The sequence below is a fragment of the Carassius auratus genome, chromosome 2 (genome assembly GCF_003368295.1).
Source record: "Carassius auratus strain Wakin chromosome 2, ASM336829v1, whole genome shotgun sequence".
NCBI classification, from domain to species: Eukaryota; Metazoa; Chordata; class Actinopteri; order Cypriniformes; family Cyprinidae; genus Carassius; species Carassius auratus.
This window is the reverse complement of record NC_039244.1, coordinates 4,253,934-4,326,022: the sequence shown is the minus strand read 5'-3', so window position 1 is coordinate 4,326,022 and position 72,089 is coordinate 4,253,934. Positions and strand designations below refer to the sequence as shown.

The 72,089-nt window shown below is 35.8% G+C and overlaps 4 protein-coding genes across 4 annotated transcripts in view; all 4 read right to left on the bottom strand.

Annotated features, from left to right (window-relative positions):
* Window positions 1-5,930, bottom strand: part of LOC113113259 (exocyst complex component 3-like) — an 8,856-nt gene extending 2,926 nt beyond the window's left edge. Inside the window, exons 1-10 of the mRNA XM_026279407.1 lie at window positions 5,787-5,930; window positions 4,807-4,982; window positions 4,502-4,721; window positions 2,933-3,614; window positions 1,155-1,272; window positions 909-1,034; window positions 729-829; window positions 526-636; window positions 213-354; window positions 22-144 (exon numbers count right to left, since the gene is read on the bottom strand). Coding sequence (XP_026135192.1) covers window positions 22-144; window positions 213-354; window positions 526-636; window positions 729-829; window positions 909-1,034; window positions 1,155-1,272; window positions 2,933-3,614; window positions 4,502-4,721; window positions 4,807-4,950 — 1,767 coding nt within the window. The 5' untranslated portion in view covers window positions 4,951-4,982; window positions 5,787-5,930. The remainder of the gene's footprint in view (window positions 1-21; window positions 145-212; window positions 355-525; window positions 637-728; window positions 830-908; window positions 1,035-1,154; window positions 1,273-2,932; window positions 3,615-4,501; window positions 4,722-4,806; window positions 4,983-5,786) is intronic.
* A 1,545-nt stretch (window positions 5,931-7,475) lies between these two features.
* Window positions 7,476-20,923, bottom strand: LOC113113210 (aryl hydrocarbon receptor repressor-like). The gene is made up of 9 exons (XM_026279381.1): window positions 20,821-20,923; window positions 20,361-20,490; window positions 19,777-19,958; window positions 11,723-11,820; window positions 11,458-11,547; window positions 10,407-10,512; window positions 10,067-10,203; window positions 9,692-9,879; window positions 7,476-8,824 (listed from the first exon to the last, which is right to left on the bottom strand). Exons 2-9 carry the CDS (start codon window positions 20,420-20,422, stop codon window positions 7,966-7,968), a joined length of 1,722 nt encoding a protein of 573 aa, XP_026135166.1. The 5' UTR covers window positions 20,423-20,490; window positions 20,821-20,923; the 3' UTR covers window positions 7,476-7,965.
* A 4,545-nt stretch (window positions 20,924-25,468) lies between these two features.
* On the bottom strand, window positions 25,469-37,226 carry cul1a (cullin 1a). Its single transcript, XM_026279373.1, has 22 exons — window positions 37,006-37,226; window positions 34,548-34,841; window positions 34,256-34,433; window positions 33,008-33,175; window positions 32,866-32,916; window positions 32,690-32,780; window positions 32,423-32,586; window positions 31,414-31,576; window positions 31,195-31,325; window positions 31,002-31,109; window positions 30,122-30,228; window positions 29,993-30,041; window positions 29,776-29,907; window positions 28,808-28,925; window positions 28,642-28,718; window positions 28,430-28,561; window positions 27,810-27,902; window positions 27,663-27,710; window positions 27,184-27,266; window positions 26,955-27,060; window positions 26,685-26,798; window positions 25,469-26,144 (listed from the first exon to the last, which is right to left on the bottom strand). Exons 2-22 carry the CDS (start codon window positions 34,685-34,687, stop codon window positions 26,064-26,066), a joined length of 2,334 nt encoding a protein of 777 aa, XP_026135158.1. The 5' UTR covers window positions 34,688-34,841; window positions 37,006-37,226; the 3' UTR covers window positions 25,469-26,063.
* A 422-nt stretch (window positions 37,227-37,648) lies between these two features.
* On the bottom strand, window positions 37,649-71,810 carry cntnap2b (contactin associated protein 2b). The gene is made up of 25 exons (XM_026279366.1): window positions 71,732-71,810; window positions 61,897-62,007; window positions 60,741-60,934; window positions 58,756-58,903; window positions 58,182-58,385; window positions 57,331-57,515; window positions 54,413-54,556; window positions 52,498-52,756; window positions 52,150-52,299; window positions 51,787-51,949; window positions 50,840-50,946; window positions 50,439-50,558; window positions 49,819-49,937; window positions 49,652-49,736; window positions 48,425-48,581; window positions 47,375-47,502; window positions 46,933-47,103; window positions 46,613-46,831; window positions 46,252-46,488; window positions 45,236-45,463; window positions 44,901-45,034; window positions 44,689-44,782; window positions 42,701-42,931; window positions 40,408-40,482; window positions 37,649-39,414 (listed from the first exon to the last, which is right to left on the bottom strand). Exons 1-25 carry the CDS (start codon window positions 71,808-71,810, stop codon window positions 39,215-39,217), a joined length of 3,942 nt encoding a protein of 1,313 aa, XP_026135151.1. The 3' UTR covers window positions 37,649-39,214.
* Between the last annotated feature and the right edge of the window lie 279 nt (window positions 71,811-72,089).

The window sequence follows — 72,089 nt, the reverse complement described above, 5'->3', positions numbered from 1 at the left end:
CTGAAATGTTTGAGTGCAAACCTGATTTTTAGGCTTTTTAATTTTGGCAAAGTCATTAAAGTAGTCTTCCACGGTCACACAGATGGTGTCTACAGCATGAGACCCCGTCAACCACTTCCGGGTCAGCAGCTCATTCAGATGATGCTGTCAAGAGACAAAGAAACAGTCACTAAACTTCAACAACTGTCAGTACACAACCTGAGCTCATTTACCTCCAAATCCAGGAAGACTTCGTCTAGCAGGAACTGGCAGCCGTCTCTGGCCACCTCGTACAGGAGCTTGTCTATGGTGGCGTCGTTCTGAGTGGGTTCAGTCGACTGAGAGTACTTCCTTTTCAGACTATTTATAGACTCTCTGAAAATGAATATATTGAAGTTCCTTAATACGTCAGTTTGGTTTGAAACCAGTAAATCTTAACATACCTTTAATTTTGAATCAAACTGAATTCTTCCCAGAGACCCTGAATTACACTGTAATGCATCACTTGTGTTACTTAATGTTTAAATTATTGATTTAAACACTCACTTGAACGTCTGACAGTTGTTGATGATGGCGATCATGTAGTGAACATAACATTGTGGGAGCTGACGATTTTTCAGATGTTCCTCCTTATAGCTGATCGCCTCTTCTCTGTACCTGCACACAGACGTACGAAGGGGGAACGTGCATCTTTACTAATAATAACAGAACCTTTTCAATGAGAAGTGGAAAAATAAAGATCCCAGTACCTTACTAGGAACGAGTTCATCTGCTTCAGACAGACTCTCAGCACCTGCTCTTTAAAGGTCTCGTTGATCTGCGCGGCCACCTGCAGATTCTGCTCAAACATCTGACAAGGAAGAGGAACGTTTGAAATAAAGGAAGATCTCATGGAGGTGCGTGCATTAGAGCATTAGAGGTTGTTGTACCTGGAAGACAATAGCAGGTAAGGTGGTTTGGTAGTAGCCGTCCTGGTCGGCTTCAGGCTCCGTCTCCTTCTGCCAGTCTTTCTTATCTGTTTCCAGAGCTTTGCGCAGCCAGCCTGTGATATTTGACTGGAGACAATTGGAAAACAACAAAGAGCTGCTCATGCACAGCTTTCCAAAAAAGATATAAAGATATGAAGATATAAAGTGTTTGTTTTTAATCCAGTGCTGCATCCTCGAGGGACTCACAGTAAAGGTTTTGAGGTATTTGCCCAGCAAATCATCCACCACGTGTTGGGGCAAGAGCGGCTCCAGCTGCTTGACGTCACACTCGGGCTGCAGATCAGGATGACCCATCATATCCACACTACCAGAGACAGAACCAGACATCACTCACACAAATGCACATGAACTGCTCCTCATCAGTGTCAGAGAAATGCCTTGACTCAGTGTTTTTACTATGGAGTTATTATGAATTATTAGTTTGACAGAATCAAGTGTTTATTTCAAGCTTGAAAGGGCTTTATTTATAACGGCTGATGCTGATATCAAGAGCATAGATAATATATAACGATTACAAGTGGCGATGTTAACATTCACAAAATAGCTCAAACGTGCACACAATATTTTATACAATATTAGAGAATGAAAATAGGGAAAAAATATTTTCTGTAAAGATTTTGGTACTGAAACTAGGTGAAAATGTGCAGGGAAAATATTTAACTTGCAGAATATAGTTTTTATTTGTTCTTCTGTTTCTGGAAATATAACCAAGATAAGATTCATATGGATGCAATTTTTATTTTTGCAACTTTTAAACTATTCACTAATATAAACAAAGTTAACAGTTAAACTATTAAGATTTTAAGTATTATTATTAATAAAACAAAAACAAATTGTATTAAAGCTGATGTAAAATACAAATATTGGATGAAACTTCAAAAACTTTAGAATAAAATTTAAAGTGTTGCCTTTGCAACTGAAATAAAAAAAACTAAAATGAAAACTGCAAATAGAAAACTTATTGCAAATATTAATAAATATTATAATAGTATACAAATAATAATAATAATAATATTGATGGATGCTAAAAAAAAAAAAAAAAAGAAAAAAAAAAAAAGGAGAAATTCATAGTTCATAATGCATGTCAGCAGGTCCTAGTCCAGTCCTTCAGCATGTAAGACAGAGCTGAAGATCTGCAGGCTGCTCTTGGCTCTCTCCTGCACTGTTTAGATCTACTACAAGAAGAACATTAATCTTCCTGCTCAATCCTGTGAGCGCACGCGATGTGATGGTCTGCGGTGAGACCATCAGTCAGATTAAACACACAAAGCTGTGCTGCTGCTCTCGGCTCGGCCTTAAATATTGAGCTAACTGCTCACTGCTGTGCTTTGACAGACTGATCTGTCACTGAAGAATGCAATGGGGAGTTAGGGGAGTAAAGGCAACAGCGCAAATGGGAGTTATCCCATTCAGCAAATGTTTTTTTTACACTAAAATTGACTAGGTTTTTCATTTAAAATATCAGCATGAAAATAAATGTTTTACTTCTAAATGATGCTATATGATAAAATTACCATGAGCTTTCTAGCCAGCTAGATAACATTACCCTGGAGAGATCTAAATAAGATCAGTTTGAAACACCAATAATCCTGTATAAAATATAACCTGTGAATGTAATATCAGCACAATAAAATATACTATTTTAGAAAAATAATAAATAATAATGATAATAATAAATTAATAGTAATAGTAGTAGTATAAACAGATGGCCAAAAATACTGTTTGGGACAATCAGCATAAACATTTTAAATGAAAATTTTTGTTTTAATCAATTATTGCTGTCCATAGTTCATAGCTAATTAACTAACTAAACAAATGAATACATAAGTAGTAAAAATGACTAAAACAACATGTAAATGTGCAATTACCTGAAAAAACAAACAGTTTTCATTATCGAATATTGCTGTGATTTCAGCGCACTCAAGTACTTCATTTAACACAAACACAGTCCACTGGTATCTTACCTTTTATACGTGTTGAGGACCCACGTGAGAAGAGACACGATCTCATTGGCTTCCAGATCTTCAGCTGCGAGCTCCTGCACGCGTGCCGAAACTGATTTATGATAGAGGTCGAAGAACACCTGGAAGGTGTTGTAGTGTGGAGGGAAGCACTGCACCATCAGGTTCTTCACCACAGTCAGGTCGTCCAGAACGTACTTCCTAGTGATCTCCAGCAACCTCACCAGCCACATTTTGTCAGACTCGCGTGTTTCCGACTGTGTGCTCTCGATGCGAGCACTCACGGTGCCTTCTAGGACTTCGTTCATTCGATTTTTCCAGCATTTGGGCCTCCCGGGTGGGATGAACCCAGTCTGCTTCTTACGGTCCAGCATCTTGCGGTCGATCTTCTCTTCACGCTCGATGATTCGGACCACAGACACCAGCATTGTGGGGTCACGGCGGACGGTGACCATGGCACGTTGGAGGACCATCCAGAGTTGTTTGGAGAGTTCCTCTGACAGACCCTGCACCTGACCGAAGTAGCCACGAATGAGGCTCATGTCTTGGACGTTCTTGCTGTCCATGCGGTACTGCTCGTACATGAGGTCATCACGGGAACACTCCAGGTCCATTAGCTTGCGGTGAGCTTGAAGCAGCTCGCCCTGCTCGATCAAATCATGGGTCTCTCGTACGATCTCAGGTACTGTAGAGGAGGAAACAAAATGTGGGTGCAGTGTTCAAGACAAATGATATCAATATAGCACCTAGCATCAATTAGAAGACAAAAAAATATATCATTTTTGTTGATGTTGAGAAACACAACATGTAAATTACTGAAATAAATAAATTTGGAGAAAAACAATCGGTAAATGTTGGAAAAACTGCAAAAAAGTAAATAATTTATAAATGTTTTTAAATAAACCAAACTGTAAATATGCAACTTCCATAAACATAGCTAATAAACAGTTAAATAAATAAATAAATGTTTTAAAAATTAAAGAAAAACAACATGTTAATGTGCAATAAATATTTAGCTAATACATATTTTATACAAATTAAATGAATTAACTAACTCAACTAATAAATAAGTAGTAAAAATAAATGAAATATTGTTGGAAAAAAATATATCTTAATAATAAAAAAAAGGTAATAAATGGTAGCAAAATAGCTAGTAAAATAGCTAAAGAATATATACATGTATGAATGCATGCACCTTAATTAATTAATATTTTTTTTGTTTTTTGAGAAAACAACCTGGGAATGCACAATCAACCAAACAACTGCTAAAATAAAATAAAAAAACTAACAAATTAAATGACTAAATACACACACAAATATTTGGGGGAGGGATATTTTGGGGGAAACTAAAAAATGTGATGTCAACAGAAGAAAAAAAAAAACATCTTAGGAAAAAATAAATAATAAGATTATTGCTATTTTTATTAGTAAATACATATTTTAAATGACTAAAAAACAAGTGGTGAATCTGTAATTATTAATAATAATAATAATAAATCATGTTTTATATATCGAAAAACTATATTAATTGACCAACAGAGTTCTTTCACCTCCAGAAGTATCTGGCCTCACCTGAGAAAATGTTCTTGAGGTTCTCGACTGCTGAAGCCAGCTGACTGTGCTGAACCACTGCGTCTTTCACGTCCTTCAGACTCTCTATGGTGTTGATGCTCTGCCTCCAGTCTTTACTGACGTCTGCCAGAGAGCTCTGGATTTCTTTCACATCACACAGAGCTTTATGGAGCTGCTTGAGGCCTGTTTGTACCCCATCTAACTGAGACTGAATAGCAGCCTGAAAAGTGATGACATGACCTGGATTAAATTAAATAGTAAAAGTGTTCCCCAGATCAACAGATGGGTAAATGCAATAACATCACCTTTAATCTAGCTTCTACAGATGCTTTCTTGCGCGCCTCTCTCCGTCTGTACTGCTCCACTTTGTCCAGCTGGTCAGAGCGCTGCAGCATCCCAGCAACCCTCTGCACTGCCGTGGCAACCGCCTCTCTGTTCGTCTCCTCCATAGTAACCGTTCCCAAAAGGCAGGTTTAAGGTACTGAAAGAGAAAAAACAGCAAGGGTTTAAAGTGCTGAAAATTACTGCAGGACCAAAAATATGAAAGACCTGACCCGAGCAACAAGGGTTAAATGTACTCAAAATGACTGAAATAGCAGTAAATGTTATCAATAGCACAATGACACAAAAGAGCAAGGGTTAATTGGACTGCTTTGTTATTTTAGTATCACAGAGACTATAATTTGTTTTAATATTTTGAATTAGTATTTATTTTTATATTATCTACTTTTTGTGTTTATTAGTCTCTGCTTTTATAAAAACAAGTGTATATCTTTTTCGTTTTTCGTATTATAACTGTTTATTTACATTTTGTTACATTCGTCAAGTTAAAATGAATGAAAATTTGAAATAAAATACATTAAATACTGAAGTTTATCAAACAGCAGACGTTAAATCTAATCAAAAATGACATGAACAGCAAAAGTTAAAGATACTTAAGTATTTTAATGCTTGGTGTGTTTTGTGTTTTTGATATAACGTTACATTCATTTCTCTGTGCATTTGTATATCTGTATTTGTGTATGTTTGCAGCAGGTTAAGCATGCAGTAACCAAGCTAACACAAACAGATAAAGATAGTTAGACACCTGTTTGAGATGGGTATGGTTTATAAAATAGATCAAATAAAACTGTTATGTTTTATTGTGATTGTAATGATTGTAATATATCGTGCTGAAAGGCAAAACACTGAGAGATGCTACCTGGCTAACTACATTAGCATTCAGAGGACTGCGCTTTTTCATCTATATATCGTTTAAATTTTGAGGTCATGTGAAGGTACTCACCCGGACGTGTTGTTTGCTTTACTAACTGTGAGTTGATATTTTATTTCAACGAGTGTTTATCCTGTTCATTTACTGTCATAACAGCTTTGTTTTCCTGGAGTCGCCCAACACTCAAGTCATATGACGGCAGCGCCTGCGCCGAGAGCATCAACCGTGCGCAGACTATACGCAGAAAACCGACCTTTTATACATACAGCTGCATCTCAAAAATATAAAATATCATGGAAAATTTCTTTATTTTTTATTATTTAATAAAAAAAAAACTCTCTTATATTAAAGATTTATTGCACACAAACTGAAATATTTCAAGAGTTTTAGTTTTAATTCTGATTGGTTATGACTTACAGTTTACGAAAATTAAAAATTCAGTATCTCAAAAAATTTGAATATTTTTCTCAAGGATCAATCAAAAAAAATATTTACAAAACAGAAATGTTCGAGAACTCCAAAGCAGGTTTAATTATGCACTCAAGACTTAGTTAGGTCTCCTTTTGCCCAAATTACTGCTGAGGCATTATTGAAGCCCAGGTTGCTTTGATAGTGGCCTTCAGCTCCTCTGTATTGTTTGTCAGATGTTACTTATCTTCCTCTTCACAATACCTCATAGATTCATATTCAGGTCAGGTGAGTTGACTGGCCAATCAAGCTCTATCAAGCTCAGTAATATTACGGTCATCAAACCACGTGGAAGTGATTTTGGCAATGAAAACGTCTGAGTGTGGTGACTCTTGATGCGCTGACTCCAGCTTCAGTCCACTCCTTAAGCTTTCCCAAGTTCTTGAATCTGCTTTTCCTGACAATCTTCCCAAAGCTGTGGTCATCCCTGTTGCTTGTGCACCTATTCCTATCACACTTTTTCCTTCCAGTCAACCTTTTATGAATATAGTTCGATACAGCACTCTGTAAACAGCCAGCCCTTTCAGCAATGGCCTTCTGTGGCTTACCCTCCTTGTGGAGGGTGTTGAGGATTGTCTTCTGGACAACTGTCTATCAGAAGTCTTTACCATAATTGTGGTTGCATGTTCTAAACTAGCCCAAGAGGTTCCCATTATTTATACTTAAAATTAATCAAAATTGATCAAACTAGATCTTTGAGTTCAGCTCATGTAAAATGGGGGCAAAAACAAAAGTGTTGCATTTACAATTTTGTTCAGTGTATTCATAATTTATAAGTTAATAAAAGATTAACACAAAACTAAAACAGATACACAGTGCTGAAACTGCTAGAAACTACAATAAATATTTATTATAAATAATAATACATTATACCATTATGATTATACATAATAAAGTAAATATTTAATAAAAAATAGTTTTGGCCAGCAATATTTTTGTAGTTTGAGAAGAGATAATGTGAACTTCCTCTGTAATAGATAAATCATGTCTATCTATAGTGGATAATTCAGCATAAAATTGTGTAATAAAATACCAAATATGACAGCATGGGCTATAACATGCATATATTTACAAAGAGGATTCTTTACACAATTCCTTCATAAAGACTACCCACAATAAATATAAATAAAGTTCATATAATTTTAACCGTAGTTTCATATAAAACAAAGACCAGTTGAAATCAAGACAAATGTATTTATTTATGAAGCAAATGCATGTTTAAGTATTTTGAAAAATCTAAAATGCTATACACAAATACATATTTTCCAAATTAACATAACATTGACAAAATGTGACAAAATACAAAACATCTATGAACCTGAGTATTTGAGTTTGATTAAACAGTTTGAAATTGTCTAAAATAAATTCAAACTAATCTTTTGTTTAAGTCCTGAGGGAAATACCAGCGCTTGAAAGGCAGCAAACACAATACGTTTTAGGTAAGTTTATGTTTAGAATTTGGTGCAAAAAATATTTAGAACTTCTATAGAACTATTTTGTCATCATGACTTGATTTCAGGTGACAATTCTCAATTCAGCATAGAATATGACAGTGACATCATACATGTGGGTAGATTTTGAATGCTAAACATTCTTTCAGTTGACATCAAACTTTCATCTTAAAATTCTAACACCCCAAAATTATCTATGAAAATGTTTGTATGTTACCCAGTTTGGGCTGAACTATTTCCAGAATTTTATGGAGAACAAAAAAAGGAAGAAGAATATTAATATACCTTGCAAGCACGGTAATTAAAAAGCAAGGTTAATGTGATCACAGAGTTTACTGCATGTAAACATAGGGGCTTGATTTGTGTGGAAGAGTGTTCATAGTGTAGTTTGAAGTTAAACATGTTTGTTGCACATTCCCTTGACTAACATCACCACACCAAGATGGAGAGTCGTCAGGTTCTTGTTTGATCGAGTGCAGAATGTCATGACTCCTGAACTCACAAGTCAGCTGAATATCATGCTGCATGCAGCTTTTATGATCATTTGAAAACACATATCCGTCCTGACTGCTGATAGGAGCGTCAGAGAGATTCATGTCTTTGTTCAGGACACACTTGTGGTGTCCGGTGTTGGGAGGACTGATGACAGCTTTGCCTGTTTGATATGAAGTAAAATAGTCATGATATTCATCCTCGGTTTTTACCTGTGCATATTCAGGGCGCCAAAGCGTCTCATATGCGTTACTCCCATTCTCACAGTTTGAATCTTCAGTCTTAATAGCCACTTCAGGAATCATGTTAAAACATTCATACTGCATGTACCTTCTCTCAGCCGTCCTCTGAATGCAATAACTCTCAAGCTTCTGCAATTCTGTGCCACATCCAATTCGTAATTTCCCAGAATGGCTGTGTTTATAGGAGCTTCCAGGAAGATAGTTTTCACTAGGCCCTGTGCGTAAGGCAACAGGACAGTGGGCGTCCCAGGGAGGATCCACAGCCTGCAATCTAGAGACGCCCAGAGTAGAAACACCGAAATTGAGAGGCTCATCATGGGTTTTGGAGCCCTCTCCTCTGTACTTCCTGTTGGCCATGGCTGAACACGAACCATCATGCCCAGGTGTGCTTGTCCAGGTAAGACACTGTATGTCTTCATTGTCCAATGAGCCATGGGAAACCTGTTGCCGCTTATCACTGAAGATGGTACAAGTAAAACTGATTAAAATATCATTTCGACACATAAATTACACTACACTTGTCTAGTGTAAATCTTTGTGTCTTTTACAAAAAACATAGTACCATATTTTTTCAGTAAGATTTTTTTTATGTTTTTACAAGACGTCTTATGCTCACTAAGGCTCAATATATTTGATCAAAAATACAGAAAAAAAAAGAGTAAAATATTGTGAAATACTATTGCAACTTAAAATAACTTTTCCATTTGAATACATTCTAAAAATGTAATTTATTCCGGTGATGGTAAAGATGAATTGTCATATGATCCTTCAGAAATCATTCTAATATGCTGATACCATCTATGTTTTTTTTCTTCCAATTATTTGAAGAATAGAAAGTTTGATTTAATACATGTTTGCTGAATAAGTTTCTTTTATCAACTGTACTGACCCTGACCCCAAAAACTATGCACAATTCATTAATGTTTGTCGTCAAAATATTTCATCAAAATTAAATAATTACAAGTTTTCTTGGTTAATATCCAGCTTTAATTCAAGTGAATTATGAGGTTTTATACTGAATTTATGTTGTCTTCAGATATTTTTTTCCTGCGTTTAAACGGCATACGATTATTTGTAATTGACATTGGATATTGCACAAATCTAACTGCCTATTTTACTAAAATAAATATATATATATGTATACAGTATGTGTATATGTGTGTATGTGTGTGTGTGTGAGTGTGTGTGTGTGTGTGACTGTGTGTGTGACTGTGTGTGTGTGTGTGTGTGTGTGTCTGTGTGTGTGTGTGTATAAACAATACTCTTTTGTACATAATTCTATGTAAAAATGCATATATTATGTATAGACAGGCAGAATGTGTACCTGCTGCCAGACCTATTGTGTTTGCTCTTCATCATCATCATACTTTTCATCTTGAGTTCCATGATGGAGGGCAAGACTAGAGGAACAGCCACACAGAACAGAGCAAACTGAGGCGCTAGCAGAACTCCAGAGTCCGTCTTCCTCTTCTGACCCTGCAGGAACTTCAGGCTGCCCTGAAACTGCATGTTCTACAGGAGACCAGAGCAAACGAAAACGAGACAAGCTCAGTTGACATACTGAGTGGAAACGTACATTTGGGAATGCCTGAGCCTCCTAATTAAAGCTTCCCAACTTTAATTATATACATCAGATCAGAGTTTGAAAGAGATCATAAAACCACTAAAGTTCAACATTTTGAGTGATTTCATGACTGACCAGGAAGCCGGATGTGCTGTCCAGCAGGCAGCGGACTCGAGCGATGAAACACCGTGTGAGAAACGGAGATAATTTGGGAGGAACACCGTCAGGCTCTTCAGCACTATACAGATGACCCATCACAGCAGCCTCATCAACTACACCGAGACACAAACACAAGACAAAGTTCAGAAACTGATGACTCGAGTGTCTAATGACAGAAACAATATATATCAAAACAAATATAAAAGCAGCAAAAAAATATCATAAAACTATTCCATACAACTTGTCCAATTTATTCCCAGACTTCTGAGATCAGACGGAGTATGCTAAATAGGGTTAGTGGTAATTATCCACACACCAGTGTCTTGCTGGCCAGGGTTCATCGCCCAGTGGAGCTGCCTGTGAAACTCCTGTCGCTCCTCCACATGGATATAATCAAAGACCTTCTGATGCATCACGTCCGTCTGCCAGAAAAGATCACACACACCAACACAAAACTCTCCAATGAGTGTTTCGTGCTGACCTCTGCACACAGTTGTATGGGGTACAGTAAACAACTGCTCTGAAGTTTACATAGTCTAATTCAGTTTTACGTCAAAACACATTAGAAACATAACTGATCCAAATTTGATATTCAAAAATTAAGGAAGCGTTAATTTTAGCCATAGCGCAGCATCATATTTTATATAATCCATCTTTACAAGATTATAAAAATAAAATAAAAAAAGAAGCTGCATAGTTAGCAGTGTCAATGGAAAAAGGAACAGATAGTACATTTGAATGAGGACACATTTTATAAGTTTTTATTGCTTAGTGTGTATATATATTTATATAGAGAGATAGAGACAGATAGTACAATATAATGAGACGCTTTCGACTCCATCGCAAAAGAGACCGTACAATCACATATTAATTCATGTTGTGATAAATGTGGGAAACCGTTATATCCTGATCCCGCTCATATTCACAGTGGCATCCGAAACAATTTCACCCGTTCAAATTCTAGTGTGACCCAGGAGTGAACACATTATGGTGGAAGAGGACTTGAACATGACATGCTTCTGTGTTTTCCAGTCAAACACAGACGCCGTGGGTATTTCTTATTCAATCACAAATGATTGTTGTACAGATTTCTCTGCTGAGACAGGAATTTTATTTGAGAACAGTTTAAAAAGCTAAAATGTGTCACATAGTTGATTTGTATATTACTTGTTTGGATTGTCACGTTTGACAGCTAAAATACACATGCTACTGCAGAGCCTTGAAATACCACGATAAATATATATATAAAAAAAATAAACTCAATAAATGTGAGCATTAGAATAAGTTACAGGATGTTTTAGATCATAAACATTTCATTATTCATACATGGTTTATTTGTAGATTATAGAATCTCATTTGAGGGTTACCTGATGAAATCCCAGGTAGTCAGCGATAGTGCATGATGCATAGAAAATAACACCATCTGAGCTGACGACCAGTGCAAATCCAGGGAGAGACTACAAGATATGAAAATATGTGTCAATAGTCATGTCACTAAAATTGTATGTGCAAAAATAAAGAGTTTTTGTTTTGGACCAAAGAACTTTTCAATTAACCAATGAACTCTATACACTTTTCTCTATAAACTGTAGTGAATAAACTCCAGTCATAAGCCGACAGCAAAGCAGTCACCTTTAGGAGAAGATCACTCTCTATGACACGGGGCAGGATCTCTCTCTTCTGCTCCGAGGTCGAGGCATCACTGCTGCGATTTTCTTTCTCTTGGACCACTGTGAGGAACAAATGCACATGAGACAGTGAAAGAGATGGAGACAGAGAGACATGGATATAAAATACATTTGTACATGATAGAGTGTCACAGGCAAATACAATCCTATGACATTACCAGGATTTTTGCATCTGATATCAAGTCAACATTCATTGCCGTGCCGTTTCCTACTAAACAATTTTTACATTTCTACATTTTTTTTCTAAATTTTTTTTTAAACAAGGATATTTAATAAGGAAACCATTCTTTTCATTTAGGTCTCACAAATAAAGAAAACCAGGAAAATCCCAATAGTCAATCCATTTGAGATGCATTTACCCAATTACACGATCGACTGAAAGCAACATAAAAAATGAGGCCCAAGTGCTCTTCATTAGCCATGCTAGTCTAAAATGAGAAATATGAAAATCTCATGAAATAATTCACATTTTTTGTCTTCTTTAGTTAATTTTTGTGGGAACTTCAAAGCCAAATATCAAAGTGAAGAAGATAACCAAAAACAGACTGAGCAGATTTATTCAACGAGATTTATACAACCCAAATATATCATGCATATAATCTGGATTTAAACCAGATTTGTTTTCTTATAAGCAGCCATTTCAAATTGACATAAGCACATTCACTCTTTCATCATTTTAAGCTGTAGCTCTCAAGAGAGGTTTCTCTGACCACTGTAGAAAACATCATAAAAAAATAAATAAAAACACAACAAACGATAAAGACTTTCAGCTGATGACATGTGTACCGTTCAGAGTTGCTAAACTGTCACTCCAAATATGTCTGACTATCAATCAAACCCATATATTTTATCATTCAGACACATTGAACTCGATCCCGTTCTTAAAAACATGAGGGAATTCATCATCTCTCTCTTGAAAGACTCGTTTTCCATTCATTCACTTAATGTCGGCTGCCAAATCTGCAGGTGGATGAGCTACTTTTCACAAAATGTCTTTCCACAAGCAGCCATTTCATCACATAGTTGTTTTGATGAGGGGATGGAAATAAAAAACAGATCTACTCTTGACAATTCAGGTTAGATTTATGAGCAGATGTGCGTTTGTATGCAGTGACCTCACTCAATGACTTTAACACAAAAATCTCATCAAGTACAAGCACAAATATTATTTATTAAGTCATTATGTACTTACCCTCATTACTAACATTACCCACAACATAAGACGCCATTGACTTTTATTGAACAAATCTGACAAGGAGTGACAAAAATGGATTAGCTTATAAATATTACACAATTGTACACAATTTAACCCAATATTGATCTGTTTGGATCTGTTTGGATAAAAATTGTTATTGCTTTGGGGGGTCATGTCTGAAGTAGATTATTTACTTATTCTCAAGTCAAACTGATCAGTAAACAATAACATTCAGTTTGGAAATGCCCCAAAATCAATTCCATCAGCAAATTAAGTTTCTAAGTTTTCACACAAATCAGTAATGACAAATGCAAAATCCACTCAGGAAAACATTAAAAATAACAAAATCTAGCATATTATAGCACGCTGTTTTACAAAAAAAAAGAAAAGAAAAAAAGAAGTTTATTTATTGCATACAACTTTCTTGGAAAAATCCTTTGCATGCTTAAAGAAACAGAACCTAATGTGACTGCGACAATAGATCCAATCAGATTCACAACTACTAAAAAATGAACTCGAGAAGAGTGTGTTTAAGAAGTCATTTTATGAAAGGCATTTCCACACCTGCTCTTGGCAACTTTAAAAACATCTTGTGTGCTTTGTGTTTCGATGCTTTATTTCTTCTTCTTCTGTATGAAAAAATATATAAAAGAAAACATTAAAAGAACAGAGTTCAGAAGGAAAGGTTACAATAGCCCCCCAAACATATGCAATACATCTTTGCTGTGTAAGTAATGTAACACTCGGATGCATTCGGTTGCATACAATTACTACACCCATTATGAGTGTGTGTGTGTGTGTGTGCGTCTTGAAGGAAGAAGAGGAGATACAAGAGAGGAGGAGGAAGGCTTAGTAGACTCATTTTTACATTGCTGGTCTCCTGCACTCTGATGGACAGATCATTAGATCATTTTCACTGGCGTCCCTCTGAGGTCAGGCTTTGGTGAGCTACAGTCACGCAAACCCAGCTTTACTACAGGCTCTTAAAGGGCCAGAGCTTCATTTAAACACAAATGAAAACTGCTCAGACTAAGAGATTGACCTCTAATACAACCATTTACTAACATTTTTATTTTTTTCTTTTATGCTTCCCAAGGCTGTTTATTTGACCAAAATACAGAAAAAACAGTAATAATGTGAAATATTACAATTTAAAATGGTTTTGTATTTGAATATATTTTAATTTTAAAAGTAATTTATTCCTTTGATGTAAAGCCAGTATTGGAAACCATGATATTTTCAAGATTCTTTAACAAAATCCATCCATCCATGGATGAACAATTCTTCTATCCATCAATGAATATTATCCAACCTGGGTTTCCTGGGCAATTGGTCATGTGACACAAACATAACAGACCACTGCAAAGCCACATGTGTCCCATTGGTAGATTATTTCACATCACCAGCACTAATGGCAATGGCTTTCCAACTTAACTCAGTTTAACTTTGTCAAAGAGGGGTCAACGTGCGTTTTGTGAACTAAGGCTGTAGTGTGAGAGAACCTGAGTTTGGAAACACGTTTTTACATGAGATCATGCATCAGTCTGCTGGCACACGGCTCTGTTTGCTGTATTAGTCTTCTTTTACATGACTGTTATTATAAATTCTGTTTAACTGAGCATTGCATATTGATTTGAAACCTTTTCCCAGGAATGCTTTGCAATCCCTGAATGGCATATAAAATGAATAACACAAAGCACAAAGAATTTAAAAATGTAATTTGTTTAATGACTAATATTTGGTCTCCAAGCTGCATAACAGGCATGAAAAACAGTTTAAAGGAAAAAGGGGACTGAATGTGTTGTAAGGAGAAAATAATTTGGACAAGGTCTCAACATGTCAGGCGGATATTATTAAAGTTGTCACGCAACAGAACACTCCTTTATGATGTATCTGGGTCATTTTTACTAGTTGTTTGCACGACATTGTGTGCAACGGAACCGCCTTCCGGTTGCCAATAAACACAGAGCCCACAAATATTCTTACTGGAGGTTTTGATGTTGACAATAAATATCTCAGCTCTTTAGATGCAGTTTGTTATGCTACACTTTGTATAGTGGTGCTAACAAGGAACTGTTTGAAGGGTCAGGGTGACAGAGTACATAATACTAGCATTTAAGGGAATTAAACCGCATTTGCATCATATGCACATAAACTGCATTTTAATCAGAAACTGCAAGAAAAGTTCAGAATTAATTTTGAAGTAGAAAGACTAAAATAGTATTTCCGTGTAAAACATACTCCAATAACCATTTTTTTTTTTTTTTTTACACAGTGCATGCACAACATAAAGGGTGAAATCCTCTGTCCCATGCTAAAACAGATGTTTGGAGAGTCACGCACATGCATGATGCTGGACGCTTGGATCATTTATCAGCTTCTGGCACACATTCTCACAGGATGAAAACAAACAGAGGAATGTTTCCAGGACAGAGATGTGAGATGGAATTTTCCTGATTTGCACGCAACAAGAATTTGCCAAAGGAGGATCTGGCGTCTGCCAAGCGCCTGAAGTGAGTTCACTGGGGGGAAATTTTTACATGATATTGGACACTCAGCGTGGAAGAGCACCAGAGCCAGCATCATTCCCTCATGAAGATCAGTCACACCTGCTGCTGTCAGCCCTGTCTTCAACTGATGACAAATTCCTCTGTATTATTGGATTCCTACTTTATTAATAACACCTATTTTCAAGAGTTTTCTGAATGTCACAAACAATGTTTTAACTGTGCCCAGATACTAAAGTAAGAAATCTTAAGATGAACTCTAACATGTCTCAAATTCTTCAAAGAATGAATTATCTGATCCATGCCTCACCTTTCTGAGATGTGTTGATTTTTTACAAAGCTCATTGTTGTGAAAAGTGAGGCGTACACTGATTGGCCCCGTGTTCTGGCGCGACAAGACAAAAACAATATAAGATATTATAAACCAGGCATTTGTAGCATCCAGTGGGGACATAATTACTGATTATAATGACTTATACTGCATATCAGACTGAATAAACTGCATTTGTGATCGGAGAAACAACTAGATACTCTAGAAAGCTTTAAAAACAAAAAGCGTTAGAATCATCAGTGGCAAATTCTTTAAATATATATACAGACTGTGAGTCAGGATCACCAAACTGTCCTTGCAAAGTTGTAACTGCCCTACTTTTTAGAAACAGACACCAGCATTATAGGCTACTCTCAGAGGAAACAGTCCTTGTCCTCCATAAAATGCTCTGCACACATCTGAATATTTGCTTTGTAAATACAGCTTCACCACTGATTTCTAGTTGTGTCCGCTTTTGGAAGAAAAAACAAAGTAGCTTCACTTTCACAATGAAACACAGCGCCTTCGCGACATATTTCTTTGGATTTGAGACTTTAGTCTTTGCAACTTTATTCAAATCTTCTTTATTTCCCTAAGAGCTTGAAACACTAAAGAGAAAGGAAAAATGTCAATCTCACCATATGATCCCTTTAAGAAAAACTGATATTCAAAGATGCATAAAATTTGCCAGATGTTAGACTAATATACAAAATATACAAAATATTTATCTAAAATAAACAGTTGATTTGAATATTCTATTCACCAGAGAATCCTAAAAAAAAGATCGTTTCCACAAAACTATGAAGCAGTTTTAAGCAGCAAAACAGTTTTCAACATTGATAATAATAATAATGTTTCTTGAGCAGCAAATCAGCATATCAGAATGATTTCTGAAGGATCATGTGACACTGAAGACTGGAGTAATGATGCTGAAAGTTCAGCTTTTCATCACAGGAATAAACCACATTTCAAAATATATTTCTAAATGAAAAACAGTTATTTTAAACTGTAATAATATTGTAATTTAACAAATTTACCAATTTACTAAATAAATGCAACCTTGGTGAGCATAAGAGACTGATTTGTTAAAATAATAATAATAAATTATAAAAAAAAAACAAATCTTGACCCCCAATTTTTGAACTAGTATATATATATATATATCATTTTTTTAGAAAAAGCAAAAGAAACATCTAAGAAAAAGTTGATATTTAATTTAAACAATTTGAAAGCTCTCATGAGCGGTGAAAAAAAAAATCCTTTGGGATTGAACATATATAATTTGAAACCACTAAGGTGGTGAGAAATTTAAATGAGAAGTACAAAACTTAAAACCCTTAAAATAAAAAGAATAAAACTGAAAATGTAAAAACATTCAATCAAGTGGTTATCAAATGTCCACATGTGGCCACTAAAAGTGGATTGTGAATGGTCTAAACAGAAGCACCAAAGCTGATCTGCATCTTCCCCCTCTTAGTTCTTTTCTCAGGATGGGGATTTTGCCAGGCTGCAGTCACGCAAACGCTCCTTAGGAGCCAGAGGAGCATTCATTACACACAACTGCCTTCTCTTCAACATCCCACACACTCACTCAACTCTCTCTTTGGATCTCAATTACTCCCTGATGTGCAGTTTAAGTTGTTATTCAGACATTTCAACTAACACTCAAAGTGCATTAGTATTTCCTAAAGGAAACAACAGTGCTTAAAATGGTGTTTAAGTTGAGGTTTTAGACTCAAATGAAACGCTCCTTCATTTAACATTGTCTTAGTGAGGACAATTACACTCTCAGAAATAAAGGTACAAAAGCTGTTACTGGGGCAGTACCCTTTTGAAAAGATATACCTTTGTAAATTATTTAGGCCCAAAGGGTGCATACTGCATATAAGTACATATGTGACCATGGAGCACAAAACCTAAGTCCCCTGGGTATATTTTAGCAATAGCCAAAGAAACATTATATGGGTCAAAATTATAGGTTTTTCTTTTATGCCAAAAAATCATTAGGATATTAAGTGAAGATCATGTTCCATGAAGATATTTTGTAAAATTCCTACCATAAATATATCAAAACCTAATTTTTGATTTGTAATATGCATTGCAAAGACAACTCTAAGGGTGATTTTCTCAGTATTTAGATTTTTTTCAGATTCAAAATAGTTGTGTCTCGGCCAAATATTGTCCAATCCTAATAAACCATACAGCAATGGAAAGCAGATTTATTCAGCTTTCAGACTATTAAATCTCAATTTTGAACAAATTGACACTTAAGACTGGTTTTGTGACCAGGGTCACATATAAGTACAGCTTTTGTAACTTTTTTGAGAGAGTGTAGCATGCATCTTGCAAAAAAAAAAATATATATAAAAAATAAAAAATGAAGAAAAACACAGATCTACACATCTACAGCTGAAATTAAATTAAAAAATATATTCAATTTAAGCAATACATTAATACATTTATCCTGAAAGGAAATAAAGAAAAGTTTGAGAGGTCAGTTTATACCCTCCACATCCCAAGAGGATGGAAATGTTTTGTAATTCACCTGGCCATTTGACAAACATGATTTGATCCTAATTGTATGGAACAAGCATATAAAAATGGTGTTGGGCCAACAAAGGCTTTCATGTGTTTTCCTGATGTGTTTTAAGACCTGTAGTGGAGAATGAAAACACTGTATGTATGGATCAAACACGGGCTCAGTCATGCACAACCAATCTGCACAGAAACTCACAAGACATGCACGGGCTGAGAGGAGAGAAATTAGGAGAATTAGTTGCTTACGGCTTTGCATTGTGATGACATTCAAGTTCACGTATTAACTTCAAACCTGACAAGAATTTCTGACATATTGACTACATTGTCATGGCCTTGTCTATAATTTACAGCTTGAAAGGTGATAGAAAATGAGATCTGACCAAAAACGCAAATGGCCTTGAGAAGATGAATACATTAAAATGCTGAAGTTGGAACATATTACATGCATAAATCTTATACGAACTGAAAGATCAAGGTTGATGCAAACCCAGATCCATGACAGTTCAAGTTCTCCAGGGTCGAATCTTGCATTATAAATCACTGAATCCATGACAGTTATGAATTTCACCATCTAAAGTGGTTTGTGTAAAATCTACTTAAAATCTCAAATGTACAAACCTGTGCAAAGACACCTAGAGGCAATAAACAAATAAACAATTGTAAATTATGAACAGCATGGCAATCTACAGTCCCATAAAAAGTTTTCCCAATACTGTATTATTCTTATGATACTGTGCATACATCTTTCCTTACTTTTTAGTTGCTAAAGGTTGTTTTCATTTCTTTCCATTACTTTGTTATGAGTTCAGTTACATTTGAGAGATGCCCACCTGCCAGCACAGACCCCAGACAGTTCTCCACACAACAGTTTAACACTGATCCGTTTGGACACAGTCACTACAATCAGCATGTGCAAGTGCAAGAGGCCAATCTCTACATTACATTAAGCTACAGATGGACCTGTCCTTAAATGCACTCTCCGCAGATAAAGATATATATATTCTACTACACTGTATATTTGGTCAGTTTTCAAACAAACTACACTTAATTTATTATTATTATTATTTTCAATAATTTTACATGCAAACTGAGAATATGAGCTAAGAATCTTAATAAAGGAACAAGTTGAAGGAAACATTCATGAGGCAAATGTTTTCCCTAAACTTTTGCCAATTACAGCGATATATACTCTATAGAGAAATTCAAAGGTGACATGAAATACTACTACTATTATTATTCCAAAACGAAACCACAAAACATAAAAAAGACACTATGCAACAGCCTGAAAATGAATTAAAAATGTACAAGAGACACATTTTTAGGATATGCTTGAGTGGAACACAATGATGAGGTTGTTTGAGTGAGTTAACCAATATCAACTTTCGGGAGCCAATGTACTATAATTTACAGTCTTAGCTAAAATTTGCCATGCAGGAAACATTTGTTACCTTGAAAGAAGCTCTTCACCCGCAGGAAGCTGACGCTGAGCCTCAGCACTGAGAGCTTGTCCAGTTTTGAGATGACATCTGCACTGAAGGGCAGCAGATTTGCTAACCGGTTCAGTTCTGCATTCAGACGGTCGCGATGACGCTTCGACGGATTCGATTTCTGACCTGCTTTCTCAGGTTTCCTGAAGATACAAACTATAATTTCATTTATTGAATATTTATATAATTTTTAATTAATATAATCTACATCATAAAACCTAACTGAATGGCACAAAAACATGACAAATTACATAATAATTATTTTTATCATTATTACTACTACAAACAATATATACATACATATATATATATATATATATATTAGGTGACTTTACTCTTTGTTGTTTGTATAAACGCTGTCAGTAACATAGTCATGGCAATAAAAAAATGAAAAATGAACACGAATAACATGAATTAATAGGTTTATCAAAAAAAAAAAAAAAAAAAGAAGTAAGTACATATTTATTATCATTAATGATTGGTTTATTTGCATTGATGGTTTTGTCAATAAAACAGTCACGCCACTAAACTGATAAATACTCAGCTGTTTCTGCACAGGTTTTCTCCTTTTCCTTCCAGCGTACAGACAGTCTCCAGGAGGAATCATTTCTCAGTCTGAAGACCTCAAAACTAAGACGCGCTGAAAAAGAGCCCTCTGGTTCCTAGCAAACCGTTCTAAACGTGTTAAAAAAAAAACAGAGGGGGAAAAAACAACGAAGAGGTAAAGTGTAACAACAAACAGACACGCGATAAAAGGCTGATATAAACAACATTTTATAGTAGTCAACATTTGAAACGGATAAAAAAAAGTTCATCAAAGTTGTCCTAAGACAAGAACATGTATTGTTTTGGTTTTAGGACAACTTTGATGAAAGGTTTTTGATCCACTTGAAATGTTGACTAACTTACTGTAGGCTACACATTAACGTTAACGTTACCTCAGAAAAAAATATATATATTTCTGTAGCTATCAAATACTGATCTCATATAATAAATGACACTCACCAACACCCACATTCAGCCGAAGATGACGGTTGAAGTAACTTAAAATAATTTTTTTAAACGAAATCGTATCATCCTGAGTGTCAATGAGATGAAATAAACTCATCAGCGGCATCGCGCGCGACCTGTTTTATAGTCGCTCTGGTGGCGCGCGTTTCTGGTGGCGAATCTCAGACCGCTCACGCACGACGCACGCACAGCGTAATAGAACGTTCTACTAAACTGGGGCAGCGAATCTGTACAGCAACGAGAACGGACGAACACTTTCATCTATTACAACCTACAACGGTATCTTATTAAATCTATAATACTAGATTACAATACAAGTGGAAAAGAGGGTGGTTCAATATAGAGGGATTGTTTTAAAATAAAAACAAAATATAACATGAGCAAAATATTTAAAAACAATACTTTATAATAAGTTTTATTACTTTTTTATTTATTTTTTTACAAATTATATTTTCACAATTTTACACACACAAACACAAAAATCCTTTCGAACATTCTGTGTGTATCATTTATACATAACTCGTTTATAAGGATACTGCGTTCAAACAATTATTTTAATATTATTTGAATTACTTAATAAAAACATTCATAATCAAAACACTCATAGCTATACATTGTCAATCATAAGGGACTCATTTATACATAGAATCTGAAAAGTGTACATTTGTTAATTGCACACTTGTTAATAACATCCATAAATCAATTTAAACAATTACGTGTTACTTTTTCTATTTGTTTGTGTGTGTGTGTGCATATGTATATATATATATATATATATATATATATATATATATATATATATATATATATATATATATATAATTTCTTATATTTTTGTTATTTTTCACCTCTACTGTGTAATTCCTGTGTATGTCTGTACTTTCTTCTGCACTGGAAGCTCTGTCGCTAAGTCAGATTCCTTAAGCTTGAAACATACTTGGTAATAAAGCTCTTTCTGACTTCTGACTAAAGGGACAAGAGTCAGTGCCCATTTTAGCTGACTGGTGGGAATAACGAACATGCATTATATATTTCAAATTAGAATCTGTTAGACAGATAAAACGTGCAAGATAACGTTTATGTACTAATAAAAACATCTAGAATGTATCTTTTTTTTTTTCTCCAGTACATAAAGCAGAACCGATAAGGGAGCTTCAATGTTTAAGATACTGGGATACACTGCCATCCAGTGTTCAATAAACAAATGACACAAATGCAAAATATAAATCTATTTTATTTTTTTCTGATTTCCTATGTTGGATATTACATGAGTCATGATTTAAGATGACAGAAGCATTAGTAGGTAAAAATGATCAAGGTTGTTAAAGCCAGTTCTTCAGTCTTCCGGTATATAATCGGGATTCACCACCAGAAACAGATCCTCCTCCATGACAGGCTCATCTCCTCACTGATCTTCTTCAGTCCTGTTTTAGTCAGCTCTAATCTGCTGCCTAGTCTAAAATTAGTCTAAAATTAGTTTGAAAATTGCCAACCAGGTGGTTGGTCAGACACTTTAAGAATTGCAGAGTAAAGCATGGTTTAAATTGCAAAAGAAACTAAAGACTGTCTTTCACATTTTAAATATATTCAAAGTACATTTAAATTAACCTTTTATTTCTTATTTTATTATTATAATTATAAGTTAACAATTAAAACAACAACAATAATAATAAAAAAATAAAAATAAGTAAATATATTATTATTATTAAAACAATTAGACAAAAAAAAAAAACAGTTTAAGAATCAATGACTGATGGTGGCACAACTAACAACTTTTACCACAATGGGAATACAAAAAAATAAAATAAAAATAAAAATAATAATAATAATTCTTTTTTTAATGCAAAAAATAGGAAAAAATTATAAAAATAAGATTCAATGGCAGGGAGAGAGTGAAATATCTGAGATATGCTATTGTAATGGAAAAATGAGGACTCATGTTGTTCCATCTTTTGCATGTGCAACACCAACAGGTTGATGTCAGCAGAGTCCACATGAATAATTGACTTATTCAGGAGTCTAAATGCCTCTTTTACATGTTTGGGTTGAACCTTTCCAAAGGAAGAGGACAAGGATACATTTCAAACTCTGCATAAGCCATGTTTGATGGACATGGGTGCATGCTGAAACCATTTTTGGGAACATCATCCATTACACGATGGATACACACCTCATCTGAGCAGCGAGTCGCAGCATGCTCTCCAGCTGCCTCATAGTGAGCCACAAGGCCGATTTGGTGGCTCCACCTCCATCCGGCTGTCACAGATGCTTGAACTGGTCCATCACGAACTCCTGGGCCTCTGAGGTGATCTACAGATACAGGGTTATGTGGTGAATTATCATCTTACTGATTATAATTAATCATCATTTTCAGATCATTCCAAACCTGTATGACTTGATTCTGAATGTCTAGCTCCAAAAATGAAAAAAAAAAAGATTGCGATCTACAGCAAAGGACAAGATTTAAGTGAATAGCAGTTTGAATAATGTACAGTATTTTTGGATTTCAGCAGTACTGTAAACTCTTCCTGGCATGAAGATCTAAAATCCGCTGGGCGATGGCGTAGTCTGTAACATAGTAGGAAAAAGCGGCTTATGAATCAGAGTCTTGCACATACACAGAAAATAGCTTAATTTCGTGTTGCAAAATAAGCTGAATAGAATATCCTGTAAACAATTAACAACATTGATCATTGAGAAATGACTGGAATGGTGGGGAAAAGACTTGTGCAGAGGCTGTGATAGAGATTCTTGTCTTGGCTCATCTCAAACACTTTCTCCCATTCCTTTACGGTTATCTGGTTCTTCACGTTCTCAGCTGTCTGATCTGATCCTCCTGGTGAAGATCCTTCCCTCCAAACTAACAGAGTGTAAAACACACACACACACACACACACAATAAAAACACAGCAATAAACTTGAAATCTATCAGAAAACTCTATCAGAATGTTTAAACAAAACAAGACATATTAATAGGGTCGCATAAAGAAAATATCTATCAGTGTTTAAACGATTAAGTTCAATAAAACTGTAAATTGAGTAAAATTCTGAAACAAGCAGAAATCAGTTATAAGCAGCTCTACAGTAGCCTATAATGATGTTTAACGGCATTACAATTATTCACATAGTGACATGACATCAGAGTTGCAACAGGTGGACTGCTGTGTAGCCTACTATTGAGTTTTCCACTATTTATTTTTCTTGCTTCTGAGAAATTGTGTATTAAATTTTGTAAATAAATAATTTAATAAAAAAAGTTATATTACAAAAAAATATTTTTTTTTTCCATTCATGATAATCACGCATTTTTTTTATTTAAAATGACGTGTCTAATTTACAAATCAGCTGTTTTGGGGATAATAAATATTGTTATAATAAGCACAAATAAGGCAAATTTTTAGATGCATGTCGTATCTTCCTCTTTGAGAGAACCCTGTAATATTCCTCTTGAATGGTGGCTGCTGGTTGTAGTGCTCGATCCTGATCCTGAAGCTCACGGTCAGTGTGTTTCTCTCCACTCTGATCTTGCTCCTCGGAGAGACAGCCTAAAGCATCGCCGGTTTTACTAATAAACTAATTAATCAGCACATTTAAGAAGTGACGTTCATTTAGCACTTCGTGTAAAAGTGCTGCAACAAACTGCAACCACTCTTGATACAGACATTTGGGGATATAAAAAGTAAACATTTACTTATTTACGTTAAGACCTTTTCAAATAACTGTAGGCTACTTCTTTAGAGTATTTCCATATAACTTTGACTTTATTACTTTCTAAACCACAGTATATTACACTTTACTCTACTGAGTTTCATAAAAAATCGTTAACCGTTATTTAGCACTGAAAACGAGACTAGCTTCGAAATACGCATGATTCGCGATGAATCATTCTTCTGAGCCGATTCTTTTCGATGAAGCTGTATCTGTTAAAAATAGGATTCACCACTTCACTGATTCAATGACTCGGTCGGAGCGAATCTCAAATTACCAACTTAATCAATTGGTACAAAAAAAAAAAAACAAACAAAAAAAAAAAACCGCCACTTTCTGTAATAAATAAATCCAATGTTTTCCTTGATAGATATGTTAGCGAAAATATAGGGCCTTTCTACAAAATTAACAATTATATGCTATAAATGTTTAATGTAGCATTTACATTTTTGTGAATCTACTTTATTGACATTATATTAACTGTAGTAAAATATATATTTTAACCAATTAAAAACATAATTTAATTTTACCACTCAGTCTAACAAAAAACTAATATTTTTAACTAAGCATTAACTAGATAGCTGCTCCTGAGTTTACATCTTTTAACGTTTACCCTGCTGCCCTGTACATTTTTCAGTTTTAGCATTTTATTACTCTTTACCTAATGATATATTTTGCTTTTTGCACACAAATTCTAATTTCATAATTTATACAATTATTGTGATATGAATATTATATTGAAGAGTTAATATGTTTTATTTTGAGGATGGAGATCGACATATCAATGAGCATTTAAAGTTTCAGGCTGTATTTTGTACACTGCTTGTGGAAAATGCCTGATAGTGATGTTCTGAACATGCGTAACTGTGTTTGAATAATCATAACATTGTCTTATCGCTCTTTGCTTCACATAGAGACTCCACAGCATCAGAAATACATACAGAAACTTTTAATTATTTTATTTAACACACATTAAAAAAGTGAACCACACTATACAAATGGTTTTCCGGTCACAGGTAACAATGCAGACAACATGTCTACAAACCTGTCCAACTTGCTCATTCTTGGGACGTGCAGCTAAAATTGCACCTTTTTTCCTACATTATTTCCATTCCTTTCTTAAATCATTTCTGAAGGCCCGCATTGCTAAGATTTCAATGCATCTTTATTCATTTAAATGCTGATAGGTAATAACATGCTTAAAATGTAGGATTTATTTCTGATTGGGTTTTTACAACCAGCACTGTATTTATTTTGCAAGATTAAAGCTGGAGGTCTCGGTTTGTATGTACATTTCCAATGCAGTCCATCCATATCCGGGGAAGCAGTAAAGTCCATCTCTTGCACAAAGACGTTCACTGACGCACACACTCTCCTCTCCTATTAGTCCTTTTGCTTTTTTAAACTCAACACAGGCCGAACATCAAGAGGAATGATATTTATTACCAAAGAGACAACTTAAAAAAAAAAAAAAAAAAAAGGGTGAGAGCGAGAGAGAGAGACAGTAAAGACATGGAGTGGAGAAATGTTTAGGCCAAGTAGCTGTAGGTGTCCTTCTCTCCATCCACCCGCTCCAGATATTCCTTCTCTATGAGGATGTCAATGCACTTCTGCAAAACACAACACAAACCCAAGTACATGAGCACTATACTGTGCTTCTGTGCTGATAAAACAAGGTTTCTGCAGGTTTTATGATGATACATTTAAGACCATGTAAAGAAAACACAAAACGTCAATGTGTTTAAAAAATACATCTTTTCCACCATAACTTTTCCAGGACCTGCAGAAAAGTGATGTTCTTCAGTATTTTTGTCTTGTTTTCCAGTAAAATTATTTTTAAATTAATATATACTACTTGAAAAGCAATAACAAGTCTTGTTTTCTGAGAAATTGTTCAAAATGATCGATTAAAACAACCTATTTTAAAGAGAAACGCTTTCAGACCCCATTTCATTTCAAATGTATTGAAAAAAAAAATACTGAGGAAGATTTTTTACATTTTTGTTGCGCATGGAACTTTTATAAACTTTAAAACCTTTTCAAAGGCCTATATTTGAAGAAGGGTGAATAAAGACCCTTTTTAAGACCCACAGAAACCCTGTAAAAACTCCTGGTATCCAGACTAGATTTGTAGAACAGGAAAAACTGACCTTGATGACGGGAACTCTGGGTTTGAACCGGGATGAGAGCTGATTCAGAACCTCGGCCAGAAGCTGCTGATGCTTCAGAACCTTCCTCATCTTCATGATCCTCACTATGGCCGCCTGCACACATCAAAACTTAGTATGCTATTCGAACAGACCCCACCTCATAAAATATATACTGAAAACAATTGTTAAATTGCAATAAGATGACTGTTTTTACTGTTTTTGATCAAATAAATGCAGGCTTGGTGAGCATAAGAGACTTGGACATGAAACCTGAATCAGGAGTTTCCTGTCCTCTTCAATGTTTTTATGGGTTGTTTCTTGTTCCTGTTTCTGCTCCGTCTTCATTGGCACGTTAATGTTCACTCTTAGTTTTTTACTGGGGAGAAAACAGTGCAGCCATCAAGTTCATTTACTCTGCCGCATTCTAAAGCACAAAATGTGAAACATTAAATATAGAATCATAACTGTCTGCAAGATGAGATGCACTCAGATGACCTACTTTTTATAGCCCAGGAAGAGTTTTATGAGGGTGTCGGGTTTGAATTCCACTTCATCCACGTTTGCGTTCTCGTCCTCTAGAACCTGCATAGAGTACAACTGAAAACAACTGCAAATACATGACTGAAGCAACATGAAATGGCACTCACAACCCATTTTATGTCTGTAAAGTTAGGAGAAATTTCAGAGAAAACAAGTGTAGGGATGGAAATTAACTGTATATGAATAGTGGACATTCCACAGCAAAATAGAGTGTGAGTGGATTAAGGAGGAATTACAGGAACAACACCTAAATAGCTATTTGGCTATTGGTTAACTTTCCCTTTCTGCTGATGTCATCGAGGCCATAAATAGAGTTGTTTCAGAAGTCAAGTAATTATATGTAAATAAAAAAAATATTATGAGGAAATGCACTCAATTTTGATTTCAAGTAGACAGGATTTTTTTTTTTTTTTAATAAAAGATAAAACAATTGCTTACCAGCAGCTTGGATTTCAATAATATTTGCAAAACCTGCACCAATATATCCTAAAATACATAAAAAAAAAAAAAAAAAACTCAGTTAATGTGCAAAATTCCACATTTGGCTGCCATCTGGATCTTTAAGAGTCTTCTTTTGTTTCTTACTATTTTGATCTGTGTGCTGTCTGTCAGCTGCTGGACCGTATAAACGTCTTCTGTGTTATACTGCAGCAAAATGGCCATCTGAAACGTAGACGCCTGTATGGACACACACAACCAGTCTGATGAATATTCACACACTATATCAATGACCTAAGTTATCCTAAAAATTATATGAATGCAATCAATAACTATTAGTGCATATTTAGCTAATTTACTATACCGTTCAAAAGTTTGCAGTCAGTAAGAAACTAATACTTTTATTCAGCAAGGATGCATTCAATTGATCAAAAGTGACAGTAAAGACATTGATAACATTATGAAAAAAAATTGCCATTTAAAATAAATACTATTCTTTTGAATGTTCTAGAAATACTGAAAAAAATGCATCATGGTTTCCACAAAAATATGATGCAGCATATCAACATTGAGAGTAATAATAATGATGAATGTTTCCTGAGCTGCAAACCAGCATATTAGAATGATTTCTGAAGGATCATGTGACACTGAAGACTGGAGTAAGCTGGAAATTCAGTTTCGTATCACAGGAGTAAATTACATTTGAAAACATTTAAGAAGAAAATGTCATGGTTTGAAGAATTCGAGTCACACGTATCCGGTCAGACCTGTAAGGTGTAGCGGTTTTTGAAGCAGTTGGTGACCAGTTCTCCTTTGGACAGATGGTAAAGCCAGGTGAGCTTTCGGCCGCTGTGTCTGCTGGCATAGAAGGCTGTGAACCTTTGGTAGCTCCTCTCCAACTGTGTCAGAAGAGACAGACGACAGATTTACAAACCTTGGAAAGAACAAGAAACTTGCATAAGGCATTTTGTTTTAATACCTCAGACGGCAGAGCAAAAGTGCAGGACTGCTGGAAGGGCCATGAACCCGAGCTCAACACCTGGATGCTGAAGTCCACTAGGAAACAACACATTGTTTATATGAGACTTCAAGCACAAATGACAGTATTTCTCACCGCAGCAGAGAAGAGAGAAGCCCATTCTTACGGTCTAAAGGCTCCGAGTTCGTGAGGTGCTTCTTGAACTGTTCGTTGAGGTCTTTGCTGACTCCAATGTCCTGGAACATGCGCTGGAGTTTCGATGTGTATTCAAAGCCGCACGCTTGCTAAAAATGACAAATCAAACAGTGTTAGACTCAAACACTGATGATGGTATATGCAATGAACAAGCATAAGGACACCACAAGGTTTGGGTGGTATAGAAAAATTAAATCAAATGAAAAAAAAAGTTTTTTTTTCTGAAATGACTTTGATTAGTGTTCAGACAACATCAAGGTTATGGGTCTGATTCCCAGAGAATGCATGAGCTGATAAATTGTATTTATATAGGGGTGTGTGTGTATGTATATATAAAAAACTATTACAAATTGATTACAAATAAATAATAATTACGCATACAAAAAGAAAAAAAACTTAAATGTTGCCTTGGGAACTAAATTAAAGTACCACAATTACTAAAACTGACAAGATAAATTAAATCTAAAATGAAATCCTTTTTTAAAATCTAATAAAAGGTGACAAGAGCACAAAATTATTAAAACTAAAAATTAAACAAAATATAAAAATAAATGCTAATTAAAATACTAATTATAATACTATATAAATAACATTAAAATAACACTTAAAGCATCTGCCAAATGCATTAATAAAAATGTAAAATAGTGATTTGATAGAGAAATTATGACATTACAATAAAGAAATCTAGTTTAAATGCATGTATGCATTTAACCCGACGATTTTATCCAAATCAACTTACACTGCATTCAGGCTATAATTTTTTTTTTTCAGTATGTGTGCTCCCATTGAACCCATGACATTTACTGCTAATGGAGGAACATTAAGGAACACTTAATACATAATAAAGACTTGTTTTTCAAACAAATTTCATACAAAAAGAAGGAATGAGTAAATGCAGCACATGGACTTCAGTAAACATCACATCTAGAACTGTTGCACCTTTAGTTTGGAGATCATGCTGGCCTCGGCGTCGTCGCTGGCGCTGTTCTGATGGACCAGACGCTTGGCCAGCATCTTCGCATAGAACTTCTGGAACACGTCCTTGTCCTCAATGTACTTGAACACCACCATCTACAAAAAGAGAACAAAAGATCAATACAAAGACAAAACAGAGGCATTATGTTAAATCTTGCGGTTAGATTTTGTAAAAACACACCACTTGATTCAGAGTGTCTTCAAGCTCCGCCTCCTCTGGGTTTTTAGAGCTGAAGTATCAGACAAAGGTTCGATTAGATTCAGCACTGGAATTAAAGAACACATTTACAGTGTGTCTAACCACACACACCTCTTCTTGAGCAGAGAGTCGCAGTATCTGGCCAGCAGTTCAGGAGATTTACTGGAGGACTGAACCATCTTAGTAACAGCATTGTTATTGATGAAGCGCCCACAAGCCTGAACACAGAAAACAAGTCTGAATACTTTCAATATCTATAAAAAAAATGCAAAAAATAAAAAAATTGTTTGTTTGTTTATATATATATATATATATATATATATATATATATATATATATATATATATATATATATGCGCACTTTAGTTCATAAAATATCTACATGAAAAATACTAGATTATATTAAATTATATTTAATTAAAAAATGTAAGTAGTGCTAAGCTAATTTTCTGCATATCAGAAAAAGATATCATTATAGTTTTTTAATTAATTAGATTTTCAGCTTTCGCTAAAATTTTAGTTAGTCATTTTGTTGTTTTTGTCTTTTTAAAATGATATCTACACTGTTTTTATTCATAAATTTTAGTTTTAGTTATTTCAGCCCTAAACTACTGTTATTTTAATATCACTGAGATACTATTAGTTTTGATTAATATTTTGATTCAGTTTTTATATTTTCTGTTTAGTTAAGATTTAAGTGATTCTACTGTTTTTGTCATCTTTAGTGTTTTTTTTGTTTTCCATTTTTTATAAATGGCAACTAGCTGAAATAAATACATTTCAGTTAAATGTTAATTTCAATTAACAAATGTTTTTTATTTATGTTTTATGTGTCAATAACCTTAGTCAAAAAAGCAGTTTGTGAGACGACAGGCATCAGGATCCCAACCCACAGACATAAAAGAACTTGACAGGTTAAATCGAGTTAAACAGGTACAATTACTACAACTTATTCAATCTTGACCAAACAGAACTGAAAAGATGGTCTTACCTTGTCAAGAGCAGCCACAAAACCAGCATCATTGTTGAACGCTGACATCACCAGGGCATTGTACTTCTTGTGCACGTCCAGAATTGTCTGGACATACATTTTGGGGTCCTACAAGCAAATCAAAGAATTCATAGCGGTTAAACATGTGCTGTCAGAAAGATCAGATCTAAAGCGTGATGGTCTTCAGACTCACGTTGAGAGCAGACTCCCCACATTTCTCGATGGCTGCCAAGCCTTGGTTATAAATGTGCGTTTCCAGAAGTTTCTTTAGTTCTCCCAATCCATCTGTGATCCGTGACACAAGATTGTACATGCGACCGAGATCTACACAGAGAGAAGGAATCAATTATAGCTGAGAATCTCAATCTGAAGTACAGGTGAACAGACATTGAGGTTTCACTCTGGTCCACACCTTCATTCTTGTCGGAGTCCAGAAGGTTCTGGAACTCTGTGTGGAAGATCTCCAGGTGCTTCTCGATGAGAACCTGCTCACACTTCCTGGCCAGCTCATCCTGTGTGCTCTCATGAAGGTAAACCTGCACTCTCCTCTGCTCCTCCAGCAAACGAGCCTCGGCCTGCAAAACACACACAACTTCACCAAACTAAATCCTAAAATAAAAGTTGCAGACTTTATGATGTTTGACAAACACCACCATTCAAAAGTTTGGATTTGACAAGATTTGTTTTTAGATTTTTGAACGTCTCTTATTCTGGCCAATGCTGTATTTATTTGATCAAACATACAGTAAAAACAGTAATATTGTGAAATATTGTTTCAAATTAAAATAACGGTTTTCTATTTTAATATATTAAAATTTTCTATTTATTTCTGTGATGTGCAGCTGAATTTTCAGCGTCTTCAGCATCACATGATCCTTCAGAAATCATTCTAATATGCTGATTTGCTAGTCAAAAAATTATTTCTTCATATTAACAATGTTGAAATTTTTTTTTTGCTGCTCCATATTTTTTTTGTCAAAACCATGATATATTTTTTCAGGATTCTTGGTGGATGAATAGAGAGTTCAAAAGAAAAGCAGTTGAAAATTATTTTTTTTACATTATAAATGTCTACTGTCACTTTTGATTAATTTAATGCATCCCTGAAGAATAAAAGCATTAATTACTTAGTTTACTTAATTACATATAACCTGCATCATATTCAAGGAATTAACAATCAATCTACAATTAAAATGAAAATCCCATAAAGCTTTTATGATCTTAAAAAAACAAAAAAAACATTAATGGCCAAATAAAAGTGCTGTAAGATCCCTGCAATATTCACAATGCTGCTAAATATAACAACAAAAGAACTTTAAATATATTTGAGAAATCAACCAGTCCTTCTCGCTACCACTTCCACATTTATTGAAGTGCTTTGATTTCTTTTTTTAAAGCATATCATTCTATTTCGGCCTCACCTTCTTCATGTACTCAGTGACAGGATTCTGTTGCAGGAACTCTGTGCTTTCCCTGGTGTAAAACCGTTCGGTGTCAGCCAGGAACTGAGTCTCAAAGTATTCCTTGTAGACGGACAGAGTGGGACCTTTAGCGAAGGCATCGTCCTCATTGAGACCCAACTCAACTACGAGAGATGGAGAGAAAGATTTCTGAGCAACTGCACAGCTTCTAAACATCACGTATCACAGACGCAAAAACAATCCATCCTGACGTGAGCGGTGCCGCACCATAGGACTGCACCACTCCACTGATGAGTCTAGTGTTGATGGTCTCTCCGTTCCTCTCCTTCTCAATCAGCTTCAATACTGCATTTGTGACCTAAGAACACAGGTACCAAAAAAGACATTTATTAGAGTGTTTCTCACCTTGCCCAATATGATGCATTTCCTGTTTCCAAACTCACCTGCTTATTCAGAGGCCGAAACAAACATTCCCTCCACGTCACCAGAGCAAGCTGGAAAAACACACACACACAATAAAACATGTACAACTGTTTATGGATTGAAACTGTGCTGTAATGCAGAAGAAAAGCAAGAAACACTTACAGAGTAGATTTCATAGATCCCTTTCCGGCCCTCGTCACACTCCCTGCGGACCCAGTGGCGGTTGAGGTACGCACAGATCCCGTTCAGCACTTTACTGGAGAACCTGTAATCCTCCCACTGCTGTGTGTAGAACTTCAGAACGCTCTCATCCATCAGGTCCTCTCCATCCTGAGGACAAGAGCCAACAAACATATCATATTAATAAACTGATCAAGTGTTCTTGCTATGAATTTGTTGTAACTGCCCCACAGCTTGTTCACAAAGCATCTACTCAGCTGTTTTATTGAGGACAAAATGTTTATGGCATTTAAGCATTACTTCTAGAGTCTGTGAATTTGTAGACAACTTTTATTGAAAAAATCTAAGTAATAATATAGGCTCACTTTGGTCATGGACAAATGTGCTTTGAACAAATCTGCCCCATGAATGGTGCTGTATCAATCTTTTGGGTTAAATGCTGTGAATCTGATTCACTGGGTGAAACAATGCATCCTTAAGGACATTTGTTCAGAAACACTAAATAAATCAGTAAAGGTATAAGTAAGGTAAACTAATACTAAATCAATAATAATCATTAAAAAAAAAAACATTGTTACTTGAAATCTCAGCTACTTGCTAAGACAACATTTCTCATTTTGATTAATTTGATGCATTAAAAAAACTAAAACCAAAATAAAATGAATAAAGAAAATAGACATTAAAAAACAAACATGCCACAAACACACCACAAAATTACTTAGTTTAAAAAAAATTAAATGTCAAAAAAAAAAAAAAAATAAGTTTGGGGTCAATAAGATTTTAAATAATTTGTTCAGCAGACAAATAAATTGATCAAGAGTGACAGTAAAGACATTTATATCTTTACAAAAGATTTCCATTTCAAATAAATGCTGCTCTTTTAAACTTTCAAAGCATCCTGAAAAAAATAATCACAACATTTAAGAATAATATAATAGTAGACAGTAATACATTTTTCTTGAGCAGAAAATCAGAATAATCAGAATGATTTCTGAAGGATCATGTGACGCTGAAGACTGGAGTAATGATGCTGAAAATACAGCTTTGACCACAGGAATAAATTATGTTTTAAAATATATTCAAATAGAAAACAACTATTTTAAACTGTAATATTATTTCACAATATTTCTATTTTTAATCAAATGAATGCAGCCTTGGTGAACAGAAGAGACTTTTTCAAAAACATTTTTTGAACAGTAGTGTCAAAACACATTTCTTTTCGTTACGTACCTTCAGTAAGTTTGTAAGGTAATTCTTCAGGAATTCCTTCAGTCTCTTGTAGAGTTCCAGCCCCACAAACTGAGCTCCTCCAGGTGTGGGGGTTTTCTTTGAAGGTTTGGACGGAGGGGCACCTGCACCGCGGGCCTGATTCGACTGATGCACACTAGTGCAATAATTATACACATGACTGAAAATCAGGACATTAAGGACACAACAGACACTGGATGCGTTTTTGAAATAAATGATAAATTAAACAAATGCAGTTATATAAATGGTCTAAATATAAATGCATCGAGGATACGTGTAGAGCTCCATGTAGCGTGACTTGGCCATGCTCTGGCGGGTGTACACCTGCTGGATCCCCGCCCGCAGATCATCCCAGATCTGGTCCAGCCCGATCTGCTTCAGACCGTGAGGGGTCTGGGTCCTGTTAGACGACATCCTCTCGGCCCGGCCGCTATGCGTCTGATGCTCCTCCTGACGTTTGATTGGTTCCTGTGCCTGTCACTCAAGAGCTACTCCTCCATAGGGTCAAGTGGTGAGAGAGGATGAGGAGGGGCGACCCTCAGGGAACAGCGACAGACAGGAAAGAAACCTGTGAGGAACAAGGAAGAGAGAGATACAGTCAGCTGGAATCATGTAGCACTAAATACATTTGAGCAAACGAAAACTAACAGGAATCTGCTATCAAATGATGATTCTGCTGAAAAGACAGCAGCAGTAGTTTTTCCTGGGATAAATATTATTTCTATGGAATCTACTGTTCATTATATCCTGGGGTTTCCTTCTTGTATCCATGGCAACAACTCAAGGATCAACTCTAGGAGCTCTGGGCCGCAGCTGGTGCTGTAACCAAGCAAACAAACAGCCTTCTGCCATTAGATCATGACTTACAGTGATTTACCTGGACAGAACAGCAGAACATCTGGACTCAAACTTTATGATTTTGAATTAGTTCATAATTACAAAACAAGACCAACAGCTGAACATGATAATTATATTATACATCCTCATTAATGCAGTACGAGTTCTTGTATCACAATATAATTAAAATGATCTTGTTTATATCTATTACAGATTTTGTATTATTTTATTACATATTAAAGCTGCAGTAGGTAACTTTTGACGCTCTAGCGGTTAATAAACAGAACTGCTTGCGTCTTGCGGAAGAAGATTGTAGCCCGAACTACTTCTCTCTGTTTATGTCTATGAAGAATCACAAAGGTACTGGGTTACTCCGCCGTGGTACCCCCGAAGTAATCTAAAATAGTCTGAATATAAACACTTATTATAGGTGCACCCTAGTGATTCAGGACAAGCTAGAAACATGGTTTGGAAAATGGATTCATGGTGTACTCGCTTATTATATATATTTTTCTACATTTTGAACACAAACAAAGTTACGGACCGCAGCTCTGATTGGTTATTTTTTACCGGGAGCGATGAATTTCTGCAAATGACAATAGGAGCACTGGGAGGAGCCAGAGGAGCTTGATTTTTTCACAGATTATCTGTCTCATATTCTACTGTCAGGACATAATGACAGGTTTAACAAATATGTAAAAAATACACATATACATATATATATATATATATATATATATATATATATATATATATATATATATATATATATATATATATATAATCAGGTGTGTATATATATCCACATATATACATACATACACACGTACGATTATATGACTTGAAAGAAGTCTCAGTCTGCCTCCAGTCTTCAGTGTCAGATGATCCTTCAGAAATCATTCTAATATACTTATTTACTGCTCAAGAAACATTTTTATTAATGTTGAAATCTGATTTTTCTGCTTAACGTTTTTATGGAAAGTGTGCTACACTGCCATCAAACGTTCTGTGTATGTACGATTTCAAAAGAAAAAGGAAAGAAATTATTACTTTTAATCAGCGAGGAAGGATGCATTAACTGATCAAAAGTGACAGTAAAGACATTTCTAATTTCAGTGAACACTGCATTCATCAAAATGTTCTGATTTTTATTTTTTTTTTACATACATTTAGACATACACAAAAATAAAAAAAATAATAGAAAATGGGCGATTTCAAATATAAAAAAATAAATATATAATAGATAAAATTTTATCTATACGTATTAAAAAATGGTTGAAACTAATTCTGCAAATAATACCTGTTACCTGTGATCAAGTTCACTGCTAACCTCAGTCTGAATTCTCAGCTCTGAACCTCCAGATGTCTGATGATCTCTGCTGAACTCTAACAATCTCTTCGTTTGACTGACCCTCACTGCATGATGTTCCTAAGGCCCTGTCCTCAACTCAGAGTGAGCGACAGATCAACACTGGACAGCTAGCTTCATTTATCTCAGTGTGAGCGATTTAGACATAGTTTTGTCGGATCGTCATGTTAGACCACATCCGCAGAGCGACTCGTGTGTTACCAGTTACTGCTGTGCTCTTACTTGAGCCTAAAGCTGATTTTTTTTGTATAACAGTCACTCCCTTCATCAAAAATGGCACACAGAGAATTAAAAGTTGCTTAATTGTGTGCTTCACGTAACGTAAATACAATCTGACTGCTGAGGCCTCCTCTGAAAACACACCACAGATACTCCGTGAGACTCCTAGAGAGATTCGTTAATACAAGCCAGGAGAAAAGAAGTACACAATGCACTTATGATAATAATATATTCAAGATCGCTTGTAACTCTGTGTGTTTGTGTTCAGGATTCGGGCTAAAGCTAACTGCTAATCTCGCGCTCTTACCATCATCCAGAAAGAACGACACACATAAACATGTATCTCCAACACCGCTCCAGATCCTGGTATAACAATGTCCCGTTTTATATATAAGACACGTATGCGGCGAACGTTATTTATTACTAATAAAATAAAAAGAACGACGCCGAAATATCGAACACAGAAACACTCCGTCAGCGCGTGCTCACGGAAACACGGTCCCCCGGAAACAGCGACGATCTCCGTCAGCGCGCGGGCCGATCGAAAACAGCGGCTGTGGTCGAAGGTTCCGTCTAAGTGATTAATAATTTTGATAATAGTCATATATGGTAATCATATTATTTCGTATACAGTATATGTTTCAAAGTATCATTGTTTTACCACATGATACTGTAATTCTCCCCTGCACCACTACCGTACATTACAGTATCCAAATTAATAGTTCAATGTAGACATTCATTTATAAATTAAATTACCAGAAAGAAATGTGCAAGGAATCTTAAATAACATTAAAAACAGACTTTAGAGGTAAATAAATAAAATCACAAAAAGTGTTGGATTTGGCCTATAAGATTGGCATGAGCGATTATCATCATAATGAGAGGGCCATATTAATAAACAGAGCTTTTTGTAATCATTCCCTAAAAAAAAAAAAAAAAAAAAAAAAACATTTTTTTTTTTTTTGTTTACAAAAACAATCCAGTAGTTTATTGAAATTTGCAATGTGTTCATTATTGGAGCGTCAGTTTCTTTACAACCGTCAACATAAAATAACATTTCATCATACACATGAGCATTTTCAAACATTCAAAGAACAAATGATTGCGTTACATTATAATAAAATCACAAAGTAATTCTGATGTGACAAATATTAATAATTAAGCAATTTTGTTAATTTAAAAGACCAACTGATATACTGGTAATGCATGGAGACACATTTAACACGTTAATAATTAATGGAAAAACTCCAATTTACAGGAAGCAACATTATCATAGTGCTTTATTATAAACCAGATTTTGTAATCTATCTGATGGTTGAATAATACCTTTGTCAGTAATTCACATGAGTGGAGAAAACAAACTCTTGTGAGACCATGTTAATACAGAAATGTGGGATTCAGACATAGTTAAAGGGATAGTTCACCCATAAATGAAAATTCTGTTGTTGGACCCCACTGACTTCCACAGTATGGAAAGAAAATACTATGGAAGTCAATGTGGTTACCCAACTTCTTCAAAATATCTTCAGAAAAAAAGTTTGTAACAACTCAAGGGTGAGTAATTGCTAACAGAATTAACATTTTTGAGTAAACTATCCCTTTAAGAAATAACAATGACAGAGTGATGACAATATAAAAAAATGGTTTGTGCGTAGTTTGTGCCGCTGATTTTAAATGAGCAGTGCTTTAAAACTGCAAACACACAAAACAAATTCAACTTTCTTTTATATTAACATATAAGGGTCATCAAATCTATCACAAAATCAATGCTTGGCCAGAAGAAACCTTGAACCTTTGAGGCACATTAAAAGACACTGAAGCAAATGGACCATTCAAGATAATTTCCTACTGAACACATCTGAACTAAACTCTTTCTCTGGAGCTTTCATGTTTTTAAAAACCATCTAAAACGCCTGTCATGTCTTCCATAGGGTTCGAACAAGCACTTATGGAGAAACAGATAAATAACACTGAGTTCTGAGAACTATAAAGAACATTTACCATGAGATATAAAAGTGCTGCATTAACATTGATGAGTGATTCAGAATGCCATCGGCGGATTACCATGCTACAATATATTATTGTCCTGAAGATGCTGACAACAAAATGTTTAAATACAATCAAATGTCATTATCAGAAACATAAGTATGCATCATTCTGTACACATTCCGTTTTGTGCTATTGGAATATTTGGTGCATTCATGTTTGCTGAACACACATTTGTTAACAGACCAGCAGTATTGCAATGATTTATGCATCAGTTGTTGGTTTTATTTACCGTCGTCCCACATGGAATATGCCAGTCGTGTGCATGGGATGAATTTGATCTCCTTGTGCTGTATTAATGTACATACAAAATAATTACAGAACAGACATGCCATTTAGTGCACAGACGTGGTCCAAATGGACTTGCCATGTGTCCGTTTCACATCGGCTGCTCAAAAATTTTAGAATGACCTTTTTAATGTATCCATCATGGAAGAAGAAGAGAAAGAAGACTCTCCAAGGGGGTGTGGCTAAATGAACCACTCCTTCTTGCTCTCGTCAATGGTCTCTGTGAAGGCGGGGTCATTCACGATGATGGCTGCATCAGCGCAGTCGGCAGACTCCGCCCCTTTGGCCTCGTTGGTGTGGTAGGAGCCCTTGTGATGGAACAGGTGACGCACCAGGAACACCAGCGTGCAGAGGATAATGAAAATCACCACTGCGATGATGCCTACATAAGCGAGAAATAATATTAAAATCATGATTGTAATTATAAATCAGAAATGATTTACGGCAATGATAAAAATTAGACATTATTATTTTAAAAGATTACATTCTAATTATTTTACTAATGTTTATAATACTGATATTTTAACATTTAATTATATTTTAATATATATTTTATTATATAATATCTATATTAGTGTTATACATTTAGACAATGATATGAAAATAATGATTGTAATGATGAATCATACATAGAAATGTTCTACACCAATGATAAAACATGATGTTATTTTAATAGGTGAATTGTACTTATTTTAAAGAGATAGTTCACCCAAAAATTAAAATTCTGTTATTAATTACTCACCCTCATGTCACCCATTTAATCATATTTATAATATTACATTTTTATATTTGGATTATGTTATACATATTAATATTAATATAATTTATTAATGGAATTATATTAAAATCATGGTTGTAATGATGAATTAAAATTGAATTGACTAAATTAATTAAAATCACTATAGAAATGTTTTACAACACTGAAAAAGAAAATATCAAAGAAATATAATCGTTGGCCTAAGAAATATTATAATTGTTGGTTGGTTATATTCTAAATCCATTGCCATATCATGGCAGATATGGACTCAGCAAACAATAAAACACATAGAAACATTTTATATCCAAGTACAAAAATCTTATTTAAATGTACATGTGATAAAATCTGTAAAAAACAATCTTGATCCATCTTACTAAATAAGTCCTTCAAAGGTTGTCTTGGAAAAACAATGTCTCATGACATTAAAAATGAAGCAGTCCAAAAACATAGGTTTTATGAAAATGTTAGCACTGTTAACATGCATTTCTAGTGGCATGTTTTGCTATGCATGCTAGCATATTTAGAGCCTAACTGTGGATTGATAAAGAAAAACAACAACAACAACACTGAGCTAAGTTATAATTTGTAGCAGCATTAAACTTGAGCTGTATATTTCACCTCCAATTATTGCGGAGTCTCTTTTGACACCATCACGACTGACTCTCTCCTCGTTGAATGGGAACTGGGCACCATCTTGAAAAAAAGAGAAAAGTGCACTGTTTTATGAGTCTAAACTTTGACAATCCCTTTCACTGGATTTCTTGGCATAGATGAAGTACAGAAGGTTAGTGGAACACTGCGGGCAGCGGAGTGTATCGGTGCACGCGCTCGAGTGTTTCTCTCAGGAGGAGACGCAGATCTGAGACCAACCTTCTGCTCTTTACATCTGCCGCTCCACAGGCTCCAAACACCACACTCCACAAATATCCAAGAAAACTCAAGATACACATTGTCATGAGTGTAAGCACACACTCACATACTCATGTACCAAGATCACTCATCCCCTCTTTTATTTCAAATTTAATTACTTTTATTGTTATTACAAAATGAGCAAATTCATATTCCCATGCATTTAAAGTTGAGCTGTGTATACTGAGTTATTTAAGTAAATAAAGTCAAATAATGTAAATTGTATGCAACACACAACACATAATAATACTTACTATATTATTTTACTTTAATATTAAATTAGAAATGTTTATATATATATATATATATATATATATATATATATATATATATATATATATATATATATATATATATATATATATATATATATATATATTAATATTAAATATTGTAACATTTCAGTTATAAATTGATAAAACATTTAGAGTTTTAATATCCATTTATTATTTTAATGTATTAATAATGATAATAATTATAACATATTTTAATTTCATTTATTATTCTAATAATTTATTTTTATTTCTTTAATTTTGTTTTTATTCCAAGATAAGTAAGAATTTAAGAAAATAATAATAAATTTAATCAAAAGGAATATATTAGGGGTGTGACATTAGTTCAACAGGAATATATAAACTATGAATGTGAGATGAAATATATGATTTAGGATTATCTTTATTATTCCTCCTATAATGAGTTCATGTGTTTCCCATTCCTTAAACCTAAACGTGAAACTAACCCTCACACAAACCTCACTGGTGCTTCCAAAACCTGTTCCGCACACACACACACACACACACACACACACACAAACAGGAATGTGCCGCAGTAATCCTCTCTACAGGGAAGAGATCACAGATGTCCTTTACTAAAAATCTGATTTCTTCCAGTCAACCAGGAAAGATCTCTTCAGAAGATAGAAACACATTTCATGTGCATCAGATTCATAATGAAACTGTAAAACAAAAAACAAAAAACTCAAGAGTAAAAGATCAAGTGGAACTTTTTTTCCTCAATATCCCCCTTTAGTTCCCATAAGGGGTTTTCCAGTGCACATCTGACAAAGACCTTTATAATATCCTGCTGAATCAGGTATGAATATTGATATCTTTCTTTTACCTCTCAACCGCATTTCAATCACATTCCTATACAAATGACAAGATGTTGATTTGACTGCTCGAATAATGAAAACACACAAAGGGGCAGATGCTCCCATGATCTACACTGGAGGCTCATTGTTCTAGATCTTCAGTCTCTGAAGAAACCAACTTACAATGCAAGCATGAGCTCAGCCCATAAAGAGATAGATCACCCAAATAGGAACATTTGCTGAAAATTTACTCACCCTAAAGCCATTCAAGATATAGATGAGTGTGTTTCTTCATCAGAACAGATTGGAGAAATTTAAAATTTCACCACTTGCTCACTAATGGATCCTCTGCAGTGAATGGGTGCCGTCAGAATGAGAGTCCAAACAGCTGATAAAAACATCACAATAATGCAATCCACACCACTCCAGTTCATCAATTAACATCTTGTGAAGTGAAAATCTGCGTGTTTGTAAGAAACAATTTCACCATTAAAACATTTTTAACTTCAAACCATTGCTTCTGTTTAAAATACGAGTCCTCTGTCTATAATACTGCTTTCTTCTGTGAAAAAGTCCTCAAATCAGAATCAGGCTTAAAAGCAAAAAAGAGCCCAAAACAGCCTCACAAGACATTAACAGATGGACTGGAGTCAGGTGGATTACTTGTGGATTATTGTTTTTATCAGCTGTTTGGACTCTCATTCTGACGGCACCCATTCACTGCAGAGGATCCATTGGTGAGCGAGTGATGTTATGTTAAATTTCTCCAATCTGTTCTGATGAAGAAACACACTCATCTATATCTTGAATGGCCTTGGAGTGAGTAAATTCTCAGCAAATACATTTTTTTGGGGTGAACTATTCTTTTTAAACACTTAGGGGCAATATAACAGCTTTTAATGATGGAGTTACCTGAATCTGTGTGCCAGGGGTCAAAGACCGCAGACATTGGTGGTACTGTGAGTGGAGACGCCCCGCAGTTGGACTCCACCAGGACTCCCTGTATGGAGGCTGTGGAGGGCACTCCGGTCCTCAGGGCGGCCTTCAGCGGGGCGATGCGGTTGAACTGCACTCTGGAGAGACAGCCCACGAATCCTGGTGTGTTATATCGCTCTATCAACACCGGATCAATCTGACCTGTTTCTGAAATACAAAGACACCAACAGAAAATATCAGATGGAGGAAACAACTGTGAGTGTGTGTGAAGGCAATGATAAAAGTTATAGGACAGGTGTTTTCAAATGAATGATCTAAGACACTTTACAAAATAAAGAGCTTATGCTTTCTACTAGATACACACAGCATGTCCCTGACTCAACACTAACTGTGGTTACTGAAACCACACCATTGCGTGAACATTTGGGAGGCATTACGCAAATATTTCCACATAGTGATGTAGACATAAATTACAAATTACACAAATGTGGTCAAAGCTGAATGTTTAGCATCATAACTCCAGTCTTCAGTGTCACATGATCCTTCAGAAATCATTCTTATATGCAGATTTGCTGCTCAAGAAACATTTCTTATGGTTATCAATGTTGAAAACAGTTGTGCTGCTTAATAGTTTTGTGAATAAGTAATCTTATTTATTAAATAGTAGTGTCAATGATTTATAAAAGCAATATGCCACAGTTATTGGGTTAACAATATAGAAAAGTGGATTTTGACACACTTAAGATTGAAAGCAAACATCATGACACCGAAAGCCAAAAGACTTGTTTTTACAATATACACAAACATGGACAGATGAATGCATTTTTATATATGTGAGAAGAGAGAAAACCTGTGCTGTCCTTGATTATTCTCATAATTTTGTCCAATATGTTACTAAACATCCCACAAAACACCCGACTCAAAAAAAAGAAAAAAACATATGCTAATATTTTGAATATAAAGCATTTTATGAACATATTACCTGTTTGCAATCTCAGATATGGAACTGCGTATGTTTTCCCAGCACTTTGCAGGTCTTGCAACTCAAAACAAAACACCAGATTTCTCTTTTCTGTCTGTCTCTTTCTCAATCCATATATGTGTATATCTGAATAACAAACTGTAGATTTCCCTCGGTCTAAACCTTAAGCGACAATATTACAGATCTATCTGGGTGTAGATGCAGACCCTTCACACGGTCAGCTCCCTGTGTGTGTAATGCAAGTCTGCAGGAAAACCTGGGCACTGGACTGAAATCAGGAGCAGAACCCAGAGCTTTCACATGATGATGTCAGGACTTACATTCAGAGTCCAGTGGAAGAAGAAGGAGGAGAGTGAGTCATGCATTCTTGGTAAATATGGTTTATCATTTTACGCTTTGTGATGCTATGGAGTTATTTTCAATAATAGTATTACTTGTCAAAAATGCTAAAACCTAAAACTAGTCACAAAGAATATACAAATCTATTTGACGTATAGAAAGTAGTAATTAATTTCTAGAGCATATCCCTGTTTTCATCATATTTAATATATTCACTTATATAGTTCACTGCTGTTCAAAATTTCGGGGTAAGTACGATTTTTTTGAAAAATTAATACTTTTATTTAGCAAGTATGCATTAATCTGATCAAAGCTGACCATAAAGTGACAATATGTAAAAAATATATATATATATTTCTAATAAATGTTGTAATTTTTTACTTTCTATTCCTCAAAGAATCCTGAGAAATGTATCAAGATTCCTACAAAACTATTAAGCAGCACAACTTTTTTTTTAACATTGATAATAATCAGAAATGCTTTTCTGACTGGAGTAATGATGCTGTGCTACAACACCTGTGCTATATGAAGTATTAATATTTTGCTAATTAGATTTAAGTTTTTATTTTATTTAGATTTTTTTGTCAATTGCATACTTAAAGCCCTGAATCATGCTAATATTTGTTAATAATAGCCTACTTACCAAAAACTTTTCCTAGGAAAATGGTCTTCACAAGGTTGAACTCAGTGTCCGAGGCTTCAGGAAGAGTGTAGCTTACTGTGGGATAATGATCCACCTGCAGCTCACAGACAGACTCATAAATCCAGTGAATTATTATCATCTAATATAAAGCAGATTCATCTGAAGTCTGAAACTATCTTGATCTAGTGGCTCGACGGAGACAGATACAGTACCTGCAGCTGAATGAGTCTGTCCTGTCGGCTGATGTTGACGTTGTGAGGCTGACCGTTAGCCATGTTACGATGATTCAGGTTGATCGTGAACGACTCCCTCAGTCCTCCAAGGTTATAGCGGATCTGTAGAGTACCTGAGGGAATACACAATGTTTCATCAGTGTTAAGAGCATCTAAGCAGCCGTTAAAACTAAAACTACAGCAAATAAAAAAAAAAAAAAAATGTATAATTAGCACTGTTTCTAAGCTATTATTAAAAAAGACTTTGCGTCTTTTATATCCATTTCAGAACATAAACGTTAAATCTGAGATCTAAACACGTGAGCGTGTCTCACCGTTGTGCCGCAGCACTACGGCCAGGTAGTCCTGTGTCTTGGAGCTAATGTAGATGAGGACTGCAGGTGTGTGGGACGTGCTGAAACTAAAGCTCAGCTCCTCACGGGTCAGATTACCCACCGCACTCAGGACCCCAAAGATGCCTTCCTTCACTGCAGGAGATGAGCTGCTCTCGGACATGAGGTCGTAGCGCACCAGGGTCCCACTCTCAAAATACCCTCCAACATCTAAAGTGGAAGCAGATGACGACAACAGGGCTTGACATTTACCTTCTGTCCTAAGACATGTGCTCGTACAGTAAGGCAAAAAATTCAGGAGCACATTAAAAAAAAAGTATCTATCTATCTATCTATCTATCTATCTATCTATCTATCTATCTATCTATCTATCTATCTATCTATCTATCTATCTATCTATCTATCTATCTATCTATCTATCTATATCCCATAATAAACAAATTAAAAACTAAGTTTTATTTATAAATAAGAACCAAATACACAGGGACTCTTATTGAAAATGTCCACACTTTTATTTTGTTAATTAAATTATAGTTTTTTTAAGTGATTTATTTACTGAGATCATAAATTTAATAATCATGTTAATCACATTATGATTTCTATTTTTACATCTCCAATTTCTTAAAATGAGAATTAAGACTTTATTATTATTTGTTAATTTTATGTCCTTAAATTCCATACAACTTAATGTTTTTAGACTTTACGAGCTGTATCAATTTTTTTTTTTTTTTACAGTTTGCACACATCTAGTTTTAGTCACAAAATCGCATTGCCTTCTAAATTAATGAATGTAAATGTAAATGAAAGAAATGGTTTCACTGTCAAGCCCTGAATATGAACTAAGCAAAACTGATCCAATTTGGCTTGTAGTCCAGCTTTATTGCCATTTTTATGTTTATATACTCCTAAAAGATGATATTTGTGCATTGGAATATATTTGTTGCCCATTACAGCCAAGTGAAACTGAATTATTTATGTTCTAAGATTAGTGTTCATACCATCATTGCAGAAAGGCCCATCGAAGGCGGTCAGACTGCAGTCGCACGAGTATCCATTGTATTTCTCAATACATTTCCCTTCATTCTGGCAATGCATCCCATAGCTGCTGCAGTGACCCGAGCATCCGGGCTTCACTCCTGGTGTGACCTTTGCCCTCCCTTCAAGGTCAAGTGTCACTCCATTGACCTTCAGGGAACGAATGCAACCTAGAAATCCTCTCTGCCCTCCTGAAGCACCTAAAGTGTTACAGCAACACAGACATGGCGAGATATAACTTTAACACTTTGCAATAAGGTAAATTACACACCCAAGTTTTTTCTTGCTAAATTTTACTTCCCAGTCATCTGCTGGAGATCTTACCTACAAACAGCTGGCTGAAGAGCTGCATGTGGGTGTGGCCTTGAGGCGGGGCTGACCTCACCTCCCTATGCACCTTGTCCAATCGCAAAACAGCCTCTTTAATATTCCACTCCGCCTCCACCCTGTGCCACTGGTCATCATTGAGGGGTGTAGATGAGCGTACGGTTAATTCCACCGGCCCGTTGCCCACATCAAATGAGAAGGACACCACTGTAGCAGCTGTGGAAAACAGTGTTGTTACTGTTAACTAAAATTATTAAAAACATGATGCACTGAGGGCTTTAAAGCAATCCTGAGGTTATAAAAGTATGTGGATTTACATTTGAGTTCTAAGCGAATAAAATCCGGATTGCCCAGGTTTTCCAGAAAAACACCATGCGAGGATGACGTCTTAAAATAGAAGGAGACGTCTGCGCTGGTCTCGGCTTGGAAGGTGGGGAAATGAAGATAAGATGCAGGTGTATTGAAGGACGCTGCGTTCCAGAAGTGACCTATAAAAGAAACACATTGACAACTCAGTAGGTCAAATTTAAAGCTGCAGTGTATAATTTCTATGCTACTAGCGGCATTAAACATAATTTGATGTTATCAATCTATCATTTCACATTGGTTTTAATGGTAAGTTAGGCTATGATAAGTTTTGTGGATAGGCCTGTAATTGTTTGTCTCATCGGACCAAGAACAAATGGTGATCCAGTAAAATGTCCTACTTGGCTAAACTGTGTTGATAGATGATACATTTTAGAGCATGACTGCACTTACGATCTCCCTGACAGCGGAGCGGGCCAACAGTGAGTCGTCCTTCAGATCCAGAGCGGTGAACATCACCAACCACCACCTGACTGACAGGCAGATGGTCCTTATACATCAACATACCAGCATCTTCTTTCCTAGAGAAACAAACACAATGCAGAGGAAGAATTTTGGACCACAAGGGGGCAATATAGCATTGTGCAATGCAACAGAAAGGAGTTGAGTACTGATTACTGCATAGTACATACTGCACACTGTCTAGTGTGTAAAAAATGTGCAATCATTTATTACATTAATTCAGCAAAAGGCATTGGTTACACATAAAAATGGTAAGTATGCGGTTTTTATGGTCATGGAGGCGATATAGAAAATGTTGGTTGTTTTTTGGAAATTTAAGTTGAGCACATTGCATTTCTATGCATAAAGAGAAATTGCATGTTATGCACAATTTGAGTTACTATTCAAACGTTTTGAGTCATTAAGATTTTTTTAAAGAAATTAATAATTTTATTCAGCAAGAACACATTCAATTCATCAAATGTAGCAGTAAAGACATTTAAAGGCTTTCAACTTTCTATTCATCAAAAATTATTATGGTTTCCACAAAAATACTAAACAGCACAACTGTTTTTAACAAAGATAATGATAAGAAATGTTTAGAATGTTAGAATGATTTCTGAAGGATGACGGAATGCCTGGTGTAATGATTTTGATAATTCAGCTTTGATCACAGTAATACATGACATTTTAAAACATACTCATGTTGAAATTAATTCAATTTTAAATTGTAATAATATTTCAAATGCATCCTTGGTGAGCATAGGAGATTTCATTTAAAAAAAACATTTAAAAAATCTTACTGACCACAAACTTTTGAATGGTAGTAAATGTTACTGCAATGTGTGCAATTCCAACAAATCCTGGAAAATCAAAGCATCCAATATAACTAAAAGGCCACCAGCATTGTGTACATCTGGCTTTTATCTCTGTCCTCTGTACATCTGACATGTAAGTCCTACTAGATTCCTTTAAAAAAATGAGAAGAGACTGAGATCTCACCATTGTCTCAGATCTGCATCACAGTTGCAGTAGTATCTGGGATCTGTGCAGTTGCGTTCAATGCCACAGGCACATTTCTGCACACCTGGTCCTGAGCCGCCCCAGTAGAAGTGCTTCTCATTTCCCCTGCCGACCCACCATGTGGATGGAGAACCATCTAAAAAAAAAAGAAAAGAAAAAAAGATCTTAAGGGAATAATTAAACTGAAAATGTAAATGTGCTGAAAATGTATTCACCCTCAGGCCATCCGAAATGAAGATAAATTTGTTTCTTCATTGGAACAGATTTGGAATTTGAAATTAAGTATTTTGAAATTTAGCATCAACTGATCCTCTGTGGCCTTTTGAAGTGAAAAGTTGCATGTTTGTAATAAACAAAGATGTTTTTCACTTTAAAATGTTACTTCTGGTCCATCAACTGTTGTCGTCTCACATCAAAATCCACCCACATTTGTGACCCTGGGCCACAAAACCAGCGTTAAGTTGCTGGGGTATATTTGTAGCAATAGCCAAAAAATGTATAAATTTACATCTTTCTTTTATGCCAAAAATCATTAAGGTATTGAGTAAAGATCATGTTCCATTAAGATGTTTAGTAAATTTCCTAATAAACCATCCATTCCTAATAAATCAATGGAAAGCTTATTTATTCAGCTTTAAGATGATGTATAAATCTCAATAATAAAAAAAATATATACTTAAGACACATATTTGTTTAGAACTGCTTTAGACTGTTTTTGCTTGTAAACAGAGCTTGATTTGTGCACATTTGTATCCTGATTCAGATTTTTTCACTGGAGAAAATCATATTATGGATTATGGACTCATATTTATATGTATAATTAATTATGGACTAGATTGTGACTATTTTAGCAGGAAGCAACAGTTTGAAGTAAAAAGAAAAATCACCTTAATGATGGATTTGTTTATTATAAATGTAAAGCTTTTTACTTCACAAGACATTAACTGATGGACTGGAGTGGTGTGGATTACTTGTGCATTCTCATCATGTTTTTATCAGCTGTTTGGACTCTCATTTTGACGGCACCCATTCACTGCAGAGCACCCATTGGTGAACAAGTGATGGAATGCTAAATTTCACTAAATCTATTCAGATGAAGAAACAGACCCATCAACATCTTGAATGACCTGTGAGTGAGAACATTTTCTGCTAATTTTCATTTGGAATTTTCTTATGAGAGCCATGAGTTTTTACCGCATCATTTACCTGGTGAGTTGAGCAGGTGTGATTTGTAGCACATGTACGCCACATGCTGCTCACAGAACTCAGCACTGCTGGTGACGGCGTTCACCTGAATCACAAAAACATATCCAGCATCTGTTAGTTATGTGTAACAGTTTCCATTGTTAAATTCACTGTGATTTAAGCGGCACCTGTTCAGCAGACATGCTGTAATTGAGTTTGAGCACAGTCTTGTCTTCAGCTCTGGAACCCGCTGCCACAGAGCTTTGAGCTGGAAGGTCATTCACAATGGCTGTCCACACTTTGTCTTCTGAAATACACATAGACAAGTGTACCAGTCAGCGGGTATTCAGGTATTAATATATTTCTATAATATGCCCTCATTTAAATGAGAAACAGTGACACTGGCATACACTGACAATTAAAAAAATGTGCAAAAACTTTGGAGAAACCATTGGAGGTATTTATTGCTTAAAGCAGTAATATCACATTATTATCATATATTTGACAATGAACAAAAAAGGAAACAATTTACATTAGTAAGGTTTTATAATAGTAAGTTGTATAATGTTAGGTAAGGTTTCTTACACCACAAACAGTCATAATTAAGTAATTCTTTGGTACCAAAGGGGTCACTGATGTGTGAATGTGAGAGATTATGTATTAATGTATTCCTCGTTATGACAATGACTATATTAACACATGATATGAATATATTAACTTCAGATGTGCATGCTACACAAGAACCCACTGATATTGTTTTGTTTTAAATCGCTAAAAATATATATATATATTCTTATATTGTTCTGACCCATCACATTGCAGATGACTCTGAATGGCTCCAGAGGTCCGCTCCCATCCGGATCGATCCAGTAATAGTCTGAGCTTCGGCCTAAGTGTTTGTACTCCTCACAGGACTGCTCATACACAGCTGCAGAAACACACAGTGTAAGCATTAAAACAGCCAACACTGCGAGAAAATCTCCAATGCTTCATTTCTGAGGTCCAGTCAGCTAAATAAATAATAAGTTAAAAGACCATTCCAAACCAAAATCTCTATTCTATAAGGTTCTCTGCATGTAAAGTTCCTTGTGAAGTGTTGATTGATGCAGCAAGACTCATTTTGCTATTGCTGCATAGCAGCAGCTTCAGAGATATATGAATCAAAGTATGCTCAAATAAATGTGGGCGATATGATTTTAGATGGCTTACAACTGTGGCAGGTGGCACCAGAGTATCCAGTTCCTTCACAGGTACATTTAAAAGTGTCTCCAGTTTGAGAGCACTTGCCTCCATGTTCACAGTGGTTTGGCACACACCTAGAGAGAGAGAGAGAGATAGATTACAGATGCAGGATTACTAGAAGTTGGAGCTATTTTTACTGATCCTTTGCATTGAAAAAAGAAGCTAGTGTTAGGAGAAAAGCCAAAAATATATATTTAATAGTCAGCACGAAAAGGTGCAAATTTTAATTAGTTTGATGGTCAAAAAAAAAGAAAAATTTCAAAACACTTCAGGTTGCCACTTGCTGAAGTAATGGCTGTTGAGAAGCTGCACTGAGTCACTATCCTGTTTGATAATCTCTGTTTTGGTAGCTCTATAAAGCCTAATTTCTGCAGTCCTTAAGTCCTGTCTGGAGAAGTATCAGATCAGCAGAGAGGTTCCCCTTATCTTGCATGTTAACACAGTCGTTCTGATCAAACAGGGGCAGGACACGTGACAGAGCCTTGAGTAACTCCTGTTAAAGAGAGTTAGATGTGGCTTATATAAGCTCCTCGTGGCAGCTTCACAATTTTAAAAGTCATCACGAATCTTATAAAGCAATCAGTGGCACGACACGAGGAGTTTCTTACTGTTTTTGGGACAGATTGAGCAAAAACGACAATCAAAATACAGCAACGTCTTTGGTCAGAACACTGCAAACAAAATCTGTTCTTCATTCATTTGCAGAGTCATCTGTGAAGGCGCAGTGCAGCGGGTTCATGAATGAATATGGATGGGTATGGCGGCTTGACTTTATCACAAAGAGATGTTACATTACCATATGAAAGCAATGCTGTAAGGAGAAAACGTTGACTTGAATATGTAAAACAGTTTTGGTTGTAAATAATCACACTGGGTCTCTGCAACAGTGCAACTTCATACTGACAATGTATCACCTGTCTATGATGGCACACATATCCAGACTGACGTTCTCAAAGCTACCCAGCATGCCTTGCTCCACAGACTGCAGGTCGACCAACTGATCATCGACATGTATTAGCTGCATGCAGCCCTGAAAGGAGCGCTGTGACGGAGAAAGGTCTGTCCGCGGGAAATATCCTGCACATGGCAACAAGGAAATGAAAGTCTCAAATGCGCAGTCATTCAAAGTGAATCGAGTTTGCGCAGGATGCTTACATTCAAGTATCCAACATAACTGAATTTTAATTTAATATTATAGGGAGAAGTCAATTTTATTTATTTATTCCCCCCCCCCCCCCCCAATAAAAACAGTTTAGAGAGGTGGTTCCTACAATTACCTCCAAAAAAATAATCTCCTCCAGTCCTGATCTGAATGGGAAGAGCAGCTCTCACTGTGGACATCTCGTCTCCATTGATGGTCAACATGGCAATGCTTTCCAGTGCCAGAAAGTGAACGCTGTGCCATTGGCCGTCATTAAGACCAGAACCTGCAGAGAAACGCTTTAGCATGAGCAATAACAAATCTGATTTATTTGTGTGTGTTTCACTGGTTAATGTGCTGAGGGGTTGACAAGATGTTGATATAATAGCTAAGGTGTTTGTACATTACTACAAGGGTTTTTCTAGCTGAAACTGCAGAAAGTCTAGAAACTGAGTGAGCTCTGCGTCTTCAGGTGTGATGTTACCTGAGGATATGTCCACACGTGTGTTCTTGCCCAGCGTGACGTAGATGTGGACGGTAACTTTACCCTCCACAAGGCTGACCTCCACCCCTCCAGGCATGAGCGGGGTAAAGAACAGCAGACCGCTGGGGTTCCACGTCCGAAACTGCAGTCTGACTGACACGGTGTCTGCGTCAGTCCGTCCCGGAAGCTGCAAGGAGCTGGTGGAGTTAAAGAAGGCGGGGAGTGTGTGGGACTCCGTGCAGGAGAACGTCAGGTTATGCTGGAATGGGAAAAGCAGATGAAATTAAAATTATGAAACATTTCAAATCAAAGCGTTTATCAAGGATTTCAACACACAGCGCTACAGGAATGATCACAAATTTACAGTAGAATTTCAGAGGACAGCTTGATTTAAGAACTTTGATAGGACCCTACTGGAAAACCAGATAAAACCAGCTTAAGGCGGTGGCTGGTTTTGTCTAGTTTCTAGCTGGTCCACACTTGTCTAGATGTCTGGAATCCCAGCCAGTGGTTTAAGCTGGTTAAGGCTGGCAGACCACCTTGATCCAGGAAAAGCAGCTACCATTGCTCCACTCAATCATCTTAAACTGCCAATAAAAGGGACTGTGGACTGTAACCACCAGTCATTATGTAGTCATTGTGAATAATCACAGAACACACACACAGAGTGACATAACTTCTCACTTCATGTCTGTACTCACACACAGAGTAATGTGGGAAAGGGAAGGGAACATCTGATTATTGTAACGTCAGCACAAGGAGAGGAACTGTATCAATTGTAAATTTACTGTGAAATATAAAAGCTGCAAACCTTCAGGAGCTGAGATTACTGTAAACAATACAGAAAATCGAATTAGAGAAATCACTGAAAACAACAATATGCATGAAATATGTATTAAGAAAGCAAATAAAAATGAAAATTTAGATTTCTTGTTGACTTTAACCAGAAGTAATTATATTTTAGATTTTTTTTAATCAGGAATTTATAAAAATGAGGTTTGTGATTTGTCAGAAATGTGATTGACATTAATAAAATCTCAAAACTCAAATAATTTTTTCTAGTTCTCTAAAATACTTTCTAAATCTCTCTAAAATACTCTCTAATCTCTAAATAAAATTAGTAGAAACTACTGAGAAATTGGGTTAAATAATATTAAAAAACATATCCCAGAATAAATCCAAGTATAGTAATATAATAATTATAATACTCTCAAAAAATGTGCTTTTTATTTAAGAATCAGGGTTCTTTGAGTCTGGGAAAATCTGGATATTTTAAGGAAATTCTGAAAAAAAAAAAAAAAAAACAGAAAAAAAAAATTATGGACATTATGGAAATCTTAAAAACTCATGGAAATTTCTACAACGAATACACAGTTTTCTAATTATGTCAAACTCCAAACATTATTTTTGTTTTTCATTTAAATGTTAAGTTTTGAAAAGTTTTTTGTATGCATTTGTTATTTCTATCTAACTTTTTTATTTTTTAAAATATGTATAGATAGTATTTATAAAGTTTTAGCTTTTAGTTTTGGATAATTTTTTCGTTATTTTAATACTACAATTGATTGCTTCTGTCGTCATTTGTAAGTCGCTTTAAATAAAATAATAAATAAATAAAATACAAATAAACATTTATTTAAAAAATAAATAAAAGTATAATTTGAACATTCTTACTTTAATTATTTGTTAATTATTTAACATATAGACAGTCCCAGTTTCTATAAATAAAAAAGTTAATAAGAATAAAAACAAGCAGCTTTGTGATTACAGCAGTCAGAAGTCCCAGAAATATCTTTGTCTTGGAGCAACATAACACCCAGCAACAGTAAGTCTTTTATGAAGCTCCTGAATTATCTCCACAAGGCATTGGAGAGTGTTCATTTGATAAAAATAGACATGCAAATTTGGCACGTACGAAGCTGGAGGTGTCTACTTTTCTCCTGCGCGCAAGGTTAGTGATGTTGTCCCCGTTGTAATGAATGGCCTCCATGCAGCCGATGTAGTTCTCTCTGCCCCCTGAGCTGGGCTTCGCAGACACAGGCATCCCTCCAAATGTAATCTGGGAATAGACACAGAGGTACAGTGAAAGTGATGGAATCATTTACCATCTATAATACAGACAGGTAATAATATTAATCTTAATATAATAACATAATCTTATCTACGCTTTCATCTGTTTGAATAAATGCCACCCAGTGAACGTAATCATTTGTGTGCTAAAGACCCAAATCCCAGCAGCACTGGGGTAAAATGATGAAACAGAGGGGGGAGGCTGTAAATGAAACATGAGAGAGAAGATGATAGAGGACTTTATTACATAATATTCAAATATGTCATTTTGTTAATAACTCTTCTGCCGTTAAACCAGTTCTTTTTTTTTTTTGTATCACTGATGAACTAGCCTACTAGAAACATTCTGAATTAAATTTTATTTTTATATTTTCCATTCAGGGTTCTTATAGTTACCTAAGACTAGAACTAAAACTAACATTAAAACCATTTCAAATAAATAAAGTTACTTGAAACAAAATAACATTAACTGAATATTTTTTTAATTGTATATATATATATATATATATATATATATATATATATACACACACACACACACACACACACACATAGATAAACATGATGTACTAAAATCAATCAATCAATACAATTTAAATAACAATTAATAAAAACAATTTATGTAATATAAAAACAACTAAAATTTACAAAAATACCAAGTCTTTGTGCTGAAACTACGAAGTATCCAGTGCCTTCAGCCAACTCAAGATAGCCTTCTGTGCTGCTCCTACACTAGTTCATCCCAATCCAGAACTGCTATTCATTATCAAGTTGATGCATCCACCACTGGGATAGAGCTGTATTGTCTCAGCAGCAGAGTGAGCCTCCCAAACTCCACCCATGTGCATTTTTCTCTAAGAAGCTGCCCCCAGCGGTGCACAACTATGTCATTGGTAACTACAAACTGCTGGCCATTGGCTGGAGGGAGTTAAACATCCTTTTGAGGTCATCACTGAGCACCGCAAACTTGAGTATCTCTTGGAAGCCAAAAGACTTATCACCCGTCAAGATCGCTGGACTTTATTCTTCACCAGATTCAATTCGCTGTGACTCACCGACCAGGGAGTAAGAACCAGAAAGTGACTGCTCTGTCAGAGACAACTCCTCTGGAACACTTACTCTCTCTCATTGCATCAGTGATCATTGTCAGCCTGACTGAGTGGTCCATCGTAGAAGCCGTATGGTCTAGAACCTGATCTGCCGCGAGGTCCTGAGGGACTGATTTATGTGTCAACTCATCTTTGTCTGACACTCATGGACTCAGCTCTCATACATTACTTGGCCCTGGACACCCAGGTGCTCATCAGCAGTTGCTACTGGTGACCCAATATGGCCCAGGACATCTCCTGGTTCATCTAAGGATGCTCAGTCTGTGCCATATCCAAGGTCCCTTGCCACCTACCTGAGGGAAAGCTGATCTCACTTCCTATACCTAACACACCATGGTCACACTTTGGAATTGATTTCATCAGACTTACCTTCTTTGGTTTCACACACATGTGTCCTCACCATTGTAGACCAATTCTCCAAAGCGTGCAAGTTGATTCCTTTAAAAGGACTACCCACTGCCTTGGAAAAGCAAAACCTTTGAAACCCTCTTCCAGCAAGTCTTTTGTAATTTTGGGTTCCCCAAAGACATCGTCTCTGACCACGGACCTCAATTCATCTCCAGAGTGTGGAACGCCGTCTTCCAGTTACTTAGAATCATAGTCAGCTTGCCATTAGGATATCAAGGTCATTTTGTCATGAACATCAGGACAGCTGGAGCTGTTCCCTTTCATGTGCAGAGTATGCAACCTTGGAGTGCATACTCGGCTCTCAACTGAGCCTTCAGACATTCCAGCTGTCCACCATTGGTTCCAGGAGAGCAAAAGGGTTTGGGACTCCGCTCACATCCACCTGCAGAGGGCAGTTCAGAGACACAAGAGCCAGGCCAACGCTAGAAGATCAATGACACCTCAGTAATAATCCAGTGCAGAAGGTCTGGCTCTCAAACAAGGATATCCTTCTTCAACTGCTCTGTTGCAAGCTGAGTCCCCACCACGTTGGCCCATTCACAATCCAGAAGCAGATCAATGAAGTCACACACAGGCTAAACCTTCCTCCTCACTACAGAATTTCACCTTCTTTTCATGTATTCCTGTTGAAACCATATACTGATTCTCTGCTGCCTTTCTGTCTAGGGCTTGGTGCTGATGACGTGCCTCCTCCTCCTCCAATGGATCCTTCGGAGGAGAATATGTACAGAGTCAACAGCATCCTAGACTGGTAGGATGGGACTCGTAGACTGGGAGGGGTTTGGCCCAGAGGAAAGATATTGGGTTGCCCATGATGACATACTAGACCCATCTCTGCTCTTAAATTCCACACAGGCAGAGGCCACCCCCCTCATCATCAGGAGCTGCCCATGGAGGAAGAGGGGGTCACTGTTACAGAGTCAGCAATATCCACAGTACTAGGCCCCTAAACCCCGCCCACTTGTTCACACCTGCACCTGTCACATCCAATCAGGACAGACTCCAATCATTTCATCAGTTCACTGTTGTCTGGTCTCGTTGTTCATTCCAGAACGCTACCCAACCACTTACCTGCATGGACTTACCTTCTTCCATTGATATTCATCTGCATCCAACCTCAAGATTCGACTCACCAACACCATTTCATCCAACATCCAACCTCCAAACCATATTTAATGATGAATAATTCTATAAATAACTTGTTATTTCACAAAACATCTAGATTTAGTTGTAATCTGTCATTTACTTCATAGTCCAGGTCCAGATGGTCAAACTCTCCATTGGTGCGGAAGCTCTGCGTGTGCTGGTCGAGTGTAAAGTTGACGCTGCGTCTGTAGCGTTCGATCAGAACAGAGTGCCAGTGGTCGTCATCCAACAGACTGCCACTAGACACCGATGTGTGACCCTGAATGGAGCCGTACTGATTACTGCCTGAAATAGACACAAGGACAAAAAGCCATTAATGAAATGGGTCAGACGGTTTAAACCAGGATCTGTTCTACAATAGGTAGGGAGACCACACAAAAAGTTTAGCATGCTGTCAAACACAGAACAAAACAGACAATTCAAAACTACTATTCAAAAGTTTAGGGTCAATAAGATTTGTAATATTTTTTTAAAAAGTCTCTCATTTATTTGATAAAAAAAAACACTGTAAAAACAGCCAAATTGAGAAATATTATTGCAATTCAAAAATGTCTGTTTCTATGTGAATATATTTTAAAATGTAGTATATTCCTGGGATCAAAGCTGTATTTTCAGCATCATAACTCCAGTCTTCAGTGTCACATGATCCTTCAGAAATCATTCTAATATGCTGATTTGCTGCTTAAGAAACATTTCTTGTTATTATCAATGAAAACAATTGAGCTGCTTCATCATTTTTTGTGGAAACTGTTTTGTGAAAATATTTTGTTCATGATTTGATGAACAGAAAGTTCAAAAGAACAGGATGCATTTGAAATAGAAATCTTAGCAACATTACAAATGTTTTTACTGCTACTTTTTTTTTTTTTTTTTTAGCAATTTAATGCATCCTTGTTGAATTAAAGTATTAATTTCTAGTAAAAGATTTGAATGGTAGTTTAGATTTTTTACCCAGGTTGATCTGGAGCAGTAGTTTGGCTCGCTGCAGCTCTAGAGTGATATAATCGCCCTGTTGTCCTTCTCCGTGCAGCAGAATGCCGTCTCCTTTAGTGGTCTTAAACTTCAGTGAGATCACATCCTTCAAGATCTTCATCTTTTTCTGTCTAAATCGATAGGAAATCACTCCTTGGCCATCAAAGCTGATCACATCCGCCCCTGAAAGAAGGAATTTGGCTTAGTCTCAAACAAACATATGAAGTCTTTCTCAGCCTTCTGACACTTTATCCATTAAAGCCAAGTTTATGATGCAACAGTGGTGAAACTAAACATATTTGCTTTTAAAGGGGCCATATCATGAATTACTATGCAAAAGTGTCCTTGATCCTGAAATAAACATTTCATGTTGATTATATATTGTATATAAACTATCCTATTGTTGAAGAATAATGCATATATATAGGACCAAACAAAAAAGTAAGCAATGCACAAAGAGGTTAAGTATTAAAAGGGTTAAAATTATTAAAATGTGAAGGATCCTTTTAAAATCAGTGAACGATACATTAAGGATCACTTCCACAACACTCACAGTAAGCACAGCCATAGAGCTCCACTCTCAGCCCAATTCTCCCCTCCTCACTCCAGTCCAGTGGAATGAAACGCACGTATTGGGCCACAAAAGGGTGCTGAAGTTCATGGCGCACGGCCCGCTCTGAGTTCCAGTTACCTGAAAATGTCTGAGGCAGAAAGAAGGGAAGCAAACTTTATAAACCTCCTCCTTTGAGTGAGACACTCCATTACTGCCTACACAGATCAATACAACAGGCTCTCTGAACATATTTTCAGGGGAACTGGCTTTGCTTCTTAATTTATTTTCATAAGCACTGTCATTGAGTATTTGAGGAAACAAATAAAAGGAGGAAATTATGTTTGCAGCAATGTGTCATGGCGCATTTCTTTAACAAGACAAAAGTATGCATGATGTTAGCCTTTGAAAATGCGAAATAAAATCCCCAAATGCTTAGAGAGCAATGAGATTAAATGGAGAACCTATGGAGACATCTCAAAAACGTCCTGAACTTTGCTCAGAAATCAAAACATTTCAAGCCTTTCTCTTTCAGTCTACTGTACATTAACTTTTGTAGCTTTAAAAAACAGGATTTTTATTTATTTATTTATTATATACTTTTATGGTATTTGTTCATATTTTAAAATCATCTTTTATTTTAAGTTTTCATTTTTTATTTATATAAATTTTAGTTAAAGTGTTATCAATTTTCTTATATGCTTCTGTCATTTTTTATTAGTTTTTCTATATATTTTTTATTTAGCTTTCATTTTTTTATTTTTTATTTTAGTACTTAAATTTTAAAACAATTATAATTTTTCACCTATGTGGCGAGTGGGGCGGGGCCGAGAGGCGTGGGAACGAGGAGTGAGGCCAGGTGTAGTGATTGGAGATGAGCTACACCTGCGCCCCACTGCCAGTATCGAGTCCCACGTAGGAGATGGAAGGATATAAAACTGGAGCGACTATAGTGAAGGACGAGAGTGTTGTGTTTGCTTTTTATTTGTTTTGTGTTTATTTTGAATAATTAAAGTTTCATTTTGATTGTGCGCCGGTTCCCGCCTCCTTCTTCCCGATGATTACAAAGGTTGTATTGTTACAGTGGTGCCGAAGCCCGGGAGAAGGAGGGACGCGCTGCTGAAGATCCCTCGCCGCTGTGGGGAATCCGTGGTGCCCTCGAGCAGGCGAGGTATGTGCCGCCATGGACGCTCGAGGCAGTGGGCTGGAGCGAGTTGCCGGGGACGGGCGAGCTCGCTGCCGACCGCCCACGATATGGAGGGGCGGCTGCCGTCCGTGAGGGAGCGGAGGAGTCGGCGCCGTTCGCCAGGGGGCCGGAGCCTGCCGCCTCCGTGACGGAATCCGGATGGGCAGGGAACGGGGGACTCCTGCCGCTGCCCAAAATCGGAGGAGCCGTCGCCGTCCACCGGGCGGCGGAGGAGTGTCGTGCCGTCCGCCGAGGGCCATCCAGTGCCACCGCCGGGCACTGCGGAGGAGATCACCCAGCTGGTGGAGGGCCGAGCAGCAGTGCGTCTGGGAACCGGAATTTTTTTTTTTTTCCTCTCTCCCCTCTCTCGTCCCTGTCGCTCCTCCTTCCATCTCCTTTTCTCTCGCCTCGTCTGTCCTACCCCCAGGTTCCTGCAGGTCCCCGTGAGCGGTCCCCCCCCCCCTTCTTCCCGATGAATATGGAGATTTGTATCGTTACAACTTAATATTTGGATTTTATGTTATTTCAGCTTTTCAGTACAACTGGCAATTTCAGTAGTTTTAGGTTGCTCTATACTCTTAATGTCTAAAATGTGTCTATTTTTATTTTTCAAAAGACTCAAACATATTTTAAAACGAAAGCAGATTATAAAAGTTTTATGTCTAAGTTATAGAGTCTTTTGGCTAATGTGGGTCATGTGAGTTTTGTATGAAACAGCAGCAGCTGTTACTGTCAGATTTGGTAACCCAAAAACAATATTTACTCCCTGAGCTATAAATCAGAGTTGTCCCTGTAAACTCACCCATATGTTGCTATCCTGCCGATACGGCTTCCAGTTACTTCCTGTGTCACTGTAGAGGAGCCTGTAGTGTTTCGTCCAATCAGAGCTGCTGTATCTGCCCTGTGTTGCTATGGCAGTGATCTGTTTCCTGGCCCTGAGGTCCACTTGTAGCCACTGGTACCTGTCCGAGTCTGACGGCGACCATCCTCCATTGCCTTAGAAAGATGAAGCACAAGTCAGAATGTGCCTTAAAATACATTATGATCGATAGAGATGTTTTTCTCCATTTTGCAATCTAAGCAAATCCTAATGCATCCTTTATACTTTATCTACAGAAATCTCACCTCACATCTCTGTCTAAATGTCAACCAACGAGGAGAGAGACTTACCAGACCTGACAGTGGCATACAGGCTGTTCAGAATAGCCACTTCATGTTCACTTCATGCATTATTTTTACCATTGTGACTTACTATTTGATCATACTGCCATAAAACTGGACATTTTAATCTAAAAAAAAATGCACTAAAATGCAAATATTTGCCAACAGTTTGCATGCAAATTATCTATATTTTTTTTTTTAATTGAAATTATAAATAGACAGCACTGGCAACTAAATAATTTCATGTGACAACAACGTAGAATTCTTCATTATATTAATTTATTGGGTAGCATACAGTGTACACTACCATTGATAGTTTTTGTAATCTTACAAAATATTTATATTTCAAATAATTATGCTCTTTTGAACTTTCCTGTTTATCAAGAAATCCTGAAAAAAGATGCAGCACAGTTTCCAGAAAAATATGTGAATATGAACTATTTCCAAACATCAGTAATAATAAGAAATGTTTCAGCAAATGCAGGAAATCAGCATATTTAAATGATTTCTGAAGGATCACGTGACACTGAAGACTGATGCTGAAAATTCAGCTTTGCATCACAGGAATAAATTCAATTTTTAAATAGAAAAAAAGTTATTTTCAATTGTAATAATATTTCATAATATTACCATTTTTACATTATTATTATTTTTTGATCAAATCAATGCAGCCTTGTTGAGACTTCTTTCAAAAACATTAAAGCAGCTTATCGCTCTCAAACTTTTGTACTGTAATATACAGTATGTACTATGCAGTACACTTCAGTTCGAAACACATTGGCAGAGTTCATCCTCACCTACTCTCCTGTTGAGTTTTGCATAGCCAGCGCCAAAATCAGCTGCCAACACAGAGGAGCTGGTGAAGGCGCTGTAAGGAAGGGGTGAAGCCAACACCTCATCACACCTCTCTGAAAAAAAATACAGAAAGACATATGTCTGAAATATTTCTAAACACACTGTGCATTACAATTATAGAACAACACAGTCATTCATACATTCGCCAAAGATAATGCTTCTGACAGAAAATTCATTCAGTGTCAACAGCAGCAACAGCAGTACTGCATTAATGTCGACATTATATTCATTATGTAATGTACATTCTGACACTGCATGCAGTTTTTATAACTGCTGTTCTGTTATGCTACTGCTGTCTTTTTCCCTACTGTACGTTAAGATCAGTCAGAATGAATCTACTTGAAATTATTTCTATCTCTGTGCATTATACATGAACACACTATCAGAAAGTAACTCAGCATCTCAGCGTAGCAAATTCAAGGTTTGTTTGAAAGTCAAGGTTTGAGATGCAGAAAGCTTTCAGAAGTGGAGCATGTTTCTCACTGAAAGGTCCTTCATGTTTCTGGCCACTGAGGGTGCGGTCAGTCTGCAGAGTTGAAATAGGCTCCTCGTAACCCAATTTATCAAGCGAGAGGAGGCGAGATTCAAGGCCTGGGTCTGAGTACTCCTCTCTCAACAAAATGAGTCTCAAGATTTAGTGTTAATGCAAACCATTTAAAATGGTGCATCAAAAAAGAAATGTTAACATTTATCAATGCATTCACCTGTTTTAGTTACATGAATTTTTCGTGTTCATGACCACACATTCATATTTAAGACCATCAGTGGGGCAAATTAATGGCTGTGAATACCAAGAAAAACTATTGATCACTGGATTTCCTCCATAACAGGTCTACTGCAGGTTTGTAATTGTTAACTACAAATATTTAATCAATAGTTAAATAAAGCTGAATTCCAATAAAAAGTGAAAAAAAAGGAAAATTAAATCTTACTATTTAAAATTACTAAAACGAAAACTGAAAATAGCTTAATTTCTTTTCAAAACATCTTTTTTTGTATTCCACAGAATAGAGTAAGTACAGTACATATGCATATACAGCAAACCTGAACTACTTAGAGAGACTTAAACAATCAGTAGCAGTAAACTGTAGACCAGTCAAATACAAACATGTAAAATGCTTCATGAACAAAAGCAGTGCAAAAAAATTCAGCGCGTCATCATGCAGCAGATGGGTTTCACATACAGACGTGAGTGAATATTTCCTGCTGTGAGAGGATGTGCTGATGCTGTTATGACATGGTTCTACTGAAGCCTTCAGAGATCATGTAAAATGTCACAAAGCATATTTGCAGTGTTGACCTTAAACCAGATGTGATGACGTTAAGTATATGGTATATTTACCATTAAAACAGAAATGCAATGATTAATTTAATCAGCATGAGACATGCTGACCATGACACTCATGTTAATAAGCACCCAAAGGAGAACGGTTATGGCATCATTTCCCTCTTAAAAACACAATTAATAAATGTTTAGAAAGAAGACAACAGGACCAGTTATACCAGACATATATGATGCATGTGACAAGATAAAATCAATAGAATATGAATAGTGAAATTTCAATATATCATTAAATGTAACAACAAAACACAACAAATCACTTTAGATTTGGTAGAAACAGTAAATTAGGTTTCTCACATGATGCATACAAGTGAAAGTATGTTGTAAGAGTTTATTTTCTACAAATCCACAGAAACAAACCAAAAGTGTCTATATTAAAAGAAAACCCCCTCCATTAATCCCTGAACTCTAGTGCAGCGATGGTGAATTCCTATGAGTGCTATAATTAGAGCGAGAGGGCGATTGCTCAGAGGATATTCTTTGATCGAACACATATATTGACTGTGATCCTCTCCTGGGATTAACCTTTCATTTACCCGGAGAGTCTCAGATTCTCATGGATTCAGCACTGATCTCTCTCTTCAGCCTCAGGTGCTGTTTAAGATGACTCAGATAACTGAGTCTACAGCACAAAGATGAGAAATGGAGGTAATGTGAGAAATATGAGACCACCACAAGAAACATCTCAAAATACAAATAGCAATTCATTATCTATTGGAAACTTAACACTATGCTACTTTGACGACCAACAAACCAGAACTTAACATAAAGGGTTTATAAAACACAAGGAAAGTAATTAGAAGAACAGAAACAGGTGGGAAGTAATCAATTAACAGGAAAAGGAAAATGACCAAATAAGGAAAACACTCAAAAGAAACAGGAGAACGGAAATCCATGAAAAATTACATTTTAATGCATTTACTTTAACAGTTTTTACCAATTATTATTTACAGTGCAGAAACATTTAAAGAGAAAACAGAATGTCTTAAAAAATAAAACATCATTAAAATTGTAACGTTTTCTGAATTTAATTGATTTGATGTAATCTTTGTTTAACCTGTTAACTGTCACTCACATTTTTGAAGATAGACTTGAATTTGCATGATACAAACCTAAATTTTTATAATTCATGACTGAAAACATTTTGTAACATGATTTTGATGTACCATTTACATAGTAATGCAATGTCTGATTTTAAAATGGGTTTTAAAGGATGAATTTTAAGATTTTATGTTTTCAAGTGATATATAACTTCTGATGATTTCTAAAATGTGATAGAGAAAAGGGCAACGAGGAATTCTTTTTTTTAAACAAAGGTCAAAGCTCCTTTTGTAATGTAGATTTCTGAGGGTGGACTCTTGTCATAAATTGATCTACAGGTTAAATAAACCATTTAAAATGAAATTCAAAAAAATCTTTTTTTGGGGGAAAATAAAACAGATTTCATGGGACCTTAAAATAATCTCAACAAGATCTCATATTGTTCTCAGATTTGACACGATACCTCTACAATCAAAAGCCGAAAACTGCATTTTGAACTGAACATTTCTTATCATATTCTACCAAAACCTGAATCTGATCTGAAGTGCTCATCATTCATTTTATAGCTCAGTACTTTTACTGTATGTCAACCATTGATTGTTCTTATTTATCCACAGGAGCATTACTATCTGCATCACTAGAATCACCAAACAGAACTGCAGAAATAATGTCTCAAATAATGTATTTTGTCCTCCTCAGTCACCACAGGAAAACATTAGCCAGCAGTCTGTTCACTGCTCTGAGATCTGTCCTTATTCTGCCTCTCACCTCATTACACACAGTTCTAAAAGAGCAGCTTTAAATTGACTCGGAGTCTGCTGAGTCGAGGCTGTGTCAAAAATAACCATTGCGTCCTCCAAAAAAAGCGAGTGATACTCTCAGGCTGCAGTTTTACTCACTCGTCTTCAGTTCAAGCGGTGTGAAGACTCCTACATGTTTTTTCTAATATATATATATATATATATATATATATATATACTGTATATATATATATATATATATATATATATATATATATATATAATATATATATGTGTGTGTGTGTGTATGTGTTTGGGGAAGATGTGATTAAGCTAAGAATGCTGGGTAATAAAATCAATCAATGCTGGTCACAGCCATGAAAGTGGCTTTTTTCTAGGATTAGTGACCATGTTCTGAAACCTAGTGAGCTGCCTACCCAGACAGCATTTGAATATTATTATGATAATGTGAAAAAACATGTTATCGTAAACAATACAAATATCAAGCCTAACTTGTATTAAATCCAGAATACTTTAAATATTTTATTTATTACTAAAAGCATTGATAAAAATGTCTATATTCAAAAATTTCAATTATTTTTATTTCAAATAAATTCTGTTCTTTTGAACTTTCTATTTATCTAAGCATCCTAAAAAAACTGTTTTTTATAGTTGACATAATTACTGTATTTTTTTTATTAAATAAATGCAGCCTTGGTGAGCAGAAGAGACTTCATTCAAAAACTCAAAGCTCAAATGCACAGTGAGAGACCTGCTTTTATGAGTTGTGGTACTAAACAACAGTGAAGCGGACACGAGAGATTGAAACTGATACCACAGGTTCACTTTCCCGTTCCAGTTTGGCACAGGTTCTGATGCAGACAGTCAAGCCAGCTCACTAGGTTATAAAGCAGAGCTAATGTGTGTTCTCCATTACTTATGCAGCGGTCTTAAGGTACAGTAACAGAAGGAAAGAGAGAGTGAATAAGAAAAGAAAAACTGAAAGGCATATTGCTCTCACCGACAGACTGTATTGGGACAGATATTTCAATTGTCAAATATTTGGGTTCTTTATTAGCATCTGTATGGATTCCCCTCAGCATGTAGTGAGGGAACAGTTTAATAGTCTGCCAGACAAACATCTCTCTCACCGAGCCAGCAGTGTACAGTCAATGCCCAAAGAATGAGTCTCACAAAGCCATACTTTTGACTATCGGCATAAATCTGGCCAAGAACCACCCACTTAGACTGGAAGAGGCCATCTGAATGACATGCTTTAGGAGCGGGGGAATCTGAAATCGATGATAGCACAATAATACAGCAGCCTGCAACACAGAGCGAGCTCGATCAACATGCTGTATACAGAGAACAGTATCGCTATACAGAACAGTGAATAGATAGAATGATAAATATGGGAAGATGGACAGACACAGTTTTTGTTTTATCCAGCTGTATTTACTCAGTGCAACTTATAACATCCAAGTGAAACATATAACACCAAATGAGTTGAAAACCGGTGAGTTGGAAAAAGGATCACCCCCTTATGTCAGTATTTTGTTGAGCCACCTTTAACTTTAATTATAGCCTTTAGTCTGTTGGGATCTGTCTGCACTAATGATGTGTACGTCTCTCAAAGAGCCTCTGTTGCTGTGTTAACGCTTCTGTTTCTGCCCCTGTGGCCTTAAAACCAAGTGCTTCAATGAATAGAGTTTAAATCATTCAATCAGTCTACAAAACATTCCTGCTGAGCATTTATTTATAAAATTAGTACTTATTGTTCACTTTTGCTTGATTTTCAAAGCTCCTAAGCTCAACATCTAGCTGATCATGCACCTTTTGCACTATATCATACTGTGCACCTAGCAACCACCACGAACACCCTAGCAACTACAGTGGTGAGTTTAGGAGTCACCTTAATTCAAATTGTTCTTTTTCTTTTGATGAATGCATTAGTGAGATTCCCATTCATCCATCATACAAGCACACAATATAGGAACAGCCTTGTACAGTTGGCCAATCCTGAACAAACAGGACCTGCTGGCAATAATAATTAGGCATTATCTGTACAGTCATTATCAGTATATCAGTAATTTAATGATGAAATTACCTGGAGGAACCGATCAATGTTAAAAGGTGAATACTGACAGCATTAAAACCTTTGGCTATTCTTAGTCCAGCAGAAATAAGAAAATAAAGAGATGTTTTCCATTTGTACTTAAGCACTGAATGGAACGCCATCTGAGTATAAGGCATTATGAGAGTTATATACATGAAAATGATAGCATAAGATAAATATTTGTCTTAGATGTGAATGCTACAGATATGTAAGTAATCACCACTGTCTAAACAAATGTGAAGCAGGTTTGACGTCATGATGTCTGATACTTGAGGAACCTATGACGTTATATTATTCATATCCAACTTGTTCACTGCTTTTTTGTTGTGTTCCATAGAAAAAATAACCGCATAAAGATTTGTAACAACACACTCCATTACAAACTGTCTGCTGCTCAACATCTCAAAGCATGCAAGGACGTTATCAGCAGAGAGTAAAATGCATAATTACTACTCTTTTTAAAGCCACATGGCACAAGTTTTCAGTGATTAAACATTCATTAGAGTAAGACAGAACTGATGGAAGAATGCAGATCACGCTCCAAGCTACAGTAGTTTTTCCTCCAAAGTGTTGTGTTGCTGCCTGTTTCCTTGCAAACTCAACTTTCCATAAAATGCTTGTGATTTTGGAAAGCTCTTAACATTTTTGTGAGCAGTATGCTTCAGACAGTTTGAAGGAAATCTGTGGGTGTGTTGGAATACTGTAGCAGCCAGCTTGTGAATGGGCTCGAAATGAAATTGACTATGTTATATAAAACGTACAACTTCTGCATTCAAGGTTTAAAAGTATGCAATTTCATACACTATTAAAATTATTTTCCTTTGAGTCTTTTAGTTTTATCTTCCAGTAAGAAAAAGACAGTTTCACAGAAAAATAAATTGTGACTTGGTAATTGTGACTTTTTATCTCACAATTCTGACTTATATCCATGCAATTCTATATTATGTCTATGATAAACAATGATATAAATTCTGAATTTCGAGATGTAATCTCGGAATTGCAAGAAAAAAAAAACTGAATTCTGTGAATTCTCTCTATATATCATACAATTCTGACTTTTTTTCCTCAGGAATGTGAGATAAAAAGTTACAACTACATTTTTACAGGTTTCCATGTAAAACAGGATAAGTTTGCTTGAGAAACATCACTTATATGACAAAAAGGTTTTGGTATACATAAGATTTCAATTTAAGCAATAATGTTATGTATTTAAGTGAAAATATTAGACATAGAAAAGGCTTTTTTTTAAGATTACTCATCTAAATAAAAAAAGCATTATAAATAACTCTGAAAATTAAATTTTGCTTGGTATTTATGGTCATAAAGATAGCGTTACTGAAAACAAGACAAAGATACTGATTAAGGACAGGATTTTCTTCCAGTGCAGCACAAACAATTTTCCTGGAATAACTGTCCCATTGAAACTCCATAAATTGAGTATTATTACACTAAAAGCTGTTTTACTCATGGCTGAATTCTGCTCATTTGAGCCGACATCTGCTCTAAGTCAACATGTTTAATTACCTTTAGTGGTGTAAGATGTTAATTATAAAGCTACAATCAACAGCCCCATCTTGAATTAATGTGTTGACAGGTCATCACAAATGGTCTTTGTGTGCCTCCTCTTGCTCTCCAAAGCACATCTGTTCATGGGTTCATGGGGGATTGTTCATAAATTGGGATTAGATTGAAAACATGAGCTCTCAAAGCCTGGATGGGGAGGAGGTCCTGCCGGAAGGCTTTGTGTCGTTCATGTGTCCCTACGTGAAACTGTGATTCAGATTCATGGGAGCATGTTGATATTTAGAAGGAGGAGTAAATGAAGGCTTTTTAACAAGAGGCATAATGGGGTGAATCTCACATAAACATGCTGAGGTCACATTTCTCTAAAATAAATGAAATTATATATTTTTATTTTTGCACTGTGACATTATATTTTCTACAACAATTAAGCCCATTTTGCTCCATAATCTCTTTATGTCTTGCTAAAATGCTAGAATCATTACTTTAATTTGTTGTATTCTTTAGCAGAGAAATTACTGTAATACAATGGTTTTTAAAATGTAAATATATATTATACACATGCATATATTAATTATACATTATATAATACATTAATTGTTATAATTTTTAGTCATTATTTAAAATTTTCACTAATTTCTCATTCTTGTAATTTAATTTCTATTTCCTATATTATATATATATAATGTACGTAGTGTATACACTATATTTATTATTACACTATGTTATTTTACATTGCAGTATTGGGATCTGGGGTGCTTAAATAGCATTAGAATAATGTCACAATGATAAATAAATTCTTATTTATTTATTTATTTATTTAATATTTTATAATGGTTTTTCATATGCAAACTTCAATTTTATAATGTATATAATTCAATTTAATCTTTAATATATGATACCTTTAAAAAATATCTAAAAAAGACAATTCATCTAGTGTTTCTGTTCTCATAAACACTGTTCTGCCTCTTCTTGACTAATGTCCATCTTGTTTATGAATGTCGAGCTAACCAAAAAAATAAAAATAAAACAGCAACCTTACAAACCTTTGAAGGTGTGACGTTACAGATCTGGAGCATGAAGTGTTTAGTGGGTGTGTGCTTTTTACCCTCATTGCTTGGAACACGCGCAGGCTTTTGTTCACACATGTCCATCTCCGGTGGACAAAGGGAGGCGCCTGTTGACGGGGGGAGGGGTGAGATGACAGGGGGCGGCACACGCTTTGACAAATCAAGATGGCAGGTGCCTGAATCTAAATGAGCTTCCTCATTAGCATCACAAAAAAACGCGTTACTGATCTAGGGGCACTGCAACAGCCAATGGGAGAGCTCAATGGGATCTTATTAGTCTGTGTCTGTATTACAGAGCACAATCAGGTTGGTTCATAAATGTTTTATTGCCAGTCAGAATAAGGATGAATTTTGTCTGAACCAGGCATGTCCCAAGCCTGTATGACCTTTATAATATGGTGTGATTTTTGTCTGTATAATGAAAGTCATTGGGGTCCAGTGTTGTTTGGACCACAGTGTTGCTCAAAATATCTTATTTTGTGTTTTGAAGATGAAAAATATAAATGTGAAAAGAAAAATTGTGAGCAAATTCATTTTCAGTTGATTTTTTCCCAATAACGTATTTTAACACTGACTTTTTACAACTTGTCATTAAGAACACAAAAATCTCCATAGTAATGACTGGCCAAAAATTCATATTAATTTTTGCCTTTAAAAAATCCTCATGAAATACATTGTATTATGTCTAAATGTCTTGTATCAATCTTTAGTTAAATGGACTTTTACTACTGTACAAAATGTAAAAACTGCAGCACTGATGACTCGTGTTCAAAAGTTTTACTTTTAGGCTATACTGAATGTAATCTATGAGAGACTATTTCTCATGCAAATGTTGCCATGGTCTGTGAGGAAATCTTTAAATTTAGATTAAATTTCCATTTTACATAATAATCTGAGATGGGTGTACTGGCAGCAAACTAATCCACCTTGGGTGGCACACGGCATGCACTTGGTGCATCTCAGGTTTCTGTGATGCATTTTTTGGTTCTAGTGCTTGTCCATCTATAATCCCCTCAATCACCCCAGTTTCTTCTGCTTTTTAATTTTTTATAGTTTATACTATATTAAAGGGTGCCAAACATTTCCACATATCTCTTTAGGTATTATTTATTCATGTGTTACTCCAAGCAGAAAAAGAGTCTACATGTTATTGCTGCAGAACCATTTTTTTTCCAGACAGCTTTGACCTGTATTCTCCGTTAGTATATGCCACAGATCTATAATAGCCAGAGGAAAACTGACTACAGTATCAATACTTGACTTCAGCAGGACTTTGACTCAAAAAAAAAAAAAAAAAGATAGAATGAAAAAACTAACAGTGTACAAACTACCAGGTAACGCAAATAAATGTGCATGATAATCATTCATTCGTCAACACTATTATTTAATCAGATGAATACAGAATTTATAGCAAAAAATAAATAAATAAAATAAAATAAATTAACTGAAAGGGTCAAATTAATTATAAATAATCCCTTGGTTACAATTTAGATTTTTTTTTACAGTGATATATTCATGGTGCCTTTGAAAAGGTGGATAGGCTCTAACTTTTTGAGAGCCAAAACAAGCACCTACTACACCAACTGAGCATAATATTTCATAATCATAAACAAAGCTTATGAAACACCCACATAGACTGACAGCTGATCAGCAAAACCCTCATATTCCCATGATGCTCCCATGCAACCAGAAGAGCATTAAAGCATGAAATCTCATACGACCATATGGCATGCATAAATCAACTTCACAGTTTTTTTTAAATAAACCTGTGTGCATAATCTATTTAAATCACATGATTATATTCTATTTCAACAAGCTATTTTAGAGTCTAACCTAATATGCGGAATAAAGTGTTGATACTGAATAGATGAAGAATCACATGCTGACGCATAATAAGATCATTGAACACACACATACATACATATACACACACATGTATGTACTCACGGGTTCCTGTGCTGAGCTTCACATAAATACTCCAGATCCACAATATCAGCGGCAGCTCCGGTCCGACAATCCGTCGCATTCTCACTTTTATTCCGATGTAAACAAAGAGAACCGCGGCGTTTTGTCCTCCCTTCACTCGCACCCTCCCTGCACGGAAGGGAAGCCTCAGGACTGGTGCTGTTGCAGCGAGATAAAGGTACGCAGTACAGCCACCTTTCTATATTAGCCTGCAAGAAAAGCTCTCGGAATTCGCATTGTTTGTCAAAGCGTGTCTTGGAAGAATATCGTTCCACTGAATGCTTGCATTGTTTCACCAGAGGAGGGTTTCCGTTACGGTCGCTGTCCAGGTGCTGAAGTT

Coding starts and splice junctions, on each gene's coding strand:
- LOC113113210 (XM_026279381.1), bottom strand. CDS start 20,422: ATGATTCCTCCTGGAGACTGTCTGTACGCTGGAAGGAAAAGGAGAAAA. Junction 11,548..11,722: donor AGAGTGATCTTCTCCTAAAG/GTGACTGCTTTG, acceptor CATATCTTGTAG/TCTCTCCCTGGATTTGCACT. Junction 10,513..11,457: donor ACTACCTGGGATTTCATCAG/GTAACCCTCAAA, acceptor CTTTTCTGGCAG/ACGGACGTGATGCATCAGAA.
- cul1a (XM_026279373.1), bottom strand. CDS start 34,687: ATGTCGTCTAACAGGACCCAGACCCCTCACGGTCTGAAGCAGATCGGG. Junction 33,176..34,255: donor ACCTTACAAACTTACTGAAG/GTACGTAACGAA, acceptor TCTTGTCCTCAG/GATGGAGAGGACCTGATGGA. Junction 26,799..26,954: donor ACAGGAAACTCCTGATTCAG/GTTTCATGTCCA, acceptor TGATGTGTGCAG/GCGGCCATAGTGAGGATCAT.
- cntnap2b (XM_026279366.1), bottom strand. CDS start 71,810: ATGCGACGGATTGTCGGACCGGAGCTGCCGCTGATATTGTGGATCTGG. Junction 58,904..60,740: donor GGCAGGATAGCAACATATGG/GTGAGTTTACAG, acceptor TTTCTGCCTCAG/ACATTTTCAGGTAACTGGAA. Junction 39,415..40,407: donor AGACTCCGCAATAATTGGAG/GTGAAATATACA, acceptor TCGCTTATGTAG/GCATCATCGCAGTGGTGATT.